This window comes from Zeus faber (genome assembly GCF_960531495.2).
Source record: "Zeus faber genome assembly, chromosome: 17".
Lineage (NCBI taxonomy): Eukaryota > Metazoa > Chordata > Actinopteri > Zeiformes > Zeidae > Zeus > Zeus faber.
Window position 1 is genome coordinate 12,856,575 of NC_137204.1, and position 65,242 is coordinate 12,921,816.

The following is a 65,242-nucleotide window of genomic DNA, read 5'->3' on the forward strand; positions in this document are numbered from 1 at the left end:
ATTAATGTGACTTCTAGTGCTGCATGATGGATGGCGTTGTAGTCTGGTTCATACGTAGTGAGGTTAAGCTTCATGCTGCGTTGAGGCTTCCATCAGTTCAACGTGAGCGTAGGTTGCTCTTAATGTTTCTCAGATCCCAGAAAGACTGCTCACATGTGAGTGTAGAGCTAAACATGGTCAACACGGCAGTACTCACATGCTGCATTGTGTGGTTTATGATGGGAAGCTCGTTCCAAGTTTTAAGAATCAGCTGGTCTTCAGGTTCAAGTTCAAGTGATTATTTGTCACATACAAACAGGGGAGCTATTTGAGGAACCAGGTCCCTATCAAGCGGCGCATTACAGAGATATGGGAGGGGGGAAGGGGGGTCATTCGTGAGGTAGGTTGTGAAGTTTTTTCCATTTCTGTCCACTTGTGTTCAGCTGATTGCTCCAACTGGAGGCAGGGAGTTTTCTTAAGGTTTGACTGTCTTACAGAGGGGATCGGCGCACGGGCTGGTAAGCAGCCCAGCAGTGGAGCGCCATTCCTCCTGCCCCAGAGAGGATCATTATTATCCACAATTATTATAATAATCCTCAGTAATATATATAATTGTGGCCTGCGTGCCGCATATTGAAATGAACAATAAAACTCTCGCCATGTCGGCGCACCACGGCCAGAAAGACTCCATCTCCTCCCTAAACCCTCACCTGTGGGCAGAGACTCCCACAAGTGGCGCCTGAGCAGAGACCTGGGAGGGGCAGGGCACCGAGTAAAAGGCCCCTGGAGTCTTTCTGTGGTCCGCAGCCGGTGCTTGACTATGCCCCTTAGTCCACCAGATTTACATTTTGAATTTTATTTTCAAAATTGTAATTTCTCTCTCTGTTTTACTTTAAAATGACACAAAATAATTATTTGTTAATTGTGATGAAAAATTTTTGCTCTAAATCGTCTGCGAGCCATATACCGTCAGCGAAAGAGCCATAGGTTCCCGACCCCTGGTATAGACGATTGAGTCTAAAATTGTCTCAAAGAATAGACAATCGCACGTGTCGCTAGGGTAGCGACACTTGGCCAAGGAAATGTATATAAGCTTGCAAATATTGCTACGATAAACTGTAAAATAAGATTGTGTGCCAGTGATCTGGCTCACACTGGGGATTGTGGCACTGCAGCTGCTACTATAATAAAAAGAAAAGTGCGATACGATCAGCGGACACACACATATTTTTGCTTGACTAGAATCAGAACAAACCATATACGCGCTTTTTTTCTCACCAGACGGGTAACACACGCGCATACTATTTGTCTTGAACAAACATACAGAGACAAGGAGTGCATGAAGCATGGGCAAGACGCCCAGCTGATAAAACTAAGACCTTGGCAGATCGCCAAAGTCATTAATTTAACTCAAACAAAAAGAACTCCCCAAACATTCCCTAGGAACGGCTGGGTATCACCATCAGTCCCAGGTGAGGCAGGTGGAAGACAGGGCAGTAGGGTCAGAATATACCTTTTCGGGAGGTATACAGCCGGAATCACGGTAGGGAAAATAACAGCCAGTAATTGTTCAAATTAAAACAGGGGGGCTATTCAAGGAACCAGGTCCCTATCAAGCGCCGCACGACAGAGATATGGGAGGGGGGAAGGGGGGTCATTCGTGAGGTAGGTTGTTAAGTGAGGAGTACCTGTACTAATCCACATGCGAGTATCTGCACTAAGGATATGCGATTAGATTATTTTGTTCTGTCAATATTTATTTTATTTAAAAAAAAAGGTCCATAAAATACTGTATTTCATTCTTACTGGTGCTAGGACCTTCCTCCCAGTTTTCTTTAATTAGGTCTAGCATCCCCCCGGGGTCTCCTGCCAAAGAGGAGTTCAAAGGGAGAAAATCCCAGGGAGGCCTGGACAACCTCCCACACCGCAAACAACAGGGGGTCCAACCACTTGTCCCAATTATGGCTATCGTCGTGAATGAACTTTCAAATCATGTTTTTCAGCGTTTTATCAAACCACTCCACCAGGCCGTCAGTCTAGTTGTTGGTACCGAAGGGCCGTCGGGAAATGCTCTTCCAGGCGGCTCACCATAACCAAGTGGCTGGTCACCTCGGTCACGAAAAGTGTGTGTGTGTGTGTGTGTGTGTGTGTGTACATGTGCATGTGATGTGTGTGCGTGTGATGTGTCAGGGGAGGGAGGGGAGTGTACAGAACTTTGGTTCTGATTGGTTCTGGTGTATGAAGTCGGTATTATATCATAGCACCTCCAAGCCGCGAAAAAGGCTGCCCTCGAGCCCCGCGGTCGTATAGACACCCCTTGACCATAGGAAAGCTCCGAGCACCCTGAACTGCAGCCACAGAGGACCCCCCAGCCCCCAGAGAAGCCCGGAGCCCATAGAGCAACACTTAGGTACGGCCCCAAGGAGCATAAACCAGTCCCGGAGAGCGTGAGGAGACCCTGCACTCCTGAGGCGCGCACATACAACCCGCCCCTACATGCAGGCACAAGACACAGCTGCAGGTGCAAAAACTGGGCCGCGGACACCAGCCCCGGATTGCGGGCCCAGAGCCAGGCCCCGCGCCGACAGACTGACACACCACCCAAACCGCCCGCCTCACCTTACTTTACTTATTACTCCCTGTAGAAAGTAATTTTTTACACTACTCATTACATTACTTTTACGTTACTCCGCAACATCGCCTGAGATTCATTGTCACATAATTGTTTCACAGTTGGCATTGTACCTTCCTGTTTCCAAGCATGCATCGTGTTCCGATTTTGAGGATTACAGAGAGAGAATTACAAACCAATGTAATGTAACTTGTTACCCCTCAACAGTGGTTGTATTGAGGTGACACTGACAATCGACACCTTGTAATTCCAAAGAGCAGCAGAGCACTGATAATGCACCTTGCACATACACTCTCATGGGCAGGTAACCCCTGGGCCACACCAGAAGTGACAGGTCAGCGTCACGAAAGCAGTACAGCAACGCTCAGATACATTGCATTTTAATCAATATGGAAGGTCACACCAGGCAGATGCATCAGTGTCGCGAATGCGGCATGCCATGAGGCTCCTAAACCCCTCGTGTTTTTTTACGCCTTAGCTCTATTTTTCCGGGCGCAAACTGTAAACTGGAGCCTAGATTCCAATAGAGGTCCACTCAAAAGGTGTATTTAGCAAAAACATTTTATCACCAAGCCTGGTATGCATCAACCACATTTATAAAATCCCTAACGTGGATTACTGACAAACTAATACAAGTAAAGAATATCGAAGAAAATATTATCATTCCAGCAGGAAAAAAATATCACACCCGGGAATAGACTTTAGCTTTTACTTCATACTTGGGAAGTAGTTTTATAGACTCTATTGGTCAAGTATACTGTACCTGTCAACAACACGGAAGCGGGACAGTCTCCTTGCTGCTTGGAGTCAACAACATGTGGGCTCTAGTCAAACTGACTTGTCAAGCAATAGATTTGTGGAGTAGAGAAATCTGTCGATTTATTCATCAGTTTTTAAGCGTTGTTATTTTGTTTTGTCAAATGTACAATAATATATTCTTGGCATTTTTTTCTTCATTTAATAATCAAACCACAAATAACTGATAACAAACAAATAATCAGAAAACACTTTATTACAGAAACAGTTCAATAAATACACATGTATAGATTGTGGAAATATTGGTCGTGTGTGGAAAAGGTTGGCACAACCAGGTGTATCACCAAGCCTGTGCAAAGGCTACTGGCAAGTGCCACTGGAGGAGTCATGCAGACCATACACCACATTCCATACGCCAGCCGGACTCTGTCAGTTCATGGTGATGCCTTTTGGGCTGTAGTGATCTACAGCAACATCTGGGAAGAGGGGAGGTAGAGCCTCCAATGGATCAGGTGGCAGCTATCCAAAATTGTCCTCGCCCTCAAACCAAGAAGGAGGTATGGTCCTTCCTGGGACTGGCTGGATGGTACCGACAGTTTGTGCCAGAGTTCACATCGATCGCTACTCCACTCACCGCTTTGACGAATAAGGACCAAAATAACCCTTTTCCTGGACAGAGGACTGTGGGAGCCTCAGAACATGGCGTGCCTATGTTCCTTCTTGGTTCTCAAGAGTCCAGACTTCCCAAGAAAGATTTTGGTGTAGGTAAATGCCTCCGCAGTTGGCCTTGGAGCGGTCCTGGCCCAAGGGGACCCTCTGCCATGCTTAGATGCCCTCTGCCATGCTTAGATGCTTATAAGTAATGATCATTCATCCTGCGAGAGGGGCTTGGTTTTATAAAAAGATCCGTCAAATATGCAGGTCCTCAGTTGGTTTGAGTTACAGAGAAGATAACAGTGGCGTTTGTTTCGACTGCTATTTGGTTGCTCATCAGTAGAGTTAAATTAGTACTCGCTCGTAAATATCTTGTAAATTCTTTATTCTACATTATTTTTGCTTGTGTGTGGGAGAAATTTGTGACAGGTAAGGTATAATCAGCAGGAATACCCACCACACCAGATACCACCACCAAGGCCCAGTCGCAGCACCAAGGGGCAGCCACCCCATAACAACCCGCTATAGTCACAGTGGCCCGCCAAGCACCCCAACAAGCCCCCCGAAGATTATTTTACTACTTTTGAAGAGGGAAACCATTCTATCAGTGTCACCACCCTCTATCTCCGTGTAGATGAACATAAAAGACTAAACCAGATATTTTAACGGAAAAACAAAGGTCTCTTAAAGTTATAACAACCAAACCAAAGACATTGGTCACATTTACAAGTGAGGGTTTTTACCAACAAATCAAAGGGCTCTCCAAGATGACTGAACAAACAAACTGAACAAACGCAAGCATCAAAAACGTGTGTAACAAAAGTCTATCTCTGAAGTAATCAATCGCCTGTCCATGAGAAGGATTCTCTGCCAGGTTTTATGCCTCCAACAGCTGCCTCTGATTGGACCGGGAAATTGATGGAGCAATCATTGTGGAGGATCCACACAGCTACTTTTCCATGCAATCAGCCATTGACGAGTTGGAGACCACACCACAACAGATATATTGAGTTGCAGTTGACTGAAGATAACATGCTAAATAATTGAAGATGCAAGGTGATGGTGAAAAAAGCGATGGTAACGTTATAATGTTGGTTAATTGGTGCTTCGGCACGCTGATGGGTGAGATGATGGATAGCTAGCTTGATGAAGGATGGAACACCAGGAGCTTTGACTCAGGATGGGAAGAATAGCCTTAAGCAGCGCCGATGCAGAGGGAGCGTCCAGTACCCGAGTACATTCGGGTAAGATGTTTGACTGGATTACAATGTCTCTGAAGCGATGATGGCACCAGAAACTAGTAGCGATACTTAGTGTTTCAGTAGTGAAAAGGGGTCAGTGAGAGAAGAGTTGAGAGAATGTCAGTAATGGATGAAGCTTGAGAAGGGTAGAGTAGGGTTGAGGTGGAGTTGAGACTGAACAGGAATATGGGAGTGGCTCGTCTGGTTGGTTTGATATGCTTGAGGGTGAAAACCAGTGGGTCCTGAGTGTTTATGGCAATGTCGGAGAGGATGGGACGACGAAGAGGGTCGTAAGAGGATGAGGTGAGCACCGGAGAAAACAGAAGAATGCCAAGGGAAACATGGATTCCAGAGTCTTGTCTAAGTGAGGCCTGAGGTAACCAGAGCAGAGGGTGAGTATGCAACAGTGAGGTACGCCGGCGGTGAGCGCAAGCTATTGGAGCATTTCCTGTCATTGGAGCCCTTTGAAGGTGGGTAGTTTGGCTGTTGTGCAAAAGCTAAGACAATTAATTGACAGGTGGATCTGACGGGTATATGTAGGTAAAGTTGATTGGTAGTGGGTGTGGTGGGGCCGTGGTCTCTGCTTCTGAACCTCAGTTAATTCTAACCCCATATCGTGGAAGTGAACGTGCTACACAGACAGTAAACAAAAGAGACACAACGCAACACAGCACACAGACTCCTACCAACAAACAATAATCTGCTTTTATATTTTTCTTCTGTTTTGTTCTGTCTGTAATGTGATTTAGCTGATTCGCAGTGTGTGACGTCATGGTGCATTCCAAAACCTCAAATTTTTCAAGAAGGTACTGTGTCTCTGAAAAACTGGTTCTTGGCTGAACTTCAATATAAACACATGGTAAATGGTTTGTGTTATCCTACTGATATTAAAACACCTTTTTCAGATTTGTGAAAACTTTATTTTATTTCTGAAAACAGGCAAAAGGTAGACCGGCGATTGAAGACCAAGTCTATCTCAAAAACCGCAGTACTAATTGTAGTCAAACCTGGACTAGACTAAAATAAGAAGCCCAAACGGCATTTCAAATCCTCCGATTTGTGAAACCTTTATTCTGTTTGTGAATGTTCACATGTGTTCGGGCCAGTATTGTTGTATTTCACTGCTGGGTATGTCCATTCATCAAACCTGGCACAGTTTCATGGGAGCTTTGGGTAACTGACAATTAATGGTTTGCGCTGTTTAACATGTTAAGAGCTGTATCCTCCCACAGTGTTTCAGGAGTGTTGACCCCTCTTATTCCTTTATACCATTAAAACTATGAATGTGTTGCCTAAGTGCTCTGTAAATGGAAGAAAAAAAAAAAAAAAGTACTTGAAAGTTCATTGAAATGCACTTCAGAAAAATTGTAGTTGATTAGTCTTGTACTGGCTACCTTTTGATCACTTCGTAGCAGTGCTCAAGTGCTGGTTTTGTGTGCACGTAGGGTGTCCACAGTATACCCACCTACCAAGACACCACTGGTTCTCTCCTCTACACACGCACGCACATACACACACACACACACACACACACACACACACACACACATCAAGCTGCCACAAAATGAACAGGCCTCCCTGCCCCACAGCTAGTGACTGGAGAGAAAAAGCTAGACAAAAGTGTGTGTGTGTGTGGGGGGGGTTGGACAGCATTGTCACGAAGGAGTGCAACTCGATACTCTTGCACATTGAATATTTCCCTAGAGGGGTTTATTTTTTCCATTACCCCAGCACAGCAGAATGATGGAGTCATTTTTGCTCTCGCTCTCTCTCTCTCTCTTTCTTGCTCTTGCTCTCTCTTTCCCCTCACGCTCTCCTCACACCTCGATTCATCCCCGTCTTCTCTCTTGGCTCCGCAAATTTCCATAGATACCTTGTGCAAATGTAACCTTTTGCCAGCCAAATCTTTGGTTGCTTGCTGCCGGGAAATAGGGGGGAAAAATTCCCACACACACAACACACACACACACACACACACACACACACACACACACACACACACACACACACACACACACACACACACACACACACACACACACACACACACACGCAACTGAACCCTACTTTAAGTATGCTTTTCCTATCTGTAAACTTAGACTGTTCTTTCTGTGGGAGTGAAGAGAGCTAAGGGCTGCTGCATTTAATTATGGTGCCACCTTGTGGTTATACTGCATTTGCAAGAAGCTCACAAAACGTCACTTATTGGACGGCATTCTCAGAAACTGTGCAAATGAAGTTGTAGAAGTAAACAATGTCCTTATGTCCATTCCATGGCTTTACTCTCTGTAACAATGACTTTAGCCTCCCCTTTTCTTTGCAGCTGATAGGGTTGGGCAAAAGCGCAAACCAATCCGATATTTTTATTTTCCATTGTGAACAGCATTACATATGATGCAAATCACAGGCAAATACTCCAAAAAAAATCCTAAAGTCGCCACTGCTCAGGACACCTATTTTTTTTTATCCTTCAAAATGCCATGGCATGCACAACATTCATGACATTCATTCACACAGAATTGAGAAAATGTAAAGGCAAAAATAAAGAACTTATATATTATATTAATTCCAAATTTTTCTTTTACATTTTCACAATGTCATCCGTGTTTTGACTTTGCATTGTCAATAGTTTGATGCGCTCATGTGTTTCAGCTGATCTTTGACTTTTGTCATACAAAACCTGTACTTGGTGTTCACTGACTCTGAACACATGTTTTTAAGGTGTAAGGCTTACCACTGGTACATTAAAAGGGTTCCCTGTTAACTTGGAAAAACTCCCCGTACTCCATGACATCTTTGAATCTGTGTTCAAATTCCTGTTTTAGTTCCTTCCATATGCCTCCCATAGCCATCATAGTTAAAATGTTGCAATAGCTCAGGGTGGTCACTTGTGCAGGATCTTAGTTTGGGAAAGTGATCGAACTGTCGGTCAGGTATGAAGACAGTAGTGATCTTGTGTTGGAAAGCTATGACCGCCCGTAGCATATTATCTGGATGCTTCCCTTTTCCTTGGAGTCGGAGGTGAAGGGAATTCAGATGACATGTTTGGGAGCGCCAGCTTTTAATATCCAGTGTGGATCCTCAAAGCGTTTTTAATTGGCACTAGACTTCTGACAAATAAGGCACAACAGAGACGATTCACGCTGCAGAAAGGAAAAACTCCTCTGCCCCAAAATCCTGAAACCTTCGGTGTTCGTCTTAAATCACCCACACTTTCCTCTTAGCCGGTCGTCAAAGTACTCTGTTGGTGTCTACGCCGGTGCTTGCGTTCATGGGTCTGTGTCGGTGATTCTGCGCATAGACCGCCCAAACGCTAGAAACGCACCCCAGTGGCTTTTTCAGGGCCTTCCGACACAGAGAAACACTCTCACCCAGTAGAGAGCAGGCAGGTTTAATATCAGTCACATATCATTCAAAACATTCAACATTCAAACATGCGCCCCACCCGGCCCCAAGGCCCGAGCGGCCGCCCATGTAGCCGAGTGTGCTCGGCACAGGACACCCCCCACCCCCTGACGCCTGCAGACAGGCAGATATCTCCATATATTCCATCATTCAGTAGCAAAGATTCAGGGACGATTCCTTAGTTATTGTCTTAAAAAATCAGCAGTAAGCATAGAAAGTTCCATCTACAAGGCGGATCCACAGCTGGAGGACAGACTTCTTTGAGACCACTAAGGCAGCCACACCTGAAGAGACAAAGCATCCACTTGTCCCATCCAGCATGCGTTCGGACGCGTGGGCCGTGGGCGCATGCTGCATGCCTTTGGACCAGCCGGGCATCTTCGGGAATCCATGCAGGACTCATTGCCTCTGCTTGAGGCACGACGAGCACGGACGACTCACAAATGACTTTCGGTTCTTTTCATTTTCGAATGGAAAGACGGGTGAAAACCTGTGTGTCCAGATGTAGTTACAGAGTCGTGGATATAACTAATTACTCTTTTTTTTGCGGAGCGCCTCCCGACTCCTAGTGTTTCGACAACAATTCATCATTTATGTTGTACTAGTCCAGCATAGAAATGTAATTCCCGGATATGGAAATAATTTTATTTGAATTAGTTGAATTAAATGCTTGGTAGCATTTTGTGTGTGCCTGGTTCATTGGCCAAAGAACATAATGCGGGCTCGAGGACAAAATAAAATTTTTGAAATAACCACAGGTGTGATGCCACTTTATGTAGAGCAACAGAGCTGATCATGTAGCATGCGATGTGGGCTTTGATTGAAGGGCTGCATAACTGGAGAGATCAAGAGAAAGTGGAAGAAGTGAGGAACACTGTAAAGAAAAGCAGTTGTTTGGTGTGGACATAAAAACAGCGATGAAGTGAGAAACCATGGGGATTCTTTGTAAACATATAGGCGCCCCTCTTTCATTTTTTAGTAAATACACATCTATATTTTTGAAAGAGCAAATGGTCAAAAGTCTCTATCAAACTCTTGGGGCATTTTAAGTCTTCCACGACCTAAACATTGACTTTTGTGTTTGAAGTGGTTTCCGGACTGTTTGCGAAGGACTTTAATTGGAGCTGCTTTGCCACAAATTGTGAGTAATCTTCGCAAAGAGTAGCCAACACTTGTAAGGAAAAGCCGAGTTGGTAGGAATGAAGCCATTTCCTCCTGAGAATTACCTCTACGGTTAGTGCTATCAGCAAAACACATTGCCATTGCCAACGCATAATGTACCCTATTTTCTGTGCCAGAGCAAATGTACGCTCATTTAATTCCTTTATCCATCTCTCTTTCTCTCATTATCTTTCTCTGTCTGGATGGCATGCTGAAGTCTAAAAAGCAAGCCATTGCAGTGTGGAGGTGTTCAGGAGGACTTTACCTCCCTGAAATATTAATGAGAAAATGTGCCATGCATTTTTAACAACGCTGCAGCTACTTCAGGGGTTTTACTTCGCTCTCCTTTATTCTCTCCCCCTCTACTCCCATTTTTTCCCCCTCGCCTGTTCTGTATCAGGGCCTCTCTTACTTTCTTTTCTCTTGTAGTTTGAAATGCAATGATACACAGTGTCTGCTGTTGAATGTCTTGTGCTGATAATTAGAGGACTCCAGTCCAGTCAAGCCAACCAGCTTCACAACAATCCGCTGCATATCCCAACCTAGTTATAAATAAAATTCTAGCGTCCCTAAACAAGCATTGTTTATGTTGTCTCCTGGCAAGAGCACAGTACAGTGCTACGGACTAGCCCTCCCTCTATCGGGTTAGAATTCCAGCCTGCCGGGTATTACAACTGTACAGGATTCTAAAGATTGCTCAGACTAGGTAGCGAATAGACTCGCCCCTGCTGCTGTCTCCTTCCTGAAGCCTCCACTGTTTCAGCCCTGAAATATACCCCCTCAGTAACCCTGCAAACTAAAGGATATAAGTCAAAAGGCCACTCCAGTTAACGACAGCTCTATTCTAGTTAGTGCCAGTTAGTGTGGTTGCTGGGTGTGCATTTAATGACAAGTTTACTTTTGTCCTTAGGAGATGTTTCTTACTGGGGCCTAGGCTAACAATTTACATCCTATAATGCGCTCTTCCTAACTTTTTACCATCTACAAGAAGGGTAATCAGGCTTAGGTGACTTGCATCTCTCAACTAAAATAACAAGTATTCATTGAAGCAGTGCAAAGGGGTAATTAATCATAACGTGATATGGACAAATCGTGATTAATGGTGTTGATAAAATCAAACAATCAATCTGATCAAAATCGGTAAAATGAAAAATAAAATAAAATAATAAAAACATACCCTAATGCTTTCCCTATTCTAATTTGGCCTCATTTCAATTTGGGAGCCAGCCGAAGGATCTGATCAGGAACCTCCAAGCTGGCTTTACCAGCGGCGATGGTAGTGGCGATGTTCTCCAGAGCAGCCCACCTCCCTGTACAAGGAGCCCAGGCCTCACTACAGTCGAACAACCGCTGCTCGCTGGGGGGACTCAGGTGTCCGAATAATCAGGAGAAGGGTTGGCGTGACAAAGTCGCAGATTCCAATCTGCTTCTTGGTCCAGCGTCGTAATCCTCTTTAGGTTCTTGTCGTGTCTTCTCCGGAGCAAAGAATCCCAATGTATTCTGCTTGTTTCATCTTTTTATGACTTCTGCCAGCGTCTCTCTTTTGCGAGCACATGATCGGTGATTCATGCTTCTTTGGGAATCAAGCTGACGTGGTGACATTACTTGTTGCAATTATTTTTTCTGTGCGTCTGCAAAGATAACGTGTTTGGTATTTTTCCACATGACTCATGCCCCTGTGATTTCTCCGACGTTTTAGGTTTTCTCCTAAAATAGCCGTTCCAGGCCAGCCCACATAAAGCCCCAGATTACATGTAAAATTATATTTTACTGTAAATACATTAACTCTTTTTTTCAGATTTCCACAGTGTATATACGGTATACATCTTTTCTTTATCTTACTTTTTTCTTTCCCTAATTCTTACAAATCATCATTACATTAATATCAACATTTCATTCTCACATTGAACCATTTGCTCAACATGGGTACATCATTACCGTCCGGTAATTAGCTTTAGATATAACTTGTAGATTATAGACTAAAATAAAGTCATCCATAAACAATTTGTCATCTAATTGTCATTGTTTGTACTTAAGTGCTTAACTCATTTCATTATTGTTAAAGATGATGATTATTTTAAGTAATCTTTCTTTATTGATTCATTTATTCTCTTCTTCTACCTCCTCAAGTATGGGCAAGTCCATCAGCCAGTCCAGGATTCGGCAGCTCCCACTCCAGAACCCCAGCCATTTCCTCCTGCAGTTCCTCACATTGGCCTGTGAGGCCTACCCTACCTCCCTCCGCCGCTTCCATTACTCGGAGGGGAGATCCTGCTGGGAAAATGGCCTCCAATCCTTTCATCCATCGTGGTGTGATTCCCTTCACTGCGTCCGGTTCTCGTGTCAACTTGGGTGGTGGCAGCTCTCATTCTCCTCCGCTGGTCGCAGCGGATGCGTTCTTCTTTTACTCATTTTCTTCCCTCGTCTGAGCCCTGGTTTCAGGCCTTATCTTGCCTATAGCCTTCTTCACGGGCTTAGCCGCGCTTGTGCTGGGTTTTGGTTCTGGTGTGCCATCTTCCACAGGGACCACCTCCTTCTCCTTACTGCAGTCCTGTCTCGGATCTCTCCAGAGACGACGCCTCCACCGTTTACTCTCCAGCTCATTCGGTTGTACCATATCCTCCTTCTTTAGTGATCGCTTATCCCTCAGGATACAAGGTATCACGGTACAAGGTATGCGGTAGATAGACTGCAGGCTGCAGCTCGTGATCCACTGTGCATTTCTCCAAACAAAACCAATAAAAACTGTGTTTTTTTTATTGTAGATGTCTTTTTTTTTTTCTTTATTTATTTTCCGACATTTATATGAAACAAAAAATCCCCGCATCTGATAGCTCAAGTGCATCGTGGTGCGGTGTCCGTGTCTCCCACAAGCTTGGAGCACGGCAACGACCGGCAAAGTCTGAACTTTTAAATTGGGCCTTGTAGATCTAATACGGGTGAAGAACTCAACAACTGGATTGATTATTTCTCACCTCAAATTTGTTCGGAAACATATTTTGGTAGCCCGATAAGGTGAAATCAGTGAAAATAACGGAGGAAATACAATGAAACCAAGAAGCCACGCTCAAACGCCATTGGCTCAGAGAACGCGGAACTTGTGCTCAAACCCCTTTGGCTCACAGAACTCTGTGCCTCGGGAGGGTGGCTCCTCCCACAGAAAAACAGCCTATTTTGTAACAGGATGGTATAGACTATAGAGGTATGTTAGGATGGCTAGAATGCATAGTCTGAGTGGTATTTTCAGCATAAAAAGAATCAGGAATATGTTTTTTGCTGACCTCAAAGACCTACAGTATATTAACGTGTGTATAAAGGAGCATAAATGGTCCCCTTCGAATCTCTGGTTTCTCGCGGAAATTCGGAGGGGCTTCCACCTTGAAATGTTTTTAGAAAAGGACTACTGGGATCTGAGATTACCTAATGATTGACATATTGGTTCTTGCCCAGGGCAAGAAGGCATAATACAAAGGCATAAATATGTATTATTACTATGTAATAAGCTAGCACAAATACATATAATCATCGTATTTTTTATTTATACCCTATATACCCATAAAGTATTCTTGTTGTTCCCTCTTATGCAGGTGGTGCAATCTGAGAGAGATTAGTGTCTGCAAAGTGGTGGTAGGGGAGTGTGTTGCTAGGCAGCAGTGGATGGCGGCCTGTAGGATGACTCTGGAGGCCAAGAAGAGGAAGAGAGTGAAAGAAGAGCCAAAGATAAAATGGTGGAAGTCAAAAAAGGAGTAGTGATGCATGCAATTTAGGGAAGAGGTAAGGCGGGCAATAGGTGGGAATGAACGGTTACCAGGTGACTGGGAAACAACTGCAGGAGTGGTGAGGGAGACGGCCAAGAAGGTACTTGGTGTATCATGCGGGAAGAGGAAGGAAGACAAGGACTCTTGGCGGTGGAGTGAGGAAGTACAGAAGAGCATAGTGCAGAAGAGGCTGGCGAAGAAGAAATGGGATAATCAGAGAGATGAAGAAAGTAGACGGGAGTACAAGCTGATGTGGCGCAAGGTGAAGAGAAGGTGGCAAAGAAAAAGGCATTCGACGAGTTGCATGAGAGGTTGGACAGGAAGGAAGGAGAAAAGGACTTGTACCGATTGGCAAGACAAAGGGACCAAGCTGGGAAGGATGTACAGCAGGTTAGGGTGATGAAGGATAATGATGGGAATGTGCTGACTAGTGAGTAGAGTGTGTTGAGAAGGCGGAAGGAGTACTTTGAGGAGTTGATGAATGACGGAAATGAGAGGGAGAGAAGAGTGGATGATGTGGGGATAGTGAATCAAGAAGTGCAGCAATTTAGTAAGGACGAGGTGAGAACAGCATTAAAGAAGATGACGAGTGGAAAGGCAGTTGGCTCAGATGACATACCTACATACCTGGGGAAGCATGGAAATGTGTAGGTGAGATGGTAGTGGCGTTCCTATTTCTGTTGAGTTTTATTTATTTTTTTTACTTTTTGTGTATATTTGACAATACAATTTTAATTACATTTAATTAAATTCATTAGTTAGTTAGTTTTTTTATGCCAATGGTCTCAGTGTAACGCACCAAATCTCACAACAACAAATTTTAAGTAACCCTATATGTAAATGTACCGAATAAAGGGTTAAGGGATTATGATTCAGATTTCTCTATTGGCGAGATTTGAAAAGAATCCCCATGTGTCAAAAGAACAGAAAAAATATTGTCCTCCGGCAGAAACCTCTCGACAAAGGTAAACCAATTTTTGCTGTCAGGCCCGTTTGGAAGATCCTGTTGGAGGAATTGGCTGGCAGCGTCAGTATCCCCATTTCTTTCACTCATAGAGACTCAATAATAAAAAATAATCAATATTAGCTTGACCCAATACCTAATATAATACGGTGTGACCGCCGTTATCAAAAGAAAGTTACAAGAAAGCGAAGTAAAAGACAAAAGACGTACAAGCAAGACAAATCAGTGTAAAAGAAGCAAACAGTAGATTAAAACATTAATACATTCATTTTTCATCATGTTGATGGCCATGGAAATAAATAAAAGACATTAAAGTATATTTGTAAGGTTTTATTTATATTATTGTTATTTTTGCAAAATACTATGTAACAATTTTGACAAATCCCTTCTCAAATATATACTGTCATTTGTGCGTGTGCATGTCTGCTGTAAACGGGAGTTGAAATGACCTGATTGAAATTATTTTATGGAGAATTGGGTGGAGGCATAAGAAAAGAAAAGAAAAAAAAAAGGTGACAAATAATCTCTTGAACTTGAACCTGATCGTCTCGAGATTCCGGGAGTAAAAACCCTTTTCCTCCCTCACCCACAGAATAACGCATTTGTGCGATTTGATTTGCGCACGCCACGGCCAACGATAGCGAAAGAACACAGCGACGCCTGGCGGTCTGCAGGAGCCGCCGCAGCCACGCTGCCGCCCTGGACACGGCTCGCTGATTTCACGAGTCACCATCTCATGTGCACAATTTAAACAAAATAAAATGAATAAAACCTGTAAAAAAAAAAGCCTCTGTGTTTTAAGTCAGATCGTCTGACATTCGTGTTAAATGTCTTCATGGTATGGGAGTGATTTTTTTTTTTTTCCCCTCCAATGGTGGCAAACAGTATAAGCCACAATCAAATGAAGCATGTACTGAAGTAGTATCTTTATTGGTCACATGGCACACCACACTACAACACACACACACACACACACACACACACATGCTTTTTGGGTGGTGGCCTCTGAAGTGTGGCCTCCACATTTCACCCATCCTGCCTTGTCCTTCCTGCGGGAGGGTGGTGGGGGTGGGGGTGACGTGTGCATGTGAGGTGGAGGAAGCCCCGTGTGAGCACGGGGAGACCATGCAAACCCCACACAGGAAGGCTCCCACATGATCATCCCCGGTGACCGAGGAGGCTTCTGACGTCACACTGACACAGTAGTCTCTCTCTCTCTCTCTCTCTCTCTCTCTCTCTCTCTCTCTCTCTCTCTCTCTCTCTCTCTCTCTCTCTCTCTCTCTCTCTCTCTCTCTCTCTCTCTCTCTCTCTCTCTCTCTCTCTCTCTCTCTCTCTCTCTCTCTCTCTCTCTCTCTCTCTCTCTCTCTCTCTCTCTCTCTCTCTCTCTCTCTCTCTCTCTCTCTCTCTCTCTCTCTCTCTCTCTCTCTCTCTCTCTCTCTCTCTCTCTCTCTCTCTCTCTCTCTCTGCGCCCCAGCAGAGGGCGTTATGGGAAATGTAGTAGTCTTATCCAAAATGTAGTCGACGTTCTTCGTCAGAAAAATAATTTGAAACGTTGTACTCACGTCGTTCTCACACAAAAAAATTAAATTTAAAAAAAATATATATATATATATATATATTTTTTTTTCTAACTTCCGGAACGACCGGCTCCGCTCAACTTGTCCCCGCTCGACAAGACGTCCGGCCGCCTGGAATCGTCACCTCCGGTCAGCGAAGACCCCGATGGAACCATATAGGGAGACGCCGTTCGCTGTCATGTGCGGTGGTCACAGTGGCACCTGTGTTGTGATATGTCCAAGCACCGCCTAGGGAGCAGGGATCGAACCGAAGAGCTGGTACGTGCTTTCGATTTACGAAGGAAAGTTGGCGCAAACATTACAAGCCGTAGGAACGTGGCTCCATAGCAAGGAGCCGGTTGTTGGCTAACCGTACCGAAAACAACACGTGGTAGGACCGGCATAGTTACACTATCGCTCAGGCTGTGAGTTTAAAGTGTGTTGAGTGTGTTGGACCGTTGAATTGTGTTATCTTAAATCCAGAACAATAGCCCAACAAAGGGAAGAAAAGAACGCTGATCCTTTGTTGACATTCGGTGTAGGCTGTAAATGTCATCAGTTCGGCAGTGTGCTTTTCTTCAAAACATAAACAAATGTGCTGGCCACTCATTGGATTTGCGCTTTCGTATTTCTAAACTCTGATTTACTGACTGATGATGACTAACTCAAAGTCGTACTCTAACATTTCTTTATATGATCAGACGTACTGGAAAATATAGTTATAGCTACGGAATACTGGAACTTGTAATTGAATGATTGCAGAAGAGTATTGAGCGCAATCAATTGCTAAAGGGAACTTGTATATATATATATATATATACACACATATATATGATAGTTTCTATCTATCTATCCATCCATCTGTCCATCTTTCCATCTGTCCATCTATCTTGCATAATTATTGTGGCCAAAGTGATGACGATCATAGGGTCCTTGGGGATATTTCTGGCCCTGGTCACAAGATGAGCTCTGACAGCTGAAATCTTGCCAAGATAGAGCCACATATGGCCGCTGGGGCCACCAGTCCTCTCTCGTCCTTGGTCTAGCTTGGTCTGTGTTTAGACAGCTTTTATAGAAATTGGTTAAGGAACGAATGTCATTGTGTTTCTTAAACACAAGCCAGTATACTTCTCCAAATGAATAAACAGGACCAAAAAAAAAACCACAAGACGGAAACCAAACCAAAACTTTGTGATTACAGGTTGCAATCACGCCGTACTGTGCAAATCTAACCACATACAAGTGCAAGACATCTGTAAGGAATCTGAATAAAAAGTTGTATTTATCAGTATTTTTTCTCGGTACATTTGAGCAATATGATAAGTATTCATATGTTGTTAGTGCGTTATGTCAATACAACAGCTTAATAGTAGTCCACAACAAGCCAAGTGTTTTGTTCCACATTTCTAACCGTCCGATAAAATAAAATAAAGTTTCAATGTTTATGTTTAGGGAGCTGAAAACAAATCGTGTTTATGAGGCATGTCCTTTCCCGGAGGGAGTCTGTAGTCTTAGTTCACTAGTATTTGTCAAAATATAAAGTGTTAATATAAATTTGATTCTTATATACTGTGTGTGTGTATATATATATATATATATCTCATTATTGCATCGTTTCAAGTATGCATTTAATTCTACAGGTCTGCCAAGAGTTGGGCCATCAGTTTATCAGCACAGACGTGTAAGTATTTACGAGTTTCCGTGTTTATCCTTTCCTATTGTAGCGTGATGTTTATCAATAAATGTATTTTTCACATGGGAAAAACATGCTAAGTTTTATGTCTTGTCTGGCTTATGTCATTTAGTGTACCTGCTACAGGAGCATCTGCAGGAATGGAGCTTTGTAGCAGAACTGAAACATTCATTTTTATTTATTTTTTTGTTTTTGTTGTTTTAGGTACACTGTGGATTATGTTGAGGGGCATTTGGGGCTAAATACATTGTTTTCTTAGTGTGCTGAAGTTGAACGTTTCTGCAATGTAGCGACATGTTGATTAATAACTGTCTAAACTGCTCAGTTCTAAATAAATACTGTGACGTTTGGATTGTGACAGGATGGGCGACGTCGTTGAAGGCGAGACAAACTTCTACTCCAGTGCCGAGGGGTACTGGCGAGAGGTCCCCCCCACAGTGGACGGCATGCTGGGCGGCTACGGCAGCCTCTCCAGCATCGACATTAACGGATCAAAGGCATTTCTGCAGAAATTCATTGGTGTAAGATAGTCCCTTTTTTTAAATGAAGAAAATGCATTTGAGGATATAGTGTATTGTGTTAAACACATGTCGTCATGCACGCTTACATTTTCTACTGTTATCATCTACTGGACAAAAGCAGGGCGAGGGGAAGACTGGCACCACCTGTGCCCTTGACTGTGGAGCAGGTATTGGAAGGATTACCAAGCGTTTACTACTCCCGCTCTTCAGCACTGTGGACCTGGTGGACGTAACCCATGAATTCCTGGACAAAGCCAAGACGTATCTAGGCGAGGACAGTAAAAGAGTGGAAAACTATTTTTGCACTGGCCTGCAAGATTTTGTACCGGAAAACGGCCGTTACGATGTCATATGGATCCAGTGGGTCATCGGTGAGTCTGGTTCATTGGTGTTGAGCGATAACGCAGAGTGCGGCTGTACGTATAAGTGTTTGCTACTTCCTTGTCTTTCTCCTCTTCAGGCCACCTGACGGACAAGCATCTGGTCGAGTTCCTGCAACGCTGTCAGAGCGGTCTGCGCCCCAACGGCCTTATTGTCATCAAGGACAACGTGTCGTACGAGGGCGTGGTCCCAGACGAGGTAGACAGCAGCGTGTGCCGAGACCTTGGAATAGTGCGCAGCTTGGTGGCCAAGGCGGGGCTACGCATCGTCCAAGAGGAGCAACAAATGAACTTCCCGAAGGAAATCTACCAGGTCCACACGTTGGCTTTCAGATAGGGGGAGGGATGGCGAGGGGGAACTCTATAGGAATCACAGAATACCCAATTCTGAACATTTGTTTTTTTTAATATTCACATTTAAGTTCACTGGTAGCTGCCAGTCGGATACCCGTGGAATTGAATGAACGAAGGCAATAAAGTCTAAGTTAAAATACACGCAGTATCTGAAGTGGTCTACTCCAAGGTTTTAAGGTTGCTAAAGTTCATATAAATGTTTCATATTCGCCAAGCAGCTATGACCTATTTTGTATTTTTTAGGTTTGTCAACAACATACAGTGCAATCCATAAGCCACAGGGTCAGGGAGTTTCCTGTCAATCTGCACTCCTGGTCTCTTGATGGCACAAGCATTTGATATCAAAAGGCAATACCGCTTTTGTGACCTACGATATTAAGAACCGTGCTAAAGGTTTTTGTGACCACCGCTCCAAACAAAGTGTGGGGGACTTGGCAGATGTTGACACACACATCAGTGAGGGATAAGCTGCTTTTGAACCATAAGACACGATGGCCGTTTCGTAGGTGTGCATATGAATGTGTTTTCTTTAAGGTTTATAATATTGTGTGGGTCCATTTTTGAAAATGTCCCCATCAATCATCGATGTCAGACCTTAGAAACAGTCGCTCCGTCTCATCTCAAATATCTTTGCTGCAATTGTGAAAATGTAACTTTATCTGCCTCTGTATACTGACATTTTGAATCGTGTGATTCACATGTCTTTCCTATTCCTCTTCAGATTTTGATATTAAAATCAGATAAAAAGGACAAAAGAACAATGCTTGCAGCTGAGATTTATTGCATTTGCATAATTGCTTCCATTTGATCAATATTGAGCGGATATTCTTTAGTAACACAACTTGGCCTTAAATATCCTGGGTGTGTGTGTATACTTAAATCCATATTCATGCATATGTACAAAAAAAACAGTAGTAAAAAAAACCCCAATATTTATAGTTACTTGGTTTCGTAATCACAACTTGCAATTAAAATTATAATTTACGTCTGGAATATTCATGTCCTCACTTCCAGGAAAACCGGTAATAGACAGGTAGTATAATTATATATAATACGTAGAATCCATTATAGAGCTAATTCCATTATAGAGCTTGGTTTAATTCACACATTTGCCAGCACGTCATTAATGCCTAGTCCAAAAATACAAAGTGTGAAGCTGTTTGTAACTCTTAAAACGAGCATGACGCTGGTAATTGCACTTTGGTTTTAAATTCTAATGTACTGCGTGCAGCTTCCTGACGGTGTGGTCAACTAGCCTGTGAAAAGCCCCTGTGTCAGGATGAGCGATCAGGACCAAGTCTCACTCTGATACCGTCCCGTCCTCTCCATGGCAGCCAGCATCTGATCAGATTCCTCCAATGAGAGACCTCCTTCCTGTTGAAATACTTCCTTCACTGCCTCACACACACTAGTCGGCATCTGTTTTGCGTTGCTGGGGGGGGAGACGACAACAAGGTTATGAGTATGTTTTCTACATCTCTGCTGTAGACGTTGATAGCTCTTTAATTGGCTTGGGCCTATTAGTAATTAAATACAACCAGAGAGCATGACCTAGAGAAATGGAAGGTGTTCATCTCCATCGCTGTATTTAACAAGCTTGTTGTCATGACAGTAAAATCCAAGACTCCATTGAAATAAAGTAATGCCCTGAGGAATTCTTGTGATCCTTCACGGTCTTAATTGATGATCCCAACTTTGAAAATGAGTATACATTTACCATTTATATTAAATGCATTTTGCCTGTTTAGATTTTTTTCTTTTAATGCAATTTTCTTTCTTTTGTAAATACATTTTCGTGTTTGCTTTGCTTTTATTGTTACTGTTTAATGGCCTTATTTTAATGTAAATCACTTTGAGTTACGTGTTGTGTATGAAAGGTCCTATACAAATAAATAAGTTATTATTACTACTACTAATACTACTACACAAGACAGTGAACTGAATATAAAAATAATCCACTCTCCTGTAGGAACCAAATTAGGATTTCAAAGTCGGGTGATCCTTAAAGAGGAACTATTATGCTTTTTCCTTATTTTCTGACACATATTATGTTACAATGTCAGATGTCCATACTAGATGTGACTACAGCATCAAATAATGAGGTAAACTAATGACAAAGTAATCGCTCTGAACAAACGCTCAGGCGTCCGACCGCTGTTATCAAAGGGTTTTTCTACTCTGCACGAGCTGACATCAGCTCGTTACAGATTTCTTTATATGGTCACCCGCTCCATTTCATCCGCTGTGCTTTTCTCCAAACAACACCAATAAAAATTGTGTTTTTATTGTAGATCTATTTATTTTATTTTCTGACGTTTACATGGAACAAAAAATCCACGCGTCAGAGTCCCGGTGCGGTGTCTCCCACAAGCTTGGAGAACGGTAACAAAAGTCAGAAAACATTTTAAATTGGGGCTCATAGATCTTATATGAGTAATGAATGTTCCTGCAATATGATAAGATTCAGCAACTGGATTGCTCATTTCTCACCTCAAATTTGTTCAGAAACAGATTTTGGTGGATTGATAAGGTGAAATCAGTGAAAGTCACGGAGTAAATACAACGAAATCCAGAAGCCATGCTCAAACGCCATTGGCTCAGAGAACCCAGAACTGGTGCTCCAACCCCATTGGCTCACAAAACTCGTGGCCTCAGGAGGGTGGCTCCACCCACTGATACAGAGCATCAGGAATACAATAGATTTAGAGGTATGTTCAAGTGGCTATTTTCAGCAAAAAAAAATTCAAAAATATGTTTTGGGGACCTCAGAGATGTATATAACTTGTGTAAAAATGAGCCTAACAGGTCCCCATTAAGGTTTTTAATATAAAACCTTTCCTCCAATAGAATCAATTCAGATTTTTTACTTACCCTGCAATGTAAAAGTAGCCGTTTTTATTAGCAATCAGGTCCCACAGTAGCTTCGACTGTTCCTTCACACGGTGCTGCACGTAAATCTTGTCCTCCTACAGAAAGACATTTATAGCAATTTGTCATCGCCAACACATTCTTTGTACTCCTGTCAATTAATGGTCGGCAACCATTTCTAGATGGTTGATAATAACCTTGAGGTTGGTGACTGACTACATATTGTAGAAAGATTAACAGTTAAAAATACAGGAAGATGGTCAAGTATTTACAATCACAATTGTTGCGCAGACACGAGTATGGCAATTTGTTCCAGAAGCATTTCCACCCCAGTCGCTTTCACCATCGATTCTAAAAGATACAGCAGCTGCAATCATACACAAGCAAGACTCTAAAGCTTCCTGGATAATGAAACATTACAATATGATTATATGTGTTTTACCTGACTTTTCTCTTGTTAGTTTGGGATCTGAAACTGAAACTAAGCTTTCATGTGATTCTCCGCCTCTTGGAGTAGTGATTAGTTGTTTATAGACCAAAACATGGTAAGATGGCTCTCGAAAGAGGGGGATTGGTGGTGTTTTTCGGTAACAAAAAAAACTGTGCTCTTGTCATCCTTTAGGTCGTCCACAGGACAGAGTTAATGCAGCGATGATTTAAGAATTAATAGAGTGGCATTGCAGGTTGAGAAGTTGAACTCCACTTGCAGACTTACTCTGTCCTAGATGCAATAGCATACAAATACTTTGTGGTATGCCCGGCATGCTGACAGCACAGGTTAAAAAAAAAAATTAAAAAAAAAGAAGAAATGGGGGAAAAAGGAAAAGAAACTTAAGCCAAATCTTAAGCCAAGGACCCCCCCCCCCCCCCAATCATCCTTCAGCACCATTACATTATCCAGGAGATTTCCGTGTTACTTACTGTGCTGCATAATTAAGTTATTGGGTTCTGGAATGGGGAAAATACTTCTCAAACCATTCATGTCTCCCCCTCTATTGTTTGATATTATATAAATCTGTTTTTTTCCATGCTTGATTGCTTGCTTTTCTACCCATTGAGTAGATTAGTAATGCTCAAGCCACGTGTTTTGACCTGGTCTCGGGAGAAAGCCGTGAAGAGGTTCAGTTGTCCAGCTTTAGTCATCTCTTCCCAGTCTGCACTGAAGTAGAAGTCTCTGGCCTCGGAACGACAACCAAAGAACAGCACGTTGGCTGGTATTCAAAATAAAACAAACAAATAAATAAACGAGGGAAAGAGAGATGTCAATTACGGCGCAAAACAGTATTCAGAGCAGCGCTCCGTCGTGGAAAGTAATTCAAGAAAGTGAAATGAAAAATAAACCTCGAACCCTGACCTTTTTTCCCCTGGGCTGTCCTCTCTTGCAACGCAGATCGGAATGGTGCCACTCCCGTCCCCGGTCCAATCATTATGGCGGGAGCGTTCGCATCCTTCGGGAATTTTAAAGTTCCCTGCTTCACCCACAGGGGGACGCAAACCTCCCCTGAGAGATGGATAGAGCAACTTATATCGGATCATCTGCAAAACGAGCGACCTCATATGAAAACAAGTGACTAATAAAGATGGTGACTATTAAGAAAGACCTTCCATGGGGTCTAGGGATGCAAGCCAGCTGGAACAGAGGCCTTTGCGCGGTTTGTAGAGCTTCGTTTTGTATCTGACCACAGCCACCAGAATTTCAATCCTGCATGGTTGTGCCTACAAGGAAACAAGGTCTTTGTTTTTGTTTTTTATTAAAAAAAATAAAAAAAAAAAAAAAAAAAAAAAAAGCATGAATAGCATATAATGAAGTAGTACTGTAGTAAAGTCATTTAGAGACGGCACCACCAGTGGTAGCCAAACTACAGCTCTCATGATGCGTTACCTGAAGGGCGGAGGCAATGGAAAAGGAGCGCGGCTGGATCTTGGGGAAAAGGTCCAGGATGTAATCCACCTTCAAGTCTGCCGTAGCATGAGGGAAGTCTGCCAACACCTGAAAAACACCTGATTGTTAGCTATGGATTTTTTATTTTATTTTATATCATAGCATATTATGGTGCTATAATAAAGACCGGGGCAGCAACATATGTATAACCAACCTCTTCGATATTATTGAAATTAGCTTTATCAGTTTACAAAAAAAAAAAATAAAAAAATAAAAACCTCATAACACATTTCTAGATAATATTCACGCTTTAATTTTTAATTTTGAAATGGACACTCCTTCTGCTGCCCTCCAGGTATTTCCAGAATTAATCCAACTACACGTCATTGCTGAGCTTCAAATTTAGTCAATGAATTTTATGAATATGATATAAATATGTCCCCTATTTATGATTCCAAATTTGTGCACCATTGTATTTACAAATATTTCGATTTTGGTGTGTTTCTGGGACAGACATTTTTGCCTAATATTAATCAGACTTTTAAAAACATGAAGCAGTACACTAACAATAAAACATGACTCAGACCTGCCAACCTTGGCAAAATATTTTGAGTACCACAATAGTGTAACAGGGAGTCTCTGTGGCATTTTGAGTTACTGCAGCTAAATGACTCCATCAGTTATTCACACTGTAGCGTCTCGTAACGAGGCTGATCACATTGTCAGCAAGCTAATATGGCTAACTACTGTATATACAGTATACAAATTCATATCATTAGGATATACCCCTTGAAATGCATCATCTCGTAAAGTTACCAAACGTGTTTACAAACTAGAGATGCACCAATTGCAATTTCCTCTGCGGATTCCTATTTCAGATTTTTTTTTTTTTTTTTTAAGTCTCACCTGCAGATCCCGATTTCCGATCTGCTCTACTTCGATGACAAATACATCTCGTGATCTGATCACGCTCACGTGATTGGACAGCTGCACATATGGACTACACTGCAATCTTCAGTTACCGCAATAGTGTGATTGCTGATTTTGACACTACACTTTTAATGTACTAAATGATTTGTGGATTTAAGCATACGACTGAAACGGAAACAAAACATTGCACCCACAATACCACATTAAAAGACCACCTCCAGCATTTTTGAAGAATTTGTTTTTCAATGGCACTTCCTGCAGCAACATAACTGATAAATACCGAATTTGAGTAGTCCTGTTAGAATGGAACTTGAGAGAAAAAAGGAAAATATGAAGATCCAATCTGGCACACACAGACAGCCGTCTACATAGATAAATCTTCCAGCTCAAAACTTGCTAGCACTGGTAGAGCATCGGCTGTTCATCACTGTTTTCTGCGATGCCGCTCGAGGTGTTGAGCGGGAGACTGAAATTGGCTGGGGGTGGCCTTCAAACAATCCAGCTGTATGCCTTCACCTCCAGAGCGGTTCGCCTGGGCCGGTTGCAGTAATCGTGAAGCTCGTCCTGGCCTTGCGCCGAGCTGAACTCCTCCAGCTTCTCTCGCTCGAGCTCGTTGGTAGCGAAGGTGAACAGCAGCTCAAAGAAGGAACGACGAGGCACCATGGCGAAATCCAGGAACCTCTCCACCAAGTAGCGTACCGTGCACGGCTGTGGGAGCCCGACCGGAACTGCAATTATTTTTGGGAGACACGGGAATCATTGCAAAAGAGAGGCCTATGATGGTGACAATCCTATTCTATATTAGACATATCTATCTATACATACATATATATAAATAAAGAGGAAAGCAATCTCACTTAGCACATTCTCTAGATTTCCCCTTATTTGTTTAGCAATTAGAAGCAGCTTACCACCAGATAATGGAAATCTAGAACAATTGTTAAGTGTGACTGCTGTCTAGATAGAGAGCTCTTAATATATCCAATATAGAATAGGATTATGAAATGGTCAGCTGCTTCCAATAGGTTCCCCATCTATCTATCTATCCATCTATCTATCTAGACAGCTATATGACTTAACAATTGTTCTAGATTTGCTTTTATTCATTTAGCAATCGGAAGCACCTGAACATTTCTATGGACAGATTAAAAACCATGGCAGTGGAAGTTTGAAGAACTTTGTACATCATTGAAATGCATTGCTTCATTAAAGAGACTGAATTGAGGTGAAACATTTTTAGACATGGATCTTAATTCAAGTCAATTCTTTCAGGGGAGGATTGGTATCAAGACCATGTATATACTTTATTACTTAAAAAAAATAAAATGGCAAGGATCCATCTACGACTGAAATGAACACAAATTTTGATTGAAATTCTAATTAAAACACTGGATAGGATTTCTTTGCATCCATTACAATCAGATATTGATGAGACCTATAGCCCCACACACACACACACACACACACACACACACACACACACACACACACACACACACACACACACACACACACACACACACACACACACACACACACACACACACACACACACCTGTAGCATTGCCTGTGGCCTTCAGGATGAACTGACTGCTTGGGTTTAACCTGAGTAATTGACAGAACTGCTGTACATCTTCTTCACTGTTGCAGGGGCACATCATCACAACGTCACCGGCGTTAAACCTAGACGGACAAGTCATGCACATATACCACGTCAAACATCTCCACTTCGAGAAACAACGGCGAGGGACACAATTCGACTTTGAGCACGAGAGAAGGGTGAACCAACGACATACTGGATGTTGGAGCCGGTGATATCGAACTCGATATGCCGCACGTCCTGAAAGTGGGAGGGGTGCGTCACTCTCCGGTTGGAAACCATTTTAGCGGGGAAGGGATGAGCCTGGCTCGGAACGATGCCTTCCGGCATCGTCGGACCGTCATCCATCTGATCTTTGAGGTCGTCCAGAAAGTGGAAAGTGAACCGCGGTGGGAGCCTGTGAAATAAGGAGACCACTGAAAAAAATCACGGTGATATTAAAAAAAAAAAAGTTATGGTCACACAAAATTTTATCTGGAATATCAAGACACAACTTGGTCATCAATTCCTTAAGCAGTATGGGTGGGACACACACACACACACACACACACACACACACACACACACACACACACACACACACACACACACACACACACACACACACACACACACACACACACACACACACACACACTAAAAACAGGTCAAAATGTACTAAGATAATGATGCACTCTATTTTGTTCAAACTGCTCAGAAGAAGGAGGAGCCCCGAAGGTGTATGTATTCGGGGCAGCTCCAACAGGGCATTGTTCCAGTTTCATCCAGTTCAGCATTGTGGGTTAGCACGCACAGCGCCCATGCTTAAGTTGATGGCGTTAACTGATCACGACTGGGTTATAACCCTATATTGGCACCAGCCAAAACAAAAGCCATCCTCGGCCCTGATGAGCGGTTAAACGTTCAACGAAAGAATAAATACAATGTGTTTTAAGCAACAGGAAAATATAAGAGATTCATGCAAGAGCCATATAAGAAATTCATTTATGCTATTGCAGTTTTGGTCAAAAGCATATTTTGACTAATTCGGACTTTACTCTGAATTACTAAATCAAATGTGTATTATATCTATCCATCTGTCAACTAAAGTCACTTATAAGATAAGATAAAGAACCATCAAGGCCTGCAGGGTCAGTGTTATGAGGAAAATGCATTGCTTTTGTTAATGAAAAGTTGATGTCAGTAGTCTAGGGATGTTATGTATCCGCCGCACTCACAGATTAGATGAATAAAATGTGTATTCAGGGCAGTCCCGACATGCCGGTGTCAAGTTTGATACAGATCGGTCCATTACTGTGGAATAGTTTAGCAAAAACTGTATATATTTTTTTATCATCAGCTCAACACGCTCATGCGCAAATGACAGCGTGCACAGGTCTAGTGATTGGTCAACAACCGGGTACTCACAGAGATGGCAGCACGTGTAGATGTAACTGATGTCAAACTTTATGGATGAACTGCTGTTAGTTGCGGTTTAGGTAACACCAGAACAGACAGCCAAAACACACTCGTCCATTGACCCCACGTATTGCTGCCAGCAGCTATATCTTTTATTACTTTTAATTTTAAAAATGTAATATACTTACGGTTCATCTTCTCTCAGGGCGACCAGACTGGTTAAAGACGGGTACAGGGTAAACACTTTTCCCCAGAACGATGCCAGCCACGGGTCAATCACAGCATCTGACCTGTTAAACAGAGGTTCCAGACCAACCTTCACTAATTCTAATTGGAAAAACCTAAGGATTGGGCTCTCAAATTCCCTTTGACAATGAACTGCTTTTCCCCATTTATTTCCAAAGTTTTCACACCTCAAAACTCAAAATTTACACTTGATATAATCCTGAGTATATACAAATATAAGTTAATATGCAGCTGTCAACTTTAAATTTCTGATATGTTTTTAATCACCCCAAGGTTTGAGTTAAAAATGGACATTTGGGAAGAAAAAGTGCAAGCTCTTTTCGAAAGTTTGCTCCATAACAGGCTTTTCAACACTATGTTTGACATAGCGTAAAAGGACACTTAAAGCCTTCAATATACTTGATTATAACAACGCGTAGACAACCGGCTGCCACGTGTGTGGCATTGTCTACGTACTTTCCTGCGCCTGGAGGATTAAAAAGTATTTTCACCAGGTGGCAGATGAGGACCAAAATGAACAAAAACGACAGTTAATTTCCTGCACAACCAACCAAGGTCCCGAAGGAACGCAGGATACGCGGTGCAGCCATCTTGCGTACGCGTTTGTGTAGTTCTATTTGAGCTTCATCAAATGGGCAGCAGAGGATATCTCTACGTCTGCAGCCGGAAGAGATATCCTCCGGCCACAGATCATGTTCCAGGCGCCGGTCTCCACCTATCTCCCCTTTATGGTCAGGGAAGTGTCGATGTCCAGACGCAGGGGAGCCACAGTGCCTGAGCCACAGTGCAGGTATATGGGATTTCTATGGGGTTCAGCATCTATTCCCACTACTTCCTGGTTCCCAAAAAGACAGGGGGAGTGAGACAGATTCTGGATTCACAATCTCTCAACAAACTTGATTGTAAAGAGACAATCATGTTATCTCGCTCCCCAGAGTTAGAGAGCACACATAAAGTCCCCGGTGATGCATCTCTCCCACCTGTGTTTCACCATCAACTGGGAGAAGAGAAGTATTTTCCCAGGGCATAACCTGCGCATTCATCTGGACTCGCTATCCATGAAAGCCATACGGACAGCCCCTCACCAGAACACTATCGTAGCAGCGATCGAACACCGCCGCCCTCTATGGGTGGTGGTAGCGGTAACCATTATGCGTCTGTTAGCACTGATGTCAGCGGCACGCACAGCAGTGCTGCTGGGTCTGCTTCACATGCGCCCCATCCCCCTGGTTCATTTGTCAAAAAGCAGATTCTGTGCACCACGGAACACATTTGTTGACGGTCCCAGACCAGACCATTGTGGTGGACCACCGGGTCCTGGCCCTCGGCGCACCCTTGGGAAGGACGCCCAGCCACGTGACGTCTTCACTGATATGTCTTCTGACAGGATGGGGAGGAGCATGCCACCCCTTCGCAGTGTGGGGGGGATGGCCGAAGCCCCCATCTGAACACGAACATGTTGGAACTGATGCATTACTTCAGTTTGCCTCCTTTTTAAAAAGGAACCGGAATGTTCTAGTCGCTCAGCGACCAACCAGACTGTGGCACTGGGCGCATGTCAACCTCTGCATCCTGAAAGCACTCTCTTCATTCCTGGAATACAGAATTTAGGTGCAGATCTTATGTCCCATAGGGGTCCATCAGGGAGCGAGTGGCACCTGAGCCCAGACATAGTTCTGTAGATTTGCTGCTGCTTCGGAAAAGTGCAGGTGGACCTGTTTGCAACCAGGGAGAAAACTCAGTGTCCGCACTGGTTCTCCCTTCACTGCCGGGACAAACCGTCACTGGGAGTGGATGCGTTTGCCCACACCCCCTGGCCTCTTGAGCGGCTATATACATTCCCTTTGATCTACCTTTAATACCGCCTGCTAAGAAGAGTGGGAACAAAGAGAGCACGCCTCGTCCTAGTAGCCATAGATTGCATGTCCGCAATAGACCTGGTCCAGCTATTGGTGGACGAACCATGGCCGATTAAACAGCACCCGATTCTTGGTCAGCCACTGGTGGCCTGGTAGCTAAGAAGATAAGGCTACAGCAACGGGATTTGTCATCTGCAGTGATTAAATACGATACAGAGTGCCAGGGCAGCTTCTACCAACACTGAAAATCTCTACTTCCCAGCGTAATGGCAATAGGTCTGTTTTGCCACCAGACATCAAGGCTCATTTGATTTGGAGTGGCAGCATCCATTGCCTTGTTTAGAGGTGTGTCAATGGAAGACATTTGCATGGCAGAATCATGGGCCTCACCATGCCCCTTTGTCAGATTGTATTTATTGGATGTATCTGGAGGACCTCTGTACTCCTCAGTGCACTGCAGTGTTCCATGTTTAGCCTCTACACAGACAAGTCCGTGAGAACCGCTTTTCCAATATGCAAATGAGGACCGAGAGTCCCAGCGCATGATTGGTTGAACAGCCAGTCTGAATACATTGCGGACCCGTTTACCCTGATATGCAAATGAGGACGAACGGTCCGAGTGCATGGTGGGCTAACCGTCGGTCCAGTTACTCTGCAGACCTTCTTTGTTGGGGTGAGTCATAATACTATTTTAAAAGTGGAAAACCATGTACGACACCCTACACCACACCTGATAGGCTGATGGGATGATGGATTAAAATTTTCAGTATGGAGCGCATGTGCGCAGGGGAGGCCATTAAGGACGAAGCTAGAGGGCTTCGCCTACAATCATATACAGTAACTTGAGTTAGAGAAAGCTTACTATCATTAGAAGCAAGTATATTAGGGTCTTGACTCTTGCCAAAAGTGAACAGTGAAATTTTACAGTCAAACTTTGCTCTCTTTCAAAGTCAGGAGGCCCCCCCCCCTCCGCCAAACAACATATTCTCTCTAGCTTCTTTTGTTTCTTACCCGAGGTCATGTTGTTCGTCCGCCAGCGCAACAGGCAACAGCAAATTGGCACCCAGCTGTAGAAGGCGCTTATGAAGTTTTTTGCCCACAAAATTGAACCTAAAGCCGCAACCACAGTTGACAGTGAATCATCTCAAATATGGACCATTACTTAATTTGACAGCAAAAGAATAACTTTGTCATGAATGAAAGTAAGTATAAATTTGAAATTGAAATGAGTTACTTTGGATAGGAGGAGTCACCCAGCCCAAGTACTGCACAGTCCAGCTGACACAGTGACCCAGTAGGCAGAGACTTCCTGAACAGAAATTGCCAGAAATTCTGCAAAGAAAGAACGATTGCTTATTTAGCTAATACACAACGTTCTAATGAAATGTTTATGATCCACTTTTATTTTTTCGGAAATATGACCTTCATATTTGGAAATGTTACCTTCATATTGTCAGGAGGATCTCCTTGGCCGGTGGTAGCACACACGAAAACAACCAAGGACTCAGAAATCAAGTTGGCCTGTTTATTGATTAAAAGAAGAAAGCAGGTGGGCGTGCTGAATCCATCTCAGCGACTCGTCACTTAAGGTATTAAGTGATATTCATTACCAAATCCTGTCTATTAAAATGATTACCTAATGTAATGTAGCAGCCAAGAAATTAACTGCTAACTGTAAATAACTTCCCTCATCCAAATTAGCCATGCTTACCCATTATTAAATGGATAAGCAAGAGGGAATAATGAATTGTTAATATTACTCATACTTGTATCAATGTAATTGTAATCTGTCACCTATACTTTCAATAGAAATGCAAAAAGTTATACTTTTACTCCACGTCAATAATCATTTTGAAATAACAATAATTATTATCAATAATGCAACAATAATAATATTAAATGTGTGTGCTGCTGATCAAAGAGTATAAAATATTGCGTTTCTGCAAGAATAAACATCCAAAAGCACAGTGACTAAGTGACATGGAGAGCTGTCATTCTACCATGCAGGGTATCTCACTACAAGCAGAGGAGTTTAGTACCTAAACTTTTGAACTGCCAGAACAGTGGAGATTTGGTCCCCCAAAATGCAGCTCCCCAGAAGTGGCAGTACTTTCAAGACGGGACCATTGTTAAAATAATATTTTCTTATTGTGTGTGTGACTCAAATTAAGCCTCCCTCTCGTGGTGACACAACATTCACACATTCGTAAACTGTTCCAAAAGTACCTAGATGCAGACAAATTGGCGAACCTCTACAAGAGGCACCTCCGCAGGTTGACAGGAAATCATGTGACCTTAGCAGTGTAAATTGGTCTTCTTTGTGATCTTTTTTCTCCCACCCCTAGTGAAGACACGTAAACATGGATAAAAAAAAAATATATACTGTATATATCAAGTTATTTGTCAAATACATACACATACGGTCGTAAATACACTACTCACAAAAAGTTAGGGACATTCGGCTTTCGGGTGAAATTTCAGGATGAACCTAAAATGCACTATAAGCTTTACAGGTGAACTTAATTTGACCTTCTCTAAACTTTTGAATGCACATGTCCAACTGTTCAATGTTTCAGAACTTTTTGCACAACTTGCTGTTCTCTAACAAGAAGCTGAAAAGCAAAATTCACAACAGGTGTTTGATCCATGAATCGACCAATACATTTCCTGGTTCAATTAGAATTGGTATTTAAACAGTCCTCTTCATCATGCTGTTCACATTTTGAAATCATGAGACCAAGACAACACCTAACAATTGATCAACAGGACCTCGCCTTTGCGGCTTCAAATAGGATGTTCTCAGAGAGTGTCATCAGCAGGTTGCAACAGAGATACAGAGAGACTGGAAGAGTCACAGAAAGGTATAGAAGTGGAATGAAGTGAAGTGGTCTGCGTGCTAGACGACCTGCAAGGGTACCTGACCACACCACCAGGCACAGGCATCATCGTCTTGCACAGGCCAGGGAGCATTTACACTGGACCAGAGACAAATGGGCCTCAATGCTGTTCTCTGATGAAATTCAATTCACGTTGAGCAGAAATGATGCCGCCAACGATGTCGGACACGTCAAGAAGAGCGCTATGCATCAGCCACTGTTGTCACCAGACAAGCCTTTGGTGGTGGTGGTGGTGTTAGTGTGGGCAGGTGTGTCTAGTCAATACAGAACTGCCCTACACTTTGTGAATGGTACAGTGACAAGCCCATACTACCTGAATAACATCATTAATCCAGTCATTGTGCCCCTGCATGAACAACACAACCCTCATTTCATCTTCATGGACGACAATGCTCCAGCTCATCGAGGTCGCATCATTAGGGAACGGCTGCTGGAGACTGGGGTACCTCAAATGGCTTGGCCTGCACTTTCTCCAGACCTGAATCCCATAGAAAACCTCTGGGATCAACTGAGTCGCCGTGTAGAGGCTCGTAACTCTGTACCCCAGAACCTCATTGACCTGAGGGCCGCCCTTCAAGAAGAGTGGGGGGCCATGCCTCAGCAGACAATAAGTTGACTTGTGAACAGCATGAGACGTCGTTGTCAAGCTGTAATTAATGCTCAAGGCCACATGACAAGTTATTCAGACATTGACATTTTTTGTTGTGGTGTACCCACCATTGTTGTTGGCTTTTGTTTCAATAAATTGTGTGAGATGAGGAAATCACCATTGCATGCTTCTACTTAAATGCCCTACTTTCATGATATAATATCACTGTAGCGTGAACTTTTTACATTTTCCATAAATTTCACCCGAAAGCCAAATATCCCTAACTTTTTGTGAATAGTGTATATGCAGTGAAATGTCATGACACCCGGTGATTACGCACAATAAGCTCTAAAAATACGAAAAATACACAAATGTGCGTAATCAACACGCGGTGCTTGCGCAGGCGGCCGCAAGGGGTGGATTCTGGGTTCTATAATTATATAATAGGATTAATTGTCTGTGTTGTGTGTGTGTGTGTGTCTGTGTGTGTACTCTCAGGTTCCTTTTCTCTCTCGGCTTCATTTTCACTTTTTAGATTCTATCGTTTAATGGCTTCCATAAATAAATAAATAAATAAATAAATAAATAAATAAATAAATAAATAAAGTTTATTTATTAGAAATATATTAAAAAAAATCAATTGACTCAAAAACGGGCCGATATGTTAATTCATAAATAAATCTTAGTCGAGTGCTGTCGTGGAGGTCCGCCATTTTGTCTGCACCCAGGTCCTTCTCATCTGTGTTGCAAACCATTGAATAACAATAACATCAGTGTAAACATTGCACCGGCTCATTAACCCTAGTTTCCAACAAAAAAAAAAATAGAGAATATGCCTGTTAGATATGAACTGACCACATTGTAGCCATCCAATGGTGCTATGCGGACTTGTAGCCACCGTCGTTGTGCCTGTCGCCCAATCCGCTCGGCTACATCCTGGGCTGTCCCCGTCTGGCTCCCATAGAGAATAAGCAGTGTAGTGGTTGACATTCTAATGGAGGGATACAAAGAAAAATATTTTATCCTTATAAATCGACTTTATACAAACCCCAATTCCAATGAAGTTGGGACGTTGTGTAAAATGTAAATAAAAACAGAATACAATGATTTGCTTATCCTTTTCAACCTATATTCAATTGAAAACGCTACAAAGAAAATATGTTTAATGTTCAAACTGATAAACGATGTTTTTTTTTTGCAAATATTCACTCGTTTTGAATTTGATGCCTGCAACACGTTCCAAAAAAAGCTGGGACAGGGGGATGTTTAACACTGTGCTACATCACCTTTCCTTTTAACAACACTCAATAAGTGTTTGGGAACTGGGGACATCAATTGTTGAAGCTTTGTAGATGGAATTCCTTCCCATTCTTGCTTGATGTACGACTTCAGTTGCTCAACAGTCCGGGGTCTCCGTAGTTGTATTTTGCGCTTCATAATGTGCCACACATTTTCAATGGGAGACAAGTCTGGACTGCAGGCAGGCCAGTCTAGTACCTGCACTCTTTTACTACGTAGCCAGGCTGTTGTAACACATGCAGAATGTGGCTTGGCATTGTCCTGCTGAAATAAGCAGGGACGACCCTGAAAAACACGTTGCTTGGATCACAGCATATGTTGCTCCAAAACCTGTATGTACCTTTCAGCATTAATGGTGCCTTCACAGATGTGCAAGTTACCCATGCCATGGGCCACAACACTGATGCTGGCTTTTGAACTTTGCGCTGATAACAATCTGCATGGTCCATTTCCTCTTTGGCCCGGAGGACACAACGTCCATTCCCAAAAACAATTTGAAATGTGGACTCGTCAGACCACAGCACACTTTTCCACTTTGCGTCAGTTCATCTCAGATGAGCTCGGGCCCAGAGAAGCCGGCGGCGTTTCTGGGTGTTGTTGATATATGACTTTCGCTTTGCATGGTAGAGTTTTAACTTGCACTTGTAGATGTAGCAACGAACTGTGTTAACTGACAATGGTTTTCTGAAGTGTTCCTGAGCCCACGTGGTAATATCCTTTACAGAATGATGTCGGTTTTTAATGCAGTGCCGCTTGAGCGATCGAACTTCACAGGCATTCAATGTTGGTTTTTGGCCTTGCCACTTACGTCCATAGATTTCTCCAGATTCGGAATCTTTTGATGATATTATCGACTGTAAATTATGAAATCCCTTAATTCCTTGCAATTGTACGTTGAGAAACATTATTCTTAAGCTGTTGGACTATTTGCTCACGCAGTTGTTCACAAATTGGTGAACCTCGCCCCATCCTTGCTTGTGAACGACTGAGCCTTTCGGGAATGCTCGTTTTATACCCAATTATCTGTGGAATGTTCCAAACAGGTGTTTTTTGAGCATTTTTTGAGAATTCTTTTGTTGCCCCTGTCCCAGCTTTTTTGGAACGTCTTGCAGGCATCAAATTCAAAATGAGTGAATATTTGCAACAGCAGTTTGAACATTAAATATCTTGTCTTTGTAGTGTATTCAATTGGATATAGGGTGAAAAGGATTAGCAAATCATTGTATTCTGTTTTTATTTACATTTTACACAACGTCCGAACTTCATTGGAATTGGGGTTTGTACATTTCATCAAGTCACTATTGCCTCTTTAAGAGGAGGATAGTCATCATAAGTGGAAGACGGAGATATAAGCATGAGATTTACAAAACAACACAATAATAATAAAAGTACAGCATTATTATAATAGATCCTGTCACTATTATTATACTAATATAGATGTATAATAGTATTCCTGTCACATAAGATATTTTACCATTTACTGACATGAATACGGTATTTACCGATTACCACCACATAAGCTATTATCAATGCAAAAAATTAATGTAAAGAGACTTTTAAAGGGAGGCAAACTGTAAAGCTTCACTGAAAACAAGCTATACAGCCAAAATAGTGGTTGTGTTTTTTTATGTAGCATTTGTGAAAATGGTTTGAGTTAAAACTATAATTATGTATTTTGTTTGGTCTTGAACAAAAAAATAATATATATATATATATATATATATATATATATGATCCTAGCTTATTTCACGCAGAAATCCCAAAATGGACTGGACAATACTATCGACACCTTTTGGCTGTGTTGAGTCACAGTTGGCAGATGTATCAGGATAGTAGCCAACGCATGGACAATGCCAAGGCCTGGGTGTCCCACTGTCCACCATGCACGACGCTCCCAAGAATTTTTAGGCCTGTGGCCCTGTTGCCAAGCTCTCTGGATGTGGTCGCAAGATAATAGGTTGAAGGATTGTGGATGGATTGTGAAAATGGTGAAAGGACAAAGAATCTAGGACAATTGCAATATAGTTTCAGGTCAACCAATGATAAGGGGGGGGGATCTGTATGGTAGGAGACCAAGGACGACCCCACTACTGTGTGTGAGAGTGAGTACCGAGCTGGAGTTCACACACACACACACACACACACACACACACACACACACACACACACACACACACACGGCAATAAGAAAAGCTATTTTTGAATCATGATTGAAATTGATTTACGGCATACATATTATGCAATATTACCCCATTGCACGCTGGCTTACGTGACGTTTGCATCTTCTTTTCAATACAAACACACGACACGAGTTTAATCGAGCGCAAAGGACGTGTAGTCTTTTGGACTACTAAACTATTTGTCCACTTCTCCTGACAACATATAGGCTAGTTGCTTACAACCTTTCCCTCACTTGTACAAGACAACCAACGTTGTACAAGACAACCAACGTTGTACAAGACAACCAACGTTGTTAATAACAATAAGACACTGCCCTTATTGGACTTTAATTGCGATTGCACCAACAAAGAATCACATTTAAACTAACAAGATATGTTTGAAAATGAGCGTCAACGATTCGCCCACAGAAAACTGCTCATAAAAAGGATCCTACACCAAAAAAGACGACGCGTGCCATCAAAACAATACGCTGTTTCTCCCTGACATCACGGACTGACAGTCAAAAACGAGTCGGCAACCAGCTCAACTACTTTCACGGTATCTCGGCATCTCTCAAACAAAAACAAAACAAACAAACGCGGTTTTAATTAGGACGAAACCACCTTCTTACCTGGACGCGTCCGGCGCCCGAGCAACAGCGCTTTCGTTTGAAAGGCGAACTCATCCAGACTGCGACGATTTACGGCAGAACCCTCTCGAACGGCGATTGGTTCCCGGATATGCTTTACGACATCGATGGCGCCCTGTCAGACCAATACGTTAGACGGCGTAAAGATAAATGTCCACTTTTTTTCTGTAGACTATGAAAAATATATTTTTTTTTTAATATATATATATATATATATATATATATATATATATATATATATATATATATATATATATATATATATAAAATATATAATTAAGCATAATTTGGGGATTTAGATTAACAATGTCCTGGGAGTCCAAATAAATAAAAGATTCTCACACTATTAAGTCAATGTCTGCCCAGTGAAAAGTATTGCTATAAAGGATGCTATTGACTTCAAACGGCCTTAAAATCACCCGCACTTGCTCGTCCACCGATGAGCCGAAGATGAGGTGTAAGTTACCGGTCTTATGTTTTGTTTTTTTTTTTTACCTTTTAAAAACATTGTAACATGTGCAATCAACCTTTACAGCACGGCGTAATGTCTGAGATAATCACATTGTGCACAAAAAAAATAACAAACACTTGTATATCCATACTATGACTTGACATTTATATATATTTACACTTCATAACGGTTTGTTGATATGAAATAAATCACAGGAAGCAAGACATTTGAATAAGAAAACTTGGAGCAGAGACATAAGGCCTTTCTCAAGCTGCGTTCTTGTCTGTACTTGTGTTCTTGTGGACTTGTGAAACGTCATCAGTCGCAGCCCAAGTACTGTTCCAATTCAAAGTCCACGTCAAGCCACGTCCAGTCCAAATGCCCGGATGTGGACTTGCTCCGCCCGTTTTATCGAGGATGCATCGGTGGGGACTTGTGTGGACTTGGGGCAGCCAAGTATCCCAGAATGCATTTCGCATGAAGCAGTGGTAATGGTAATGGTCCCCGGGAGTCTGTACTCTGTAGTCGAACTTGCCAAGTCTGAACTACCAAGTCCGCAAGTCCGGACTGTGCGTACGTGGTATTGAGAAAGGACCATAGAACAGTGGTGCTAGCTAAAAGCTAGTTACCGTGATCAGTATTAGTAGGCATACATGGATATGCATATCAAAAGCGGCAATATTTGGAAGTTATTGAGAAAGGTTTTTAGAAAGATGGATGATGGTAAACCAATGTCAGATGTGAAATTAGAAAATAAATTATGATTAATGACCCATTACTCTTTCAAATATCAGATGAATGATGATGAAGGAGAGTTGACTGTATGAGACTTAGGAATAAATAACATAAGTTATTTATCACTTTATAAATAGATATAGTGATAGAGCAGTTAAACAGCAGTTGTGTCAGTGATTCAGTGAAAGACAGTATGATTACTTGACGCCCTGAATGGCACCTCGGTGTTGAATTGCATATGTTTGCCAAACCATTAAAATTGCTGACGACAGAGAAAGACTATAATACAACATTGCCAAATATAGACAATTCCAAACAAAAAAAAGGCACAGATCCATTATGCACTTAAGCCGCGTTTCCACCACAGGAGGATTTCCCCAGGAACTAGGAACCTTTGGAGGAGCTCAGTGCGTTTCCACCGCATGGACCAGGGCCCACATTCAGTTCCAGGGACAAAGTCCAAGAAACCAAAAAGTCCCTGCTCGGGAAGTAGTACTTTTAAAAAGTCCAGGAAGTTTTGGGGTGGGACATTTCTGAGCGGTCGAGTACTCGCAGCATTTTATTTCAGACACCACTTTTAAAAGTCTGCATCAACAAACTGACTGTATGTCCTTTTTTTTTTGCTCTAAAAATGTTCCATTTGTATTAAAAAAAACCCTGAAAAAGCCGTTTTTTGGATAATAAAAAACAGAAAATTAATAAACGACCAAGTGTCTGTATATATATATATTTACACACACACACACACACACACACACACACACACACACACACACACACACACACACACACACACACACACACACACACACACACACACACACACACACACACACACACACACACCAATGTATGGTGCGTATACTGTAGCCAGTAAGATTTTGCCCTCCTCCTATTCCCTGTGTGTGAACTCATGTTTTTGAATATGTTTCAAACTTGATAATATAATCTTGCTTGGGAGAGTGAATATCTATTTTGACAGTAAAACATGGACAGAAGAATGACATGGATAAAGAAAGACAGTTCTCTTTCTTTATCCATTTAATTCTTCTTGTTGGTGTAGACTTCTTCATTACCGGCACCTACTGGACTGGAGTAGAGCAGTTTGTTCTATAGTCGTACGTCAGCAGACAAATTCGCATAATCTTCGCGGGTCTTTAGACCATGGTGGAAACGCAGACAACTGGCTGATGGAACCTTTCGGTTCCTGAAAAAAAGTTCCTGGGACTAAACATTCCAAGTACTTTGGGCGTAAACGCGGCCTACGATGTTGAACAGTCAATAGTGAGCCGAACCGCGTATGATTTCATCCCTTTAGTTCATATGATACATAACTATAAGTGCATGACATCACTAAAACATTTTGATAAAAACACAAAAGTTTGTAGAGGGGAATATTTCATGGGTTTGCAGTGACTGAGAGCGCGAAAGGAATATATAAACAGTTTCAATCACATATGTTTCTTTTTAAATGGATATAGTACCTACTATGTGTGAGCTACGTTAGACTACAGCGCTCAGGTACGATCATGCAAAATCTGTGATGACGAGGAGCCGAGTTGATCTAACTTTGGTAGATGCGTATGCGTTGGGATATGTTGCTGCGGCACAGGGGACAGCCCTGCAGAGCTTCACTGCAAACAGGACAGCAGCACACGTGACCACATGGCAGGAAAATTATTTGAGCCTGAGGGGGGAGAAAAGAAGAGCTTGTGAGTAACAGGAATTTCAATGCAAAGCCTGGTCCACACTACTAGATTTTTACAATCTAGACATCCTGAAAATGTGAGAGACCCCACACATAACGATGATACATTTAACGCTTTTGTTCCTCTAGCGTGTGGAAAGCAACGATTTACCCGAACAACACTACACACTAACAGATTCCATTCACCAACAACCAGAGTACTGATCTCACAAAGCCACACAAAATTCAACACGGGTGTAGTTACGCAAGATTACAAGAGACCCAACTTTCGAAACCGCAAATCCCGCGCAATCCAATGTGACTTTTGAGTAAACAGACATGGCGGGCGATCGGCTAGAACTAGCTATGCTATTTTTTTTGCACTTTTCTTTTTGCACACTAAACAAAGATAAACCAATGGATGAAGTCATGGAGACGGCGTGAACATGTTGCTTTACAGTTGGCAGCGTTCGCATTTGCTGCCATGGCTGCTTTTGTGTTTATGACTTCTTCCGTTTCAGTCAGCTTGGCTCCCGATTGGATATCATAAAAATAAATAAATAAATAAATAAATAAACAAATAGATAAATAAATATATCGTGACTTACTCACGATTGTCAGAAAGGGGGGGAATCAGGGCCGAAATCGGCTTCATTATCTCTTTCAGCATTTTTTTTTGCTGACAGTATGCAACACGTGGATGTGTGCTGTTCCGAGGGCGTTACTTAAATGAGCGTCTCACCCCAGTCTCCATGCAGACCACGCATTCGGAGCCGCCTGGCCCCTCCACGGGGCTGGAGGCCGCGGGGGTGACAGGGGACCCTGGAGTGAGCGGGAGGCTGAGGATCTCGGTGGAGATAGATTGCACAGGGGATTGGGCCAGTGGTGCTGATGGCAGAGTCACCTCCTCTTCCGCCTCCGGTTGAGGTGCCTTACAAGCCGCTGAGGAATGAGAGGAAAGATGACACATGTCATAGACAATTTGAATATTTGAATATATAATTGAAAAGTGTCCTGAAAAGTGAGGAATGTACCTTCAGAGGAGTTGGAGGGGTGGTCCCTGGCACAACTCAGAAGAGCTCTCTGGATGCCCACTTCCGTGACACCAAGCTGGGGGACAAAGGAAACAAAAAGAACAACAACAGTTAGCCCATCTATCTGAGAAAATCCCCCCAGAAAGATGTATTTGCATCTATAAGCTTTCCAATATATAGCCGACAGTCATTAAGGACGTAAACATTTATTTGCTTACATATTTTGATATAGATATATATAATGGGACCCCGAAACCATTCTTTTTTTTCCTGTCCTTAATTAATGAATGCGGCCCCCTCCACGAAGGGAGCACATCGGTGTCAAACTGTCCCCAAAAACGTCAACCATTCAGCCTTGGATATAGGATCCTTTGGCAACTTGTGGAAAGACGTTTAATCACATCCACTCACAAGGGGCTTGAATTCGCTTCTAGGTGCCTTTTGGAGTAACTACTACTGTATATACTAGATATAAAATAATCAGCGTGGGTAATACACTCACTGAGCACTTTATTAGGAACACCTGTACACCTAATGCAATTATCTACTCAGCTAATCATGTGGCAGCACTGCAATGCATAAAATCATGCAGACAGGGGTCAGCGGCTTCAGTTAATGTTCACAGCAACCATCAGAACGGAGAAAAAATGTGATTTCAGGGTTTTCGACCGTGGCATAATTGTTGGTGACAGACGGGCTGGTTTGAGTATTTCGGTAACTGCTGATCTCTGGGTTTTTTAATGCACAACAGTCTCTACAGTTTACTCAGAGTGGCCTGAAAAACAAAAAGCATTCAGCGAGAAGCAGTTCTGCGGACGGAAACGTCTTGTTGATGAGAGAGGTCAACGGAGAATGGAGTGGTGCAAGCTGTAATAAAGGCTAGGGTTACTCAGATAACCACTCTGTACAATTGTGGTGAGCAGCCAAACATCTCAGGATGCACAACCCGTGGAACCTTGAGGCGGATGGGCTACAACAGCAGACGACCACGTCGGGTTGCACTTCTGTCAGCCAAGAACACAAAGCTGAGGCTGCAGTGGGAACAGGCTCACCAAAACTAGACAGTCGAAGACTGGAAAAACGTAGCCTGGTCTGATGAAACTTGATTTCTGGTGAGGCGCACAGATGGTAGGGTCGGAATTTGGCGCCAACGGAATGAATCCATGGACACAACCTGTCTTGTGTCAATAGGCCAGGCTGGTGGTGGTGTAATGGTGTGGGGATTTTTTTTTTTTGGCACATTTTGGGCCTGTTTATACCAATCAATCATCGCTTGAATGCCACAGCCTATTTGAGTATTGTTGTCGACCATGTGCATCCCTTAATGGCCACAGTTTACCTGTCTTCTAATGGCTACTTCCAACATGGTAATGCACCGTCACAAAAGAAAAGTCTCAAACTTGTTTCATGAACATGACAATGAGTCCCATGTTCTTCGGTGGCCTTCCCAGTCACTGGATCTCTATCCAATAGAACACCTTTGGAATGTAATAGAACAGGAGATTTGCAGCATGAACGTGCAGCTGACAAATCTGCAGCTGACAAATCTGAAGGATGTAGGATCATGTCAAAATGGACCAGAATCTCAAAGGAATGTTTCCAACATCTTGTGGAATCCATGCCAAGAAGAATTGAGGCTGTTTTGAGAGCAAATGGAAACCCTACCCGGTACTTGTATAGTGTTCCTAATAGAGTGTTAAGTGAGTGTACATTGTAATTGATAATGTATTTGACCAATAATAACTGAAACTAAAGAAATCCTAGCAACGTACATTTCTTCTTTTTGGTTATGCAGAATTTGACCAAGACCACTACACAGTAGCAGAGTTTCCGTTATCCTGCAATTACCGTTTTTTGACCGGGGAAATCTGACATATCTGACAAGTCTGACATATTTAAATCTCTCCGGTCATAATAGTCCAGTGAAAATAATTCCCTCTCAGCACAATTTCAATTAGTGGGTGATAAAACAATAACAATAAAACAAATCACCATATTTTTTGCCCGATGTCAAAATAAAATAGAGTTGATCATTTCGATAAAAATTCTGCGAATATCTGAGGAGAAGCAGAAACAGGATGTTTCGATTACAACAGTGCCACATACATCCATAGTTTGCCGTTTTCTTTGGGATATTTACATTTGACCCAAAGCTGATGGTAAAATCCATTGTGTTGTAAAATATGTCAACGAGACATGCCAACGAAGAAGGACAACACCACAAACGTTCTTATTTATTTGGGCCTACTAGCCACATTTATTTTGTTTTAGAAATTATCAAAATCGATTGAAGTGAAATGCTAATTAAAGCTTGTTACTTATTTATCACAAACGGAAACTATTTGATTTCAAGTTACAATATCTGCAATATTCATTATTTTTTTATTTTTTTTTAAATGGCATGAACTGACGGGACTTATTTTATTTTGAATATTCAATAAAAAATATTATAAATCTACATGCCTTCACGATTTCATTCTTTACATAACTTGCCTATCAACTGTTTTCAAGCTCAATAAACACAGATAATATTTGACCAGAATCTCTCCCATTTGCCCAGGACATCAAATCACACATCTTCCAGGACAACAATTTTTTCTGACGGAAACTCTGCAGTTTTCCGTGTATATGATGTATATAGATTTTTGATGAATGAATTTTAATTCACTTATTATGGCATGATACTTAACGAACCTTGTTGAGGTCAGAGGCGTTCATGTTCAGCAATGCCTTGATTGTCACCCTGTGGTGGGCCAAGACGGGCATGTAGTGCTGAGCGGACAGTTTACACAGCAGGTTGACCAACTCTTTCTCCAGGCCCGCTTCCTGATCCAGGCAACATGCAGATGAAAGGCAGAAAAAGACACAATAGGAAAGAGATGCTCACATCACTGTACACACACTTCATACACGTTGATCGCTAGTGGGGAGTTGTTGTTTCATTATATATAATAATATAATTAAGTATAATTTTTTATACTAAAGTATCTTTCATATAGGCTGCTCCAACGTACTTGCATTCGCAGCGATAGCGGCTTTGCATCCAGCAGCCTCTGGTACTGAATCATCCAGTAGTTCTGGTGGTTGGATTCTGCTTTGAGCTCCATCTCGGCCTGAAAGACCCAAACAAATGCACATTCACGCATATGCACAAATAAAAACACAGCCTTTTTAACTGTGTTGGTAATCCAGTCGCCCGAGGGAAATCTGTAGTAAAAAGAAAAAAAAAAAAAGAAAAGAAATGCCATCCATATTTGGCCAGGATTCAGATTGGAGCAGTGTTTCCCCTATATACTGTATATTACCATCATGGCAAAAATTATTTTACTTGGTCTCGCTTTTAAGTCCCACTTTTTAGAACAACAGCAAAGGAACTGTATTGCGATTAATAGCAAGGGCACTAATCTCATGCTCATTGGTGTTCTCTGCTCTGGACACCACTAGAGCAGGTTCCAAGGTAACAAGATAGGGATTTCTGTAGGGTCTGGCACCTCTGCATTAGTTTACCACCCTGCCAACTATGGTAATTATACTATTCTCCTTTAAAAAAAAAAAAAAAACAGTCTGGAAAGCATCGCTGGCGCCTCACCAAAACCTGACGAAGCTCCAATTCTCTCTGGTCCTTCTGCTTGAACAGCTGCTGCAGCATGTCGCTTAATGCAGAGCGCTGCTCCACAAGGACCTCCTGCGCACGACATACACAAGCACATAAATAAATAAATAAATAAATAAATAAATAGATAAATAAATAAATAAATAGACAAACAAACAAACGAGATTTCTATTAAAAATAAAAAATATTTATTTAAATACATAAATACACGCCAACATTTCTTATCTTTTTTTATATTGATGATATCAAGAGAATTGAGAATAGTTATCAAAATATACATGTGCATTAAGTAACATACCATTGCTACCGAACTGGATAACTTATTGAACGCTTCCGTGCAATAGCAGGTGTGGAAAAGTCTATCAAAAACTGGTATTGGAACACAGTTAGTGGCGCAATAACCGGAAAAAAAACCCCACAAAAACAAAGGAAAACAACACATGGAGATGGTCAACATCAGCGCAGTCAGCGTTGCCGCAGCGACCTCTCCTCCAAACACAGGTTTTTCCAAAAAGACGTAAAAAAGTAATTGAGTAATTTGCATTTGAGGACGATGCTCAAGAGACGATCGCAGATGCTCAAAAGCTCTAATGAAAGGGTATTCATTCCTCCACTTTTTGCCTGATTTTGATTCAAATACAGTTTTGTAAATCTAATACACTGGAATACAGTGCCCAAAAAATATATAAAAATAAAAAATGATCCCCAAAACAATAAAAAAAAAAAAAAAAAAAATCACTGCAGCAAACCGACTCTACTTTTACAAATACCCTCCCTCCTTCCCGCTCGCTAAAAAAATAATAATAATGACGCCATGGTTTTTTTAATGATTTTTGTAGTGATGGCAGTGCAGGTTGCATGAAATACTCCATAATAAAATAATTACATCAACTAAGAAACATATATAATATTTTTGGTAAATTCACTGTAAGCTAAATAGCACTACTTATCAATAAGCATGCCGACCAATCAAAAATTACTTAATTTAAGGGTTTTCCTTTCAAGATAAGGGTTTTATTTATTTATTTTTTATTATGTTTTATTTGTTTGGATTAATCAATATAATAGTTTTTCCTATTTATTTTCTTCAACTGTGTAATATTCCCCATGGTGCAATGGCATGGAGAGGACAAAAGGAAAACCGGCATAACCAAGGAAGAACGAAAAACGAAGGTGGGCAGAGACGGAACAAATGCGTTGGTACCAACCTGCAGGTTCTCAATGTCCAGGTTACGCCTTTTAACCTCCAGCTTAGTCAACTGCATTAACTCACCCTCTATGAGCTTTATCTGGAGACAATGGAGATAAAAGAACATGAAGCTGACAGGGATCAGGCAGGTGACCGATGAATGGGAAGTCAAACCATGGCAGTTAGGAATGTTTTGTTAGGCAAAATTATTGTTTTTTTTAGTGTGTGCAAATAAATATCAAATTAAAGCCAAGATGGAAAAAAAGAAGAATTGTAAAATGGATGGTGATACAGCTTTTGCCCCCTTTCATTATCTGGTCATAAAATGCGACTCGCTACGCAAGATTTCTCGTGTAAGTTTAATTTTATTTGTTTATGGTAACCGTAGATAAGTATGCTGGATATTTGGACGCTTCCACAAAACAAAGCATCTTAAGCCTTCCTGGCAAATTAAATTGAAATACTTGTTTAATCTGTAAAATTCATGCACAACTTTATCAGAATATCTCATTTATTAGTAACGTTTTTTGGGGGGAAAAAAAGAGCATTTTTTAATTAATAGTTGGAGAAAATTTAAGTGGAGCAAATCCAAAAGAGGTCGGGTCTCTTCGTGACTTTATGAATGCAAAGGTTCTAGATTGAGGACAGACTCCTCAATTCAGTAATGTAAGAGGCCACACTCTGGGTGTGAGGCAGATACCAGATAGTGGGTTTTTTTTTCACAGCTGTATTTCGCTCCTCATTTGGTCAACATTTGGTGAATTCCAGTTAGCGGTTTTGAGTGTCGTATTCAAACATGAAAACTTGTTTGCCTGGACTGATGTCCCTCCGCCTCACAAACCTGATTACGGATGTAGCCATGGACGCTGTCCTTCTGCAGCTGTAGAGCCTGGAAGGCGGCTTTCTGCATCTCCTCCTACAGAAAATGCAAATGTGTGAGAGCGCGACTACCGTCCAATCTTCAAATCGTAATAAATTGAACCACTACCTAAATCTTCCACCCATAGTCAGGATGTCCAGAAGTAAAAAAACAAAATAAAAAAAATATATATATAAAAAAGTAACTTTACTGAAAATGATCTCTAGAGCAGTATCTGAAATAATTATTATAATTCAGTGAAATTATCTAAATATAGTATTATATATAAGAAGTTGACATTTGAGTAGCACCTTTAACAAGGAGATGCATAAATACTACTAGATAGTTGTGTTGCACTCAAACGATTTATACATCACATCATATCCCTTTGAAATGAAATATAAAATATATTTTTTTAATTAACTACATCTGCATCCATTAGTGTGTTTTATTGTTCATGAAGTAAACCAACTGGAGAAGAAGGTGGAGAGAATGTTTACACGCACACATCAATTCAAATAAAGTGAGTAACCAGAATCAGGTGATATTTTGAATAAGGTGTAAATGTGTTATGTACATTATTTCGATTCCTTCAACCAACCCAGCTTGCACAGCTCATTCATCAGCTGAAAATATAGAACAGAAGTCTGTCTGATATGACCCTTGTTTTGTATTGTGTATTTCTATCGTCTGGGATTTTTGGTTATCGCAATATTCACCCAAAAATATTATCATATTCGATGGTGTCTACAGGACAGTTGTAATATTGCCAAAGATAAACACCTTGTGCGGAATATAATCTGAACTTCGTATGGATGTCCACACACACACACACACACAGACACAGACACAGACACAGACACAGACACAGACACAGACACAGACACACACACACACACACACACACACACACACACACACACACAGACACAGACACAGACACAGACACAGACACAGACACAGACACAGACACAGACACAGACACAGAGAGAGAGAGAGAGAGAAAGAGAGACTGTACCTCCTGTATGATGTGGCCGATGGCTTTGGTCTTGTCTAGCAGTTGAAGGGTGAGCACATGGTCAAACCTCTTGTCTAAACTCTCCAGACTAAAAGAAAAAGGGGCGAGGGGCGTAAAGCAAAAGAATTCGAGCCCAAATCCCTTACTGCTCTGACTTATTTTTATTTTCAACTCACTCAATAAAAAGCGGCGATCAAAACTTTGGCATTGAGGCATGTTTCCTACCTCCTGCAGGCCTCAGTGACCAGACTCTTCCTGCGGTAATCACTTGCCTCCTGAAGAATACTCAGGGAATAACTATCTGACAACATCTTCTGCATAGCCACTGAGGAAGTGAAGAAGAAGAACTTAATTCATCCTCATCCTGTGCATTTAATCCGTCCTAGTACCAGCAGCAGTGAGCAGATATGCATTACCTGTGCAGAGTGTTTAAAATCTAAAATACTAAATAAATCCTCACGCCCTCAGTTCAAATTTAAGATGTAAACTAATTGCAAAAACAAAAAAGTGAAATATACATATACATTCAAGTCTCCAGACCACTGACCTGCCACTTCCCTCTTTCTCAGAGAGTTGGCTTCTTCCTGTGTGATGGCAGTCAGATGCTCCATACGAATCCTGTTGGGGAGAAAAAAATTAAATAAAAAAATGTCACACCTACAGATTTGATTTGATTCGATTTTTATATCTTGTTTATCCTATTCGTCATATAAAACACATTATTTCTTTAAATTAGGCTTGTTATGTTGAGAGATGTGTGTGCATGGTGCCATGAACATGATTCTAAATCGTTTTGAATTTGATAATAAAATGGTGTACTCACCGTTCTTCTTCCAAGGCTTGAAGAAACTCTGCACTCTTTTTCTGCCTGAGTGGATGAATAAATACATTTTTCTTCATTCATTAAATTAAATGTGGATTCTGGCCATGACATATTCCGTAGATATCGACTCAGAACATCCGAAACAAAAAGCCCCTACTTACCGGTTGTTGGCTATGAGCAGGTTTCGAATGCGATTGCTGACATTGTCTTCGGCCTGTCGGACCCGCCCCAGGATCATCAGCCTCTCGGCCTCCTGGACCCTCTGTTGCTGAGACAAGCCTTGCTCCATACGTTCCTGCTCCTGCAGATACGCGGTGGTGTGAAACGGGATTATTGAATGTTATTTAACGTTAAATGAGAAGGATGGGACGGCGAGAGCACGACGTACCAGTCGGACTGAGTGGAGGATGTTTTCCTTGTGAGAGTTGTTCATCAGAAGTAGCTGGGCGTGCTCCCTCTGCCTCTCTTCCAATTGCCGCTCAAAGGCCAGCTTCTCCTGCTGCTTCTGATCCTGGGGCGGAGAGGGATTAGCGTGTCCTATACAAGTGTGTGTGTGTGTGTGTGTGTGTGTGTAAGAGGGCTTTCTGCATCTCCTCCTACAGAGAGCGCAGGTGCTGAGCGATCTTCAAATCATAATAAATTGAGCCACTACTTCAATCCTCTACACATAGTCAGGATGTCCAGAAGTAAAAAAAAATAAAAAAATAAAAAAAACTATTAAAAACAAAACAAAAACCTTTACTGTATAGGATATCTTGAGAAGTATCTATGTTTGTAATAATTATTATAATTCAGTGAAATTATCGAAATAGGGTATTATTTAAGAAGTTGAAATTTGATTTGCACCTTTAACAAGGAGACGCATAACTACCGACCACCATCATAATTTAACCAAAAAAAAATGAAATGGGAAAAAAATATACCCTTTGGGTTTTAGTTGTATTTTACTCAAACAATTTATCCATCGCATCATATCACTGTTAAATTAAGTACTAAATAGAAAAATGCATTTAACTACATCTGCGTCCATTGGTGTGTTATAACGTTCATAAAGTGAACTTACTGGAGAAGACGGTGGGTGTGTGTGTAAGAGGGGAATAGGATAAGAGACCGTATAAGGACTGCAGCTCACTTGAATATCTACTGGAGGGGTTGTCGACAGCATTTGTCAGATTGTGGCAAAAAGCTAAGGAACTGTAAGCCTATATTCATTATTACCTTACACTGTAAGGCTGCGATATATCACACTATCAACTGTCATGGACAATGATTTTCCACTTCCTGTCCGGCAATTCCCACTTCTTGTGGGAAAGATTGTTTAGTCATTGTGACGTCTGGTGTATACTAATGCAGTTCTGACATTGAACACAGGGTGGGGCATTTATGTAGGAAGTTCAAGGTGAAGAGAATCAGGTGTGTGGAACGGAAAGCAAACAATTTTTGACCGTGTCATTGTATCAGCGTAGGTATAGGGGTAGGAGAATGCTGAATCGAAATTCTTGAATTTAATATAGACAATGGCGCTATCTTCCTATGCTATAGTGAGTAGCCTGAGTGTATGCCGAACTATATACAGAAATATATACAGCACACTGGATGTTGCTTTATTTTTAGCCCAGAAAACCTGTTTGCCCCTCAGTGGCTTATTTAGGTATATTAGGTTTGTTGAAAGTCATGACAAGTTTGTTTTACTCTTAAACTTGTAAAAGTATGGATACGATATTGACATTGATGGTCCTATGCTGCTGAATTTGATTGTACATTTTTGTATATCATTGTCCGTCAGATTCTAAAATAACGTAAAATAGATGATTTCCCAAATAAAAACAACAACAAAAAAAAAAACGATAATTGATCGAACTCAGACCTCAAAAAATGGGTCAAATTTTGAGTCAGGAATGCAATTACTGTACGTCATTCAGGGATGCAAACACACATATCGTGAAAAAAAGAGAGCTACCCAAAGACAAAAAAAAAATGCAACAGCGTAATATCTTGTAACCTTGTGACGAAGGCCTGTGCTATATACTTTCATAAATAGTCACTTCTATTTAATATACTCAGATCAATAAGGGACAGACTTAAGTAGAATAAGAGCCTTACTTACAAATACACATACATACCAACATAACTGCAACTCAAATGTTGGGGAGTAGGTAACTACAGAACATGTAGTTCAATTATGTCCACAATGTCCAACCATGTCCTCTCCCATGCTGCCCCAGTGAGGCACCAAGCAGCAGAAAGCAGCAGAAATTTTAAGTCCGGTAAGTTGTGAGGTGGGGCCCCCATGGATCAGGCTTGTTGTTCCAGCACATCCCAAATGCTCGATCGGATCCTAACCCCAGCCATCCACATGATGTAGAAAAAAAATGTGATTCATCAGACCAGGCCACCTTCTTCCATTGCTCCATGGTCCAGTTGTGACGCTCACGTTCCCATTGTAGGTGCTTTCGGTGGTGGACAGGGATCTGCATGTGAACTCTGACCAGTCTCCGACTACGCAGCAAGCTGTGATGCACTGTGTGTTCTGACACCTTTCTATCATAGCAGTATTAACTTTTTTGGCAATTTGTGCTACAGTAGCTCTTCTGTGGGATCGGACCTGACAGCCTAGACTTTGCTCCCCTGGCCCATGACCCTGTTGCCGGTTCACCAGTTGTCCTTCCTTGGAACACTTTTCCACTCCTCCCAACAGGTCCTGACATTTGAGTAGAATTCTTCGGTCTCCAAAACCGCCCGCCCGACCCCAACAAAAACTCTTCAGATCTGGACGATTCACAAGTCACCCAAACTGACGTGAAAAAAGCGGCATTCCCTAATAAGCAAGTTGTTTGCATCCCTGATCGTTCCATTAACAATGTCGAGAATTGGAGGGTTTGTTGAGTGGTGCATCAGGGCCATTAGTGACAAGCAGGAGAAACATGCAGCTTTTAGTGCTCAATTATAATGTAGATATAACTCAAGCTATCCTAATAGACTTGGTCAGCCAGCAGCGGTGTTGTAAGAGGTCTTCTCTAGACAGCGGTAAAATCATTGTTACCCCCTAATGTGGCATTGTAATGAACAATAGGCAAACAAGTGTGTCAGTCGATGCAACATACCTTTCTCTTCTCATAGTCATTGAATTTGTTCTGCAATAGAAAAAAACGAGAGTCCTAGTTATTTATCCCATATGATCAACAGGAACATCAATTTTTTTCAATCAAGGACCCCTTATATGAAAAAGAAAATCAACCAAGGATGGTGACAGGCGGGATTTGTTTGTCCAAAAGGAGATAATTATATACGTATATATTGCATAAAAATATTATATTGCAGAAAATTAAAAGATGCAAAGGATAAAAAAAGAACATTTAAACAAACTTTAAATTGTTTTTTTTTGTCCTTTGCATCTTTTAATTTTTCCGCAATATAAAATTTTCTATGCAATTTATATGTATATAATTATCTCCTTTTGTTTTTTTTCCCCCAAAATCTTTTCATTTATTGGAGGACAAAGGTCAAAGACAAACTACCAAAATCCATTCAGTACTTTGTTGTCATAGGCAACCATATAAAATGCTCACACACGTAGCAACATGTGGCGTGCTTAAGGCTGGATTATGCTTCAACGCCTGTGCGTAAGCAAACGTGTTTGGGTGTCGTTCGGAGACGTTCACGTGGCTGTTTTGTTTCGTACCTGTACGGATTTTGCGCATAACATAACCGGTCCACTGACGGTCAGTGTCGCATTTAGTAAACAACAATGTCCAGAAAACAGAGGATATCTGTTTTTGTTTTGTTTTATTTTCTCCAAACTTTAGAACTCAAAATATGGTCCACAGAGTTGTTTACGTGTACCTTTGCAGAAGCATAAACCAGGCTTTACTTGTACCCACCCAGAACTCGGAAAATGCTGATGAGACATTTCAACAACTACCATGTACTTACACTCAACAAACCAACAAGACTTTTATACCTCACCTAGTTTTTCCCCTTGAAATGTGAATTAATTCAGATTGACCTCCATTTTATTTGTAAACGCCATTAATTAATCATTAATTAATCAATACTTTTCGGGAGAGAGAAACCAGCAGCATTTCATTAAACATTTGCTTTTGCGGTGTCTGTTTGCAGTCAACCATAAACCAGGCTTTCGTCTCGTGCACTCAGACACGGAACATTTCTGGTCACTGACGGCGCTTGACCCACCTACCTGCCAGATCTGCTCAGCCCCATCGACTTCATCGTTGTGCGCCTTGCCGCAATCGCTTTCCAACACGGGCAAGAGATACTGGGACGGGGGGGAGTATTCCTCTCCCAGCTCTAACAAACCAAACAAAGATCAATGATTAAGAAGTAGCCAACAATCCTCTGCAAGCTATCAAATAAAATACCACGTGCCACAGTCTTATTTCATCCAAAGGTATAAAGCATGCAATGAATCAGCTTTGCATGAGAGCCAAACAATGCTCAGTTCCACCCTCGTGGGAACTGCTCATCTAGCTTGCAGCAATAGCTAGAGCAGTTTAACATATATTAAATACGTATGTGAGGTTTGCGAAAAACACGTAAAATGCCTCACCCAAACACAGGAAACGCTGGATGTCCTCCGTCCCACCCGTGCACACGGACGCCGGTGGATAGGACATCGCGGCGGCATCGAGGGTAAAGCTCTGCGAGCATGCCAGAACACTCCGATTACGCACACATTCCCAGAAGCACAAAGTTAACGGTCTAATTGAGTCATTATTTATTCACGTACGTCCGCCAACACAAACCTCCAGAGTTCTAATGTAGGCGAGAGATTTAGGTAGGTGGCAGATGTTGTTTTCACTTAAATCCAGGGTCCGCAAGCTACTCATAGAGCCCACCGACGATGGAAGTTCCCTGAGAGAGTTGCCTGTCAAAAAAAAAAATTATTAGAAACCCACACTGTTAATGTGGGAAAAGAAAGTGAAGCTCAGACTGTGTCCTATGTCAGCTACATGCAGTGAGGGAGCTATAGTCCACATTTTGAGGCATATAAAATGCAAAACGGTTACAAAGTCTAAATGGCAGGCTAAATCGGGCGCAAAGTAAATAGTAAATTTTGAGTAAATTAAGACTTGATGTCTCGATATGGAAATTCTCGCATGATAACATTTTTAGCCGTGGTGCCGAGCACCACTTTGCCCCACACCAGACCTTTTGCGTTAAGCGTCTGCAGAAGGCACAGATCTCCTATCGATTCTGGCAACTTCTTGATTTGGTTCCTCTCCACGTTAAGAACCTAGGAAAAAGATGTGCACCGAAAGAAGGTTCATCACCGACGGTTCTTTTCCCCCCATTGCTACATGGAGTGCATTACCGGTAATGGTTTTTACCTGAAGCGATGCTAGCTTTCCAATGTCTTCTGGGAGCGAGGTGAGCTGGTTTTCATGGAGATCCAATACCTGGACAGGGAAATAAGGGAATGAATAGGGGCATAACAAAATGTTATTAGGTGTAGGGGTTACATTGAACTGTCAATGAGCCTTGAAATGGTCTAAAGGATTCAAAACAAATGATTACCTTATAGTAAATACAAAAACATAATCAGGTTTGCATCCTATGACAATGTCACTGGAGCAATTTAAGGGAAAGTGGTACACACAGGGATTATTTTGTTTCATTCAATAAGGAAACAGAGAAAAATAAATTAAATACATCTACGATAAAAACACACTGTTTTTATTAGTTAATAATGCCCTCCCCATCTGGAGATACTCAGACGGGCAGACGGTTCTAATTCTAATGATCCCCCACTTGACGTAGGAGGGGGAGGCAAATCTGAATGGGTTGTTGAATCACATGTTTTCTGACTAAGGCAGCCCACAAAAAAATTGTCTGAGTTGTCTTATTTTAGTTTACGTGTTAACAGGCTCATCAGAGACTCAAATGTATGTGTGTGGCAGACGGGGGGGGTGTGGTTAAGCCCCGGTTCTGCAGGTTCTGCTGGCTTCTTCCCACCGCGGCACAGCTGTACCGGGTCCGCCTGATTACCCTTATTTGCGCTGATCGGTCGGACCCGGCCGGGAGTTTTCTGATGTGCTGTTTTGTCTCGCAGTGGGGATCATGTGGTGCTGGATACAAGTCCCCGCGGACCAGATCGCAAGGCATACGGACCCCGATTCCGATTAATCCGACATTACTTTATGTCCACGTTTTGGCCAGCGAGCCTTTCTGTTTATGAGTTTTAATTAAAAAAAAAAAAACACCAAAAGTCTCTGTCTTCATCCCTGAACCCCTATCCAAGTCTCACAATGTGCCCAAGCACTGAAAAAGTGAGCTTCTCACAATATGTGACCTTTAAAATCTAATGACAAGGACTTGGTAAAAGGAGGTATTGGTGTAAATATATTTGAAGGTAAACACAAAAAATAAAAACATTGACTGTAACTTTATTGGCATTGTCCAGCTAGTTCTTCCTTGAGGTGAAAACTAATATTGTTTGCCCTATTAAGCAACATGGCTTTGCATGCTAAGAATGTTTGATACTAACCCCTAACCCTACCACCAAACCCCTACTTTTATGTGTTCATGTTTATTTAACTTTATTTTGTTTACAAAACAACAACAATCCAACTTCTAAATCAGAGAACATCTAAAAACATGATGCCAATAATTGTGCAACTGCCGCCGCCCCCCCCCCATGATCTGAGATTTCGTCTTATGACCCATACCTTCAGGGTAGCAAGGCTGCTTATCTCACATCCTTTTGGAAGTAGAGTCCTCAGTGCATTTCCATGAAGAATGAGGACCTAGGAGACCCAAAACAGTTACGACGCAAGTTGTGATGTGCAAATGACACCGCAAACGTTGATTCTACAAACAAATAACTGCTGGAGATGCACCAGCACAACAGTTTCACCACCGACTCAAGATTCCTACATTTAAGGTCATGTTTGAAAACGTGTCAATCTTATCCATTGCTTCTGCTGAACATCGCTCATGGACCATTAGAGCAGAGTGATTAGAACATGGTAAATCGGGGGTAATATGGCTAGTCACTAAATAAAACAATACAACTGAGACAGAATATTGATTTGAAATCATCTTAAAATTAGTATGTCTCCAAATCATACGCATACCTTCTTCTGTAGCACCCTGCAGAGAGAAAAGGCACTGGACGGCACCTGAGGAACAAACGGATCATACATTTCCTCTGTCTTGTTTGTCATAACAATCAATTAATCCAGCTAGGCATTTCTACAGAAGAGGAACATCGGTAAAGACAACAAAATGGCACAGGTCAATTGAATACCTTGCCGACAATAGCAGTCGACCGCTCAGGCTTTTTTTTTTTTGCATTGCCTTGCCTTGCCTTGCCAGACATGAAAGGATGTGTTCTTATTGGCCGAGCGTTTTTATTTTCATTTCTGAGACGCTATATGTTAAAACTAAACAAACGATTCGATTTCATCATAGTCCAATAACATCACGTCCTATCTGTCCGAAATAGAGACCAGAGTGAGCGCCCTATCAAGTATGAGGAAAATCCAAGTCAACCCTTGGGGCAACATCTGTCTGTCCTCCTCCATGGCTTTCTTCATCGAATTTTTCTGATTCAATTTGCTGGCTATTTTGCCCGTAGACGCATAACCCTATCTTTCCCATTGGGTCCCTTGTAAGTTACAAATGACGTAGGCCCTTCAAAATACAAACCGCCGAGTTTTTGCTGTTTGTGCTTTTCAGAATTTTATTACGGTAAAAAATTACACGGTCTAAGCATTTTTTATTTATTTTTTTATAACACCAAAGACAGTATACACCCGTAACAGCAATTAAAAACTGTTTTACTGCACAGTTAAACAGTTTCACGTGGATTTGGCACAACCCAGTAACTTTAACAGAGCTACGGACAAAAAAAACTAAAACTATAAAGTTAAATTGACTACAAGGTAGGACACAGAATGTAGTTGTCCCAGAATTTATGTTTTGTAACATACTGTTAACTATACATGTATGTCTAATTACTAGTAGGAATGGCAAATCATGGAACATGCAGGCACGTGGGCGGCTGCCAGATTTACAGATTAACTGACCTAAGTACTGTTCTACTGGAACAGAAGATCCACAATGTATCTGTTAAATTATTTCAGTTGTCAAATGTTGTTATGGCACTTTAGATAGCTAACCCTTTTTCAGCTGAATTATTTATTTATTTATTTTGGGGGGGGGGTTCAGACTGTGTTCAATCAATCAATCAATGCAACACTGTCAGTCATCATAAGCAGTTGAGTCAATAAAAGGACACTATACCTCTGACAGCTCACATGCAGAGATGTCCAGAATATCGTCAGCACCTGCCTCCTTGGACTGTCAAGCAATAAAGATTCACTGTTATTATGCGGAAGATGATCTCGAACAAACAGACAAAAGACACAAACATTCCCATACCACTTGGCGGTCTGCCACTTTTATTAGCGATGCCGCAATACAATACTATAACTTGTACTTAGAGATGCGCCGATCCACTTACTTCAGTTCCGCTCTGATTCTGATAAGCACAGTATGTGCCCATACCGATAGTGGATGGGTCCCCTCTCTACTTGTACTCGCCGTAGACTCACTGCTACTTGCCCATATTGGGATCACTCACTAGTTTACTGTCTACATAAATAGAGTGTACATATCTGTTAGTTCTTATCTCATTTTAATTCATATCTCTTTTCTGACTGCACCGTCGTGTTGCTGCTCTCACGCCTGAATTTCCCTCTGGGGATTAATAAAGTGTCATCTTATCAGATGGATACTCAATTCATCACCGAAGGTCATGAGGACCTCAGCTTACATCAACACAATAGGCCAAATAATAATAATAATAATAATAATAATAATAATAATAAAGAAATATATAATAAAGAAATTTAAAAATGCATATGGAAAATTTTGAAAATACACAATAACCGTTAACTGTCGCAAATAAGAACAAATTGCCAATATACCGGTAAACTAAACCTAATAATAAACAATAACGGAAATAATAATAATAAATAATACAATATAAAAAAAAAAAAAGAAGAAATGCTATAACTAAATAGCCTAACATTCAAGGGTGAGGTTTCTTCGTGTATCGCTTTCTATTTGTTAGCTGTGGGGTACAGGCACAGACACAGACGCAACACACGCACAAGGCAAACCGAGGCGTTTACCAGACAGAGCTGATACTCCAGACGCTTCTTGGAGTCCTCGCTGGGTTTCCTCTTCCTGAAGAACAGAGGCATGGCGGACGCCTTCCCGGTAGACCCTCCCTGGCTCTGCTCCTAGCGGACGCGCGGATGCTCGCGGGTCGGTCGGCGTGTCATGGAGACTGAGCAGCGAGAACCACAGCGGGCTGTCAAGACTCGGGGGGGGGGGGGAGTTGGCCGCGCACACAACAACAACAACAACAACAACAACAACAACAACAACAACAACAACAACAACAACAAACCCCACCGGGCCCTCGACGAGAGTACGCTAACCGGCTAGCCAACGACGAGCCAACGAAGCCGGAACAACAACGCGCTCTCGGTCGTCCTCGGCGAGGAGAGAACCGGCGGCTCCGGGTGGTTCGTTCTAGTTATTAATGACATACAAAGGAAAGTCCTCGTACGATGCTGTGTCGTCAAACATGCGACGTTCGGACGTTCACTCGCCGATTGGATTCAGCGACGACATGATTAATATATATATATATATATATTTATATTCTTTGTTTTAAACGAGAACATACGGTGGCTCGGCCCCGGCTTGTGTCCGTGTAGTCCTAATTCGACGTAACGTACGCGAAGATCCTGCCCAATCCCCACCACACCGCGGTCCAGGACCGGTGTCGCGGCAGAAAGTGCCTCGTCTGACGAAAAAAAAACGATTTCCGTCCGCGGGAACGCGCGCCGCAGCCTGTTGAAGCGGCGTCTCTTCCGGCTCGTGTCCGCCGCAAAATGACTGGGTTAAATTCATGTGGGTTATATTTTAAAGATCATAGCCCACCCAGTCGCTTCTACTGCATTATTTTACCTGCTCTGTGCGCTAGAAAGTATAACCAATGCTGCCCTCTTTACCTGTTGAAATACATTTCAAGGGCCAATACGACCCCGTCAAATGCATTTGCAACTTGCCAAAAAAGTGAATGCAGCTCCAACCTCGCGAATGAGAGGTTGTTACTCCCTCAAAATGACTTGGGCTCATTCATGAGGGTTATATTTCAAAGGTTATGGCTCACCCAGTCCCCCTTTTTCACCAGTTGACATATCTTTAAAGGGACAATACAACCCATAAAGGCAGTTTCGCACTTGCCAAAAAGTGATTGCATCTCCAGCCTTGTGACTGAAAAGTCATTTATGCCACAAGGTAGATGCCGAAATCACTTTTCTGGCGAATGGAAAACTGCCTTCTATGGGCTGCATTGGCCCTTTAAAAGGTATTTCAACAGGTAAACTTGACAGCATTGGTTATATTTTCTAGGGCACATAGCGGGTAAAATAATGCAGTAGAAACGACTGGGTGGGCAATGATCTTTGAAAGGTTGTTTCTGCCTCAAAATGACTCGGTTTATTTCATGTGGGTTATAGTTTAAAGATCATTGCCCACCCAGTCATTTCTACTGCATTATTTTACCTGCTATGTGCCCTCGAAAATATAACCAATCTACCCTGTGACTGAAAGGTTGTTTCTGCCTCAAAATGACTCGGTTTAATTCATGTGGGTTATATTTTAGTCACAGGGTAGATGCTAAAACCACTTTTTGGCAAGCGGAAAAACTGCCTTCTATGGGCTGCATTGGCCCTTTAAAGGTATTTCAACAGGTAAAGAGGACAGCGTTGGTTATATTTTCTAGGGCACAGAGCGGGTAAAATAATGCCGTAGAAACGACTGGGTGGGCTATGATCTTTAAAATATAACCCACATGAATTAAACCCAGTCATTTTGAGGCAGAAACAACCTTTCAGTCACAGGGTAGATGCTAAAACCACTTTTTGGCAAGCGGAAAAACTGCCTTCTATGGGCTGCATTCGGCCCTTTAAAGGTATTTCAACAGGTAAAGAGGACAGCGTTGGTTATATTTTCTAGGGCACAGAGCGGGTAAAATAATGCAGAGTCATGAGGATATTTGCAAAATAAACAATTTCTTTATTTTATATATACCCCATCCGTCAATCATGTTAATTATAGTCGAGTTTCCAAATCTGGGCATAAACAAGGATACTTGACACACCGAACACATACAAACATCGGAAACAATCCTACAGTATTGCCTATGATCGCGTAAATGTCACGTTACGCTGTAAAGTGCAAGCACTTCTTCGGCCACCATTGTGATCTGTTGGGTGACAGGGGACGCGAAAGTTCCAGAGACGACGCACCTCCGCTCTGGGCACGGACGTCGAGTGGCGCGTGTCCGCACGGCGCGACTGTTCGGTTGCGGCGGACACGCGCCTGAAGAGACGCCGCTTTAACAGGCTGCGGCGCGCGTTCCCGCGGACGGAAGTGGGTTTTTTTTTTTGCCCGACGATGACTTTCTGGCGCGACACCGGTCCTGTGTGCGAGCGCACTGTGCGGAATCAACGCCACGTCTCAAGATCCCGATTTGGGGGGGGGGGGTACTGAATCCATTTCGACAAATTCTATGGAAGGATGGTTACTAACAATGTATTCATTTTCCTAAGAGTTTTGAAGTTCCTCATATTTTATGTTGAAATGTGGCGCCGCTGTGCGCGACGTGAATGGAAGCGAAACAGTGCGGACGATACTCGATATTTAAATGACACAAAAACATTTTTCAGCTTGTACTTTACATTTTGTACGGCAAAATGAAAATGGTGGCAACATATAATAAAATATTATATTATATTCATGTAATAACCGATATTTGAAAGATAAGGTTATGTGCATATGCATTCATTTTGTGAATGTAGATCGTTTTTTAAGCCAGTTAATATTAGTGATGAATGATGGTTATGGTTTCCATTATTCTGGGAAGCAATAGTCTTACTGAAATAACCCTTACTATAACTCAAGAACCTGCACTTCATTACTCATGAATGTCAGGTTCGTTGAATATATCAACAAAAGTTATTTGTTGCACTTTTGACACCTGAAATGTGTGGCGTTTGTTTAATCGCCATCTGAGAGGCAGCTTCAGTGTCTGCACTGATTCAAATATGCTAAAAATGGATATTGCAGATGGATAAAAGCATAATGTGCAGTAATTAGTGTGTGTGCGAGAGAGAAAGAGAATTTTTTTTCCATGTATATTTGTCTGTGCCTACATAATATGATACTATACATACACTTTAGAGAACAACCCAGAACCGACCCTCTCATCACCTGGGCCAATCACCCTCTTTTCTGGACACCTAGCCCCAATAAGATGAACTGATGCAAATAACACAACACAACCCACCAACAACTGGACCCCCCCACACACACACACACACACAGTCTCAGACACACACACACACACACACAAACAATCACCTTTTTATATTTTATAAGACCATATCTGTACTTGTATCTCCACTTATCTGCATCAATATTTTTAAGATTTGTTACATGTTTTATTTATTTGACTATCCTCACTGATCTGTGTGTGTCTCTCTCTCTGTCTCTCTCTCTGTCTCTCTCTCTGTCTCTCTCGCTCTATATATATATATATATATATATATATATATATATATATATATATACACACACACACACACACACACACATACACACAGATCAGTATATATATATTAGGCAGCGAGTCAGCAGTCAGTTCTTGAAGTTGACGTGTTGGAAGCAGGAAAAATGGAAAAGGAAAAAAGTGTAAGGATCCGAGCGACTTTGACAAGGACCAAATTGTGATGGCTGGACGATTGGGTCAGAGCATCTCCAAAACAACAGGTCTTGTGGGGTGTTCCAGTGGTTAATACCTACCAAAAGTCTTCCAAGGAAGGACAACAGGTGAACTGGTGACAGGGTCATGGGCGCCCATGGGCTCATTGATGCGTGTGGGGAGTGAAGTTCAGCCCATCTAGTCAGATCCCACAGAAGAGCTACTGCAGCACAAATTGCTGAAAAAGTGCATCACAGCTTGCTGCGTATGGGGCTTCATAGCCGCAGACCGGTCAGAGTTCACATGCTGATCTCTGTCCACCACCGAAAGCACCTACATTGGGCATGTGAGTGTCAGAAATGGACCATGATGCAATGGAAGAAGGTGGCCTGGTCTGAGGAATCACGTTTTCTTTTACATCATGTGGATGGCAGAGGTCAGGGTCCGGTCCGATCTGATCGAGCAGCTGTGGGATGTGCTGGAACTTCCAGGACTTAAAGGATCTGCTGCTAACGCCTTGGTGCCACATACCACAGCACACCTCCATAGGTCTTGTGGAGTCCATGCCCCGACGGTCAGAGCTGTTTTGGCGGCACGAGGGAGAGCTACACAATATTATTACAACATCACTGCCTGGTTTGGGAGCTGTACTGCTCAGGACAGGCGGGCCCTGCAGAGGGTGGTGCGTTCAGCTGAACGTACCACTGGAACTATACTCCCCCCCCTTGCAGGAGTTATACACCAGGAGGTGTAGTAGCAGAGCCCGCAGGATCATGAAGGATCCTCATCACCCCAACAACGGACTGTTCCAACTGCTGCGGTCAGGCAAGCGCCTCCGCAGTCACACAGCGAGAACATAGAGACTGAGACAGAGTTTTTTCCCGCAAGCCATTAGAACTGTCAATGCTGACCTCACCAGGGGTCCTAACTGAGCCACACACATAGGCTCCACTACCTACTGTACTATATGTAGCATACTGTACCGCATACTGTATCACTGTTCAGGGTTGTTCGTGATGCCGTATTGCTGCGCCGTACTGTTGTATACTGTGCTGTATTATCCCAAACACTACCTCACTTTATTCACATTCACATGCCACTTTAATGCACATATCTGTATATACATAAGCATATTCCCTCTATCTATTCCATTTTATTTCATTTTATTTTTATTGTATTTTATTTTATTCTATATATTTTTATTTTATTCTATAAGTATTCAACTTACTGTATTACGTTTAAGGAGTCAGTAAGTCGGTCTATTAGAAAGATTTTTTTTTTTCCTAGGACATATTGTGTGTTATCACCGGGTGCGTTGCATTACATTTCACTGCATATATGTATGAAAGTATGTATATGTATGTGACAAATAAAAATCTTGAATCTTGAATCTCTTATTATATATTAGTGGTTTTAAGTGGTGGATTTAATTTTGCAAAGGAGTATGTGTATGTATACATATACATAAATGTAACAGCGTTGTATTTGTTTTAACTTTAGGTTAGTGATACTTTATATATATATATATCTTTATTTTTAATTAAGAAAAATTTACATCAACGCCTAAAAAAAAAAATCTATTTTTTTAGGTAACCATCCATTTGTATGTACTTTTGACTGCAACATTTGTAATGTTGTTTTAATTTTAGGTTTTATTTTATTCTTTGTTTGTTTACCATTTGCTTTGCATTCTTGAACATTTTGCCCAAGCCACAGAAGATGCCAACATTGTTTTTGTTACGTCATGCGCCGCTGTATGGCAGCCCACTGCCCCTAGATACGTCAGGTACTAGGATGGTAAAATGCAGAGAAATGCATTTCGCTGCCTCAGTACGTGTACTCTGTGCAATGACAATGCGTTGAATCCAATCTAATCTAATCTAATTCATCACAGTAGAATTACTATTACATTTTATTTATTTTTGTTGCAGCAATTAAGCTCTTAAGACATTAGACCAAAACGGCACAGGATAGTGTCTTGCCTCCAATATCGGTGTCTTGTTGATTAAAAATAAAAATGTTTCCGTTTATTTCATTGCATACACCCTCAAGAGCAATTTAAATTAAATGAAATGAAATTCAAAAGGCTTTATTGGCACGGGGAGACTTTTTTTTTTTTTTGATGTGTGTAAGCAGATAACAGATATCCGAGGAAATCGATCATTTTTGACACGCGCCACACCCACTGAGGGGCGGCGTGGCGTCGACGTCACGGGAGATCGCTTAAATATGCGTTTTCCCCGTGAGAATTTGTGCGAAGCCAACCCCGCTTCGAGTTCTTCCTCTAACCTACGAGTTTTCCGTTTGTGATACACCCATTGTACAGGTTCCGAGCAACCGTCGGTCTATGCAGCGAGCTCCGGTGGCCCAGTTGCAGAGGAAAACAAAAGTTTTTGGACGACTGAGACGCCAACCGACCAGTGTTTACAGGTAACGCAGCGCAGCGTATCAACGCCTCGCATCCATTACTTCGAGTGAGTAAACAACTTTCCGGAAGTGGACGGATAAGAGCAAGAGCGGAACATCTGGACGGATCCGCGATACAGCGTCACACCACGTTTTCCAACGTCAGCGTTGAACTTTGGGTGAGTCGAACTCCCTGGACTGGTACGTCTCGACGACTTCGTGGAAGTCGGGAGCGACGTTTCCCCGTGTTCACAAACAGAATGAAGTATTCACGCATCTGAAACGTGTGACAAATTGAAATTGCTGCCGATGCTTCTTGCTCCGTTCGAGCGCAGGCTTGATATCGACAAGCGCAGCGGTGTATGAGCTCGACCTGGTCTTAACGGCCCGTGTGTCGGGGGGGGGGGGGGTGAGAAAAAAAGAAAATCCTCTTCCCTGTTTTCGCCAATGAAATACATTTTTCACGAATCCCAAAAGGGGGTTTTAAATGCTGTTTAATATCGATAAAATAATACGAACCATTTAAGGTGCGGGTTTTTTTGTTTTTTTTTGAAGTTCAGCCATGATGCCATGCACTCACCAGTTATGTTCGTCACAGTCACGTTGCAGAAAAATCCGAGGTTTTTTGAACGCACTATGAAGTCAGACGCCGTAACGGGCTGCTAACTTCAGCGTCGTCTCGCGCGTATTCTATCGTATCAGTAAAGATAATGTTTCCAAGAAACAGATATTACCAATCCGATTTATATATATATATTTTTTTACTCTATGACACGTCCACTCTTCAAAAAGTGGTCTTGTGGTTGTCTGTTTTTCTTAAATCTAATATGTTTTGAATAAAAGAGTTAAGTTACACGTACCACAGTAAAGTTTGTTTCGTATTGGAGGTTCGGCGTGACGCCCTTCGCGCAAAAAACACAATATTTCAGTCACAAAATGAACTCTGCTTTACTTCCATCAACAGTGTTCATTTTTGAAGTGTGTGTGTGTGTGTGTGTGTGTGTGTGTGTGTGTGTGTGTGTGTGTGCGTGTGCGTGTGTGTGCGTGTGCGTGTGCGTGCGTGTTGGGGGTCCGTCTCAACTCTTGACTGGTATTCTCCCAATAGCTTTTTCCAACGGTCAATTAATCAGCTCAAAACATATTTGAAAGGTTGTTGCGCAACAAATGAAAACCTGTGAATACGCCTCAATC

The 65,242-nt window shown here is 42.0% G+C and overlaps 4 protein-coding genes across 9 annotated transcripts in view; 2 read left to right on the forward strand and 2 right to left on the reverse strand.

Moving 5' to 3' along the window:
* Positions 1-16,245: 16,245 nt before the first annotated feature.
* Positions 16,246-20,321, forward strand: ntmt1 (N-terminal Xaa-Pro-Lys N-methyltransferase 1). Of its 2 annotated transcripts, none has more exons than XM_080017990.1 (5): positions 16,246-16,385; positions 17,747-17,787; positions 18,161-18,320; positions 18,442-18,691; positions 18,781-20,321. In XM_080017990.1, the coding sequence occupies exons 1-5, from the start codon at positions 16,341-16,343 to the stop codon at positions 19,035-19,037; spliced, it is 753 nt and encodes a 250-aa protein (XP_079874116.1). In that variant the 5' UTR covers positions 16,246-16,340; the 3' UTR covers positions 19,038-20,321. The 2 variants fall into 2 exon arrangements, with proteins under 2 accessions (XP_079874116.1, XP_079874115.1); XM_080017989.1 differs by having other exon boundaries at positions 18,439-18,691; positions 18,781-20,317.
* A 13-nt stretch (positions 20,322-20,334) lies between these two features.
* Positions 20,335-37,426, reverse strand: ndor1 (NADPH dependent diflavin oxidoreductase 1). The gene is made up of 15 exons (XM_080017988.1): positions 37,414-37,426; positions 34,179-34,314; positions 31,281-31,358; positions 31,072-31,169; positions 30,849-30,947; positions 27,921-28,022; positions 26,531-26,731; positions 26,290-26,417; positions 25,251-25,462; positions 23,805-23,912; positions 23,524-23,638; positions 23,277-23,423; positions 23,015-23,133; positions 21,926-22,020; positions 20,335-20,486 (listed from the first exon to the last, which is right to left on the reverse strand). The coding sequence occupies exons 2-15, from the start codon at positions 34,311-34,313 to the stop codon at positions 20,342-20,344; spliced, it is 1,782 nt and encodes a 593-aa protein (XP_079874114.1). The 5' UTR covers position 34,314; positions 37,414-37,426; the 3' UTR covers positions 20,335-20,341.
* Positions 37,427-38,026: 600 nt separating this feature from the next.
* lrsam1 (leucine rich repeat and sterile alpha motif containing 1) lies at positions 38,027-58,676 on the reverse strand. 5 transcript variants are annotated; one of them, XM_080018228.1, is made up of 26 exons: positions 58,562-58,660; positions 58,311-58,404; positions 57,999-58,156; positions 57,106-57,162; positions 55,935-55,979; positions 55,527-55,604; positions 54,189-54,257; positions 54,010-54,094; positions 53,604-53,725; positions 53,408-53,498; positions 53,039-53,148; positions 51,945-51,974; positions 49,229-49,351; positions 49,002-49,141; positions 48,841-48,885; positions 48,565-48,635; positions 48,243-48,342; positions 48,018-48,105; positions 46,982-47,056; positions 46,160-46,240; positions 44,928-45,023; positions 44,353-44,451; positions 44,033-44,164; positions 41,339-41,414; positions 41,047-41,246; positions 38,027-40,304 (listed from the first exon to the last, which is right to left on the reverse strand). In XM_080018228.1, exons 3-26 carry the CDS (start codon positions 58,068-58,070, stop codon positions 40,182-40,184), a joined length of 2,208 nt encoding a protein of 735 aa, XP_079874354.1. In that variant the 5' UTR covers positions 58,071-58,156; positions 58,311-58,404; positions 58,562-58,660; the 3' UTR covers positions 38,027-40,181. The 5 variants fall into 5 exon arrangements, with proteins under 5 accessions (XP_079874354.1, XP_079874353.1, XP_079874357.1 ...); XM_080018227.1 differs by having other exon boundaries at positions 57,999-58,180; XM_080018231.1 differs by lacking the exon at positions 58,311-58,404 and having other exon boundaries at positions 58,562-58,676.
* Positions 58,677-63,893: 5,217 nt separating this feature from the next.
* The window catches only part of lmo4a (LIM domain only 4a), a 19,065-nt gene continuing 17,716 nt past the window's right edge, over positions 63,894-65,242 (forward strand). The window contains exon 1 of the mRNA XM_080018004.1: positions 63,894-64,230. The gene's annotated coding sequence lies outside the window, so the exon portion shown is untranslated. The remainder of the gene's footprint in view (positions 64,231-65,242) is intronic.

Excerpts from the sequence above, each read along its gene's own strand:
- ntmt1 (XM_080017989.1), top strand. The coding sequence starts at position 16,341 with ATGTCCAAGCACCGCCTAGGGAGCAGGGATCGAACCGAAGAGCTG. Across the intron at positions 16,386-17,746 it reads GGGATCGAACCGAAGAGCTG|GTCTGCCAAGAGTTGGGCCA; the intron begins GTACGTGCTTTC and ends TTAATTCTACAG. Across the intron at positions 18,321-18,438 it reads TTCTGCAGAAATTCATTGGT|CAGGGCGAGGGGAAGACTGG; the intron begins GTAAGATAGTCC and ends ACTGGACAAAAG.
- ndor1 (XM_080017988.1), bottom strand. The coding sequence starts at position 34,313 with ATGTCAACCACTACACTGCTTATTCTCTATGGGAGCCAGACGGGGACA. Across the intron at positions 26,418-26,530 it reads ATCACCGGCTCCAACATCCA|GTTTAACGCCGGTGACGTTG; the intron begins GTATGTCGTTGG and ends TTGTCCGTCTAG. Across the intron at positions 23,913-25,250 it reads CCAGGCGAACCGCTCTGGAG|GTGTTGGCAGACTTCCCTCA; the intron begins GTGAAGGCATAC and ends GGTGTTTTTCAG.
- lrsam1 (XM_080018231.1), bottom strand. The coding sequence starts at position 58,070 with ATGCCTCTGTTCTTCAGGAAGAGGAAACCCAGCGAGGACTCCAAGAAG. Across the intron at positions 48,343-48,564 it reads GAGAAAGAGGGAAGTGGCAG|TGGCTATGCAGAAGATGTTG; the intron begins GTCAGTGGTCTG and ends TCACTTCCTCAG. Across the intron at positions 47,057-48,017 it reads TCGGCCACATCATACAGGAG|GAGGAGATGCAGAAAGCCGC; the intron begins GTACAGTCTCTC and ends CATTTTCTGTAG.